The 60,948-nt window shown below is 40.4% G+C and overlaps 2 protein-coding genes and 1 pseudogene across 2 annotated transcripts; all 3 read left to right on the top strand.

Annotated features, from left to right (window-relative positions):
* Nucleotides 1-1,025: 1,025 nt before the first annotated feature.
* Nucleotides 1,026-13,461, top strand: PHAX (phosphorylated adaptor for RNA export). Its single transcript, NM_001166562.1, has 5 exons — nt 1,026-1,494; nt 3,169-3,782; nt 5,630-5,750; nt 7,009-7,092; nt 12,210-13,461. The coding sequence occupies exons 1-5, from the start codon at nt 1,399-1,401 to the stop codon at nt 12,477-12,479; spliced, it is 1,185 nt and encodes a 394-aa protein (NP_001160034.1). The 5' UTR covers nt 1,026-1,398; the 3' UTR covers nt 12,480-13,461.
* A 1,247-nt stretch (nt 13,462-14,708) lies between these two features.
* TEX43 (testis expressed 43) lies at nt 14,709-20,259 on the top strand. Its single transcript, NM_001195070.1, has 3 exons — nt 14,709-14,794; nt 15,342-15,447; nt 20,025-20,259. The coding sequence occupies exons 1-3, from the start codon at nt 14,709-14,711 to the stop codon at nt 20,232-20,234; spliced, it is 402 nt and encodes a 133-aa protein (NP_001181999.1). The 3' UTR covers nt 20,235-20,259.
* Nucleotides 20,260-22,095: 1,836 nt separating this feature from the next.
* On the top strand, nt 22,096-23,263 carry LOC100848523 (large ribosomal subunit protein uL24-like; annotated as a pseudogene).
* Nucleotides 23,264-60,948: the final 37,685 nt, after the last annotated feature.

The raw sequence follows: 60,948 nt of genomic DNA, 5'->3' as shown, positions 1-60,948 counted from the left end.
CTCCTACCTCACACTACACACAAGAACCCATTCAGGGGACCTGTAATTCTATGCAAAAGAAGTAAAATATCCGTTGTCTAAGAGAAGACCTTAGACAACCTAATAGACTTGTCTGTTAGGAGACCTGGAGTCAAGACAGAGGTCTGCAACAGCTTAGCTATGTAATCTCCCTTCGGTTACAAAAATAAAATGGCCCAAGTGACTTCTAAGTTCCTTTATAGGTACTAAATTCATATTTCAAAAATATAAATTTATTTTTTCCCATACAGTCTATACTAAGGAAATAATAAAACAAGTTTGTAAAAAGACATGTTCATTGCAAAACTGGCTACACTTTAAATGTACACCATCAGAAACTAAATAAATGATGCTACCTCCATGCAATGGAAAAACTGGGAAGTCATTAAAAAGGAGCTAGACCTTTATATTTTGGTATAGAAAAGCGTCCTGGATAAACAGCTATATTGTTTCTTTTTGAAAGGAGAGTACAGAATAGTAAAAAGGTACAAACAATAAGATCCCCTTTATGCCGAAAAAAATTCAATTAGTATTTCTTCACCATGTTTACATACAAGAAATCACTGGACTGGGCACAGGTAGAAAAAAGTGAATTAAACAGACATTTTGGTGGGGAATTCAGACAAAAAAAAAATAAAACAAAATAGGCATATGACTATTGAAGCCATGAAGGAATAAAAAGGGTGCGAGAGTGACTGTAAAGAAAGGACCCTGTTTTAGTGAGAGTGCTTGCAGACCTCTGTGGGAAGGGCGCATTTAATCAGAATTCTGAATCATGGGAGAGCATAATCTCTGGAAGAATGGGGTGTGGGGTACTGGAGGGTCTGCAGGCCGAGGGAACAGTAACTGCAGCGCCCTTGGGCCGGGAAAGGACCACGGATGCCTGAGGAACAACGTGAGAGGCGCCAGCGTGGCTGGAGAGCAGGAGAGGGACCCCAGCCTGAAGCACACACCTCCAACTCTGTCGGCTGTGCTGAGGTCTGAGCCGGGCGGCGACCTCACCTTCCGTCTGGAAGGCTCCCCAGGAAGCTACTTGCAGAGTGGATCACAGAGGAGCAAGACTGGAAGCAGAAAAGCCTGCCTGGAGCATCCAGGCGAGGACTGTGAGACCGAGGGAGGAATCCCTCACGGCTGCCATGCGTGCATATCTTTAGGTTTGAAGAGAGCAGGTCAGAAGAAAAGGCGCCAGGGTGTTGAGGCAGCTCAAGTGAGCAGTTTGCAATGATGATGCAACATCAGCGAGTCTTGACTCAGGCGTCCGGGCCAGGCCCCGGCGGCTGCCTGGGCTAGAGCGGCCCCCTCGCGGGGGCGCCCGAGCACCCACCGTCCGCCGCCCCGCCGGAAGTGCTCTCCCGGCCCGCCGCGCCGCGCCGGGGGAAGATGGCGCAGGAGGCCGGCGACATGGACGATGGGCAGGTTTCCGACTCGGATTCCGACATGACGGTGGCACCCAGCGACAGGCCGCTGCCGGTGCCGGTGAGTGCGGAGGGCAGGCGGGTGACTCGGAGCCGGCAGCGCGGGGCCCAGGCGTCCTCCTGTCGGGCGCGCGGAGCCCGGCAGGCGGCGGGGAGACAGCGGGCCCTACGAACCTGGCCTGGCATTTAGCTGCGAGGCGGGGTGCGCGAGGCGTGCGGCTCCCAGAGGCGGGCGTGCGGTTGTCTCTTTCCCGCCTCCCGTGCTCCTCTCCTTGTTTTCTAAACCTACGGAATTCCCCACTGGGCGTCGCTGGGTTCTCCTCGAAGGGCAAATTTTCCCGAACATGTAGAACGTGGGGACGTCGGCCCACAACCAGCCTGTGGCGCTCATTTGCGCCCCGAGGAGAAAGGGAGTGAGGATCGGGAATGAAGTTCATCTCTTGCTCAGGGGCCTGTTCTTCCATATTCCCATGGAACCTAGCTTCGTCGTGCCATAATGTGCCACTGGGTTTTATGTTAGCTCCCCAGGTTTCTAAACAGGCGTTTGTCTTGGCCGCCCTACTAAGTAGCAAGCTGTTTTGAGAAGGCTTTAGTGCCAGGCTGCCCGCGTTGGAATTCCAGAGCCGCCACTTTGTGATCGGTGACAAGGTATTCAGCCTAGCGCCCCATCTTTAGAGTGGGAATAACAGTACCACAGTGACAGAGTGACTGTAAGGATTCGGTGGAGCCCAAATGATGGCTGACAAGTGTTAGTGCAGTTATTGTTTACAGGTACGAAGACTTATCTTCTAGCTTTAAAATACCCCTCCCCCATTTCTAGCACGGATTAGGAGCTCAACAGATACTTTGATGTTTAGTTGAAAAAGCAAAGGTGATTCCTTTTGCATAGAAGCATCTTGGGAAATCGGTACCAATATATTTTGTTTTTCAATCTTTTTCAGTTTTCCGTAAATTGACTCTTGACTTAGTAAACTTAATGCCATGGACTCTGCAGTTTTACAAGTAATTTGTCAGTGATGTTTACACATAGGATTTTACTCTCTAGTCTAAAAGGAACATAGTCCCAAAACCTTATAAAGGCAGTTGATACATCCACATGCATGACAGGCGCCTTTGGAAAAGAGGAAAACAAGTTCTAACTGCCTGTAACAGTTGTTCAACATGTGATTTTCAAACGTTCTGACAACTGAAAAGATTGAAAATCTTCTGAAGGTGAGAATTAAGAGCTTTGGCAATTTTTTGGAAAGCTGTTTTAGCACTAAGTGCTGCATTAGCTATATAGAAATAAGAATTTGTGGCTTTAAAAATGGAAATTCCAGGGAGTTCCCTGGTGGTCAAGTGGTTAGTATGGCCACATTCACCGTGGGGGGCCCAGATTCAATTCCTGGTTAGGAAGTAATCTTCGGAAGATCTCTGAAACCAATTCAGTCCCTTACATGGATTTTTCTCTCTCTCTCCTTTTTTTTTGGGGGGGGGGGGCGGGGGGCGCTTGCAGGATCCTCGAGTGACGCAGGCTAACACTCTCAGGGATCCTGCAAGTGGCCAAAAAAAAAAAGGAAGTTCCATGTAAACCTTTAGAAATTCAGGCACTGAATTGGTTTCAGAGATCTTCAAAGATCACTGCTGCTTTAAAATGGTTCAGCTGAATCCCTAAATAATTTTTTTTTTACATAGCACAGGGTGTGTGGGGGTAATGTCTTTTGTGGAATTGATTGTAATTTTCCTTCATGTGCAGAAAGCACTAGGTGGGGACTGTGGGCTGCGGCCCTTCCAGAGTACTGCAACAGCGTGTGCCCCGGCATCCCATTATCGGACTGTAAAAAGTGTGGATTCAAGTGAAGAGAGCTTTTCAGATTCAGATGATGATAGCTCCGTCTGGAAACGCAAGCGACAGAAATGTTTTAACACCCCTCCCAAACCAGAGCCTTTTCAGTTTGACCAGAGCAGCCAGAAACCACCTATAGCTGGAAGGAAGAAGGTTAACAACATATGGAGTGCTGTGCTGCAAGAACAGAACCAAGATGCAGTGGCCACTGAACTTGGTATCTTGGGAATGGAGGGCACTATTGACAGAAGCCGACAGTCTGAGACCTACAATTATTTACTTGCCAAGAAACTTAAAAGAGAATCTCAAGAACATACAAAAGAATTAGACAAAGAGCTAGAAGAATATATGCATGGTGGCAAAAAAACGGGACCAAAGGAGGAGGAGAATGGGCAAGGCCATCCCAAAAGGAAACGACCTGTCAAAGACAGAGTAGGAGACAGACTAGAAATGAACTATAAAGGCCGCTACGAGATCACAGAGGACGATTCTCAAGAGAGGGTGGCTGATGAAATTTCTTTCAGGTGAGCATTTAAATATTTCTACAAGTGAACACTTGACCAATTATCTTCCATTTATAAGATACACTATAGAGTCCAGATACGTTGATGGTGGTGTTCCTTTCTGAGATTTTTAAATCCAAGGGAAGAACTGGGCTTATGTGGTTATATGAATATGAATATGGTTGGCTGTTCTTACATTTGGGCAGACCTGATAGAATACTTTTGTAGATTTTTGTGAACTTTTGAGCAACTGTTTCTATCGAGGCCTATAGAACTCTTCAGATAAAAACAGATCCTTTTAAATCATGTGGGTTTCTTGGAGTGTTTTTTTGTTTTTACAACTTTTATTGAGGCTTATTATACATGTAATAAAATTTGTCCTCTTTAAGTGTTGACTTTTTTTTGGTAAATTTATTGGTTGTACAACCATAAAGCACTTTTAAAACATTTCCATCAGCCGGTAAGATCCCTCATGCCATATGCCCATTTAAAGTTAGTTCCTATTCCCATTCCCAGGTAACTGCTAATCATTCCATTGCTGTCAAATTGCATTTTTTGAAAATTTCATGTAAATAGAATCACAATATGTAGTCTCTTGTGCCTGGCTATTTTCACGTAGTGCAGTGTTTTTGCTATTCATCCATGTCGTAGCAGTCATCAACAGCTTATATATTTACACACACACACATTTGTATTGGCTATTACACTTTTTGGCAATTATGAATAATTCTGTTATGAACTTCCATGTACACATCTTTGGACACATGTTTTAATTTATTTTGGATAGGAGTAGAGTTATTTGATGTATGGTGAATTTACATTTCATGTATTTTTAACATGAAATTTTTAAAGTTGAAATTTTGTTTACATTTTATTAGCTCTAAATCACTAGTGAACAGTGTCACAAGTTTGAAAACATCTTTGGTTCAAAGGTAATATAACTAGTAGGAAAACAAGTATTTACTTTCCAGGCAAGCCTGTCAATAGTAGTACTGGATTTTTTAAGTACTGAGGTTTGGAATTTGAGTGCTGGAAAGAAACCTAGAGATTTTGTAAACCAGTACTTTCACTTTACAAATAGGAAATTGAGGCCTAGTAGTTGTGTGGTTTGCTCAAAGTCGCTAATGTGTCAGACCTGGAACTGAAGTCTAATCCCTTTATTCCTAGTCTAGTGCTCTTTCCACAATAGAGAGAAAAAAGAAGCCAGAGCTTGGTAGGGAACTGAAAAGACTTCTGTAATATTAATCCTCCTTCATCTCTGCAGAGTATGGTCTCATGTTAGGTTTGCTGCTTACTTAGGCTTCCTGTATTTTTACCTGTCAGTGGTAAAAATAATTATATCTGCTTTGTAAGATTGTTGAGAGAATTAACTGAAATATAGTGCATATATAGTTCTTAGGATTGTGCTTATCTCATAATAAGCCTTTGGTAAATATTAGCCATATCTTCTGTTCTGAGACAGGGAGCCCATGAGGGAAAAGTCCAATCCATTTTAAAGCTCCTAGACATCTCCAGTTAGGAGAGCTAAATTTTAGAAATCGTGATACATGTTTGTTTTTAGACTTGCATTCGTCATGCTGTGTGTGCGTATTTCTTTTGAAATTTGCTGTAATCCCATAAGGCAAAGTGAAGAGGCCAGTATGTAACTTGAGATGGAATCTTGACATTAGTGTCTGCTTGGATGACCCAAGATAAGAATGTTTCCATGTCAGTGATTCCAAGGTTAAATATTGAAGATTTCGGAAAGCAAATGTTACTAGAATGGGATGTTAATTCTGTCTGGGAACTAAATTGGAGACTAAGGTAGATTTCCTCAACTTTATGCAACAAATAAAGAGGTTGATATTACTTCATTTGTTCCTTATCAGGTTGCAGGAACCAAAGAAAGATTTGATAGCCCGAGTAGTGAGAATAATTGGGAACAAAAAGGCAATTGAACTTCTGATGGAAACTGCTGAAGTTGAACAAAACGGTGGCCTTTTTATAATGGTAAGGCTAATAAAATGCCCTTGTCTCTGATTGTTGGTTCTCTTATTTATGGATTATAACCAGTGTGTTTCAGACTTTTAAAAACCTTCATTAATAATGAAAATTGAATTTAAACATTCAGTATGGTCAGTTTTTACAATTAGTACTTTTCTTATTAAAAATATATCTAAATTGTAGCTTGTTAGTGTGTAGTCCACAACAAATCTCTAACAGGCTTCATTAAGGGTAGGGGCTGAATTAAGAAAAAAGTCAGGGCAAAAGGACCTGGAAGCTCAAATTTAGTGAGTATGGGTTTTGGAGTTTGGGGTTTCTTGTTTTGAATTTTGGATGTGCAGCATACTAGATGTGACATTTGGCTAAATTATTTGACTTTGGAGACCTGTCTCAGCTATAAAATGGGATTAATCCTCTAATGTAAGGATTAAATAAGATAATGCGTATATAATGCTGATCATAGTGCCCAGAATTCAGTAGTGGTGAAGAGAAGTGTTATTTTTGGTTAATTTAATTCATACATTCTTGGAACCTGGATTTCATGGGTGGTAGGGGTGAATAGGAAACAAAATGTCTATAAAGAGGCTTCTGGGGTTGAGGAAGGGAAAAAAACAAATAATGGTTAAAAAGTACTTTATTGTCCCAGAATGACTGATGGAGCAGTTCTCTTGCTGGGGCCAGATCACAAGCAGTAACAGTTTATGCCGCAGAGTGAGTGGTCTTGCAGATCTCATTTAATTGAGCTTTCGCCACAGGGTGAGGATGAAAGTGGAATGGTTTCCTTCTTATTTGTTCCTCATGAATTTGAGTAATAACATCACAAGAGACTCCATCAATGTTATACTGTGGAAATGGAGAGAAAAGTAACCAATTAGAAGTGATAGCACTGGGTGAGGAAGCAGCCCATGAACATAGATTATAGAAGTTAACAACAGACTGTAATGATCATGAGTGTAGTGGTGCCCCCTGTCTGTGTTGTGGTTTAAGGCGCTGTTTTAGACACAGGAAGCTTATGTTATAATAGGGGGTGGGAAGGAAGCGGTCTAAAGAATAAATGTAGTATCTTCCAAGTATGCTAGAAAGTGATACCTGCTATGAGAAAAGAAAAAGAGCAAATGGGAAGTCTGGAGAGGCGAGAAGGACACTGCAGTTTAACGGAATGGCATAGTAAATCTTAATAGCTCCTTAGGAATGTCTCTGAAAGTTGCTCTGACCATTCATGGTAAGAGTCTACACAGGATAATTTTTCTGTTCCTTTTTGTAGAATGGTAGTCGAAGAAGAACACCAGGTGGAGTTTTCCTGAATCTCCTGAAAAACACTCCTAGTATCAGTGAGGAACAAATTAAGGTAAAAATGATATGTCCTTGACTTTTAAGATCAATCATGATTTGACTGCCACTCAGCCTCTAGCTTCATTTTCTATTGATCTCTGTTACCTGCTCTGCCTTACGTTGACTGATTTTTTTAGTTGCTCTTTTTAAGTAAAACTTGAACCTCTTATAAAGCTCTGCCTCCTCTTTTTCTCCCCTTTCAGAGCCAAGGTCATGATTTCCTTTTATGGAAATTTTTCCTGGTGTCTTAGCATGTAATTATTTTTTTCTACTCTCCTATAACTTGGCTTTCAGAATCTTAAGGCTTCCCTGGTGGCCTAGACAGTAAAGAATCTGCCCTGCAATGCGGGAAACTTGGGTTCAATCCCTGGGTCGGGAAGATCCCCTGGAGAAGGGAATGGCAGTATTCTTGCCTGGAGAATCCCGTGGACAGAGGAGCCTGGCGGGCTGTAGTCCATGCAGTCACAAAGAGTCAGACATGACTGAGCAACTAACACACACATAACTTGGCTTTCGGGATCTTAGTTCCTTGACCAGGGATCTAGGCCCTCTGCACTGGAAGCATGGAGTCCTAACCACTGGACCACCAGGGAATTCCCTCTATAACTTTTTATTAATGAAAAATTTCAAATGTGCAGAATAGATGAAAAAAATAACAGCATGTATACCAATATATCCTTTACCTAGTTTTAGAGGTAGTTAATATTTTGACTTTTTTTTTTCTTCTGTACCATTGAGAAATAAGAAGCAAACATTATGACATTCAGCCCTAATTCAACAAGAATCTCGCAATCAGATCAGATCAGTCGTTCAGTCGTGTCTGACTCTTTGTGACCCCATGAATCGCAGCACGCCAGGCCTCCCTGTCCATCACCAACTCCTGGAGTTCACTCAGACGCACGTCCATCGAGTCAGTGATGCCATCCAGCCATCTCATCCTCTGTCGTCCCCTTCTCCTCCTGCCCCCAATCCCTCCCAGCATCAGAGTCTTTTCCAATGAGTCAACTCTTCGCATGAGGTGGCCAAAGTACTGGAGTTTCAGCTTTAGCATCATTCCTTCCAAAGAAATCCCAGGGCTGATCTCCTTTAGAATGGACTGGTTGGATCTCCTTGCAGTCCAAGGGACTCTCAAGAGTCTTCTCCAACACCACAGTTCAAAAGCATCAATTCTTTGGCGCTTAGCCTTCTTCACAGTCCAACTCTCACATCCATACATGACCACAGGAAAAACCATAGCCTTGACTAGACGAACCTTTGTTGGCAAAGTAATGTCTCTGCTTTTGAATATGCTGTCTAGGTTGGTCATAACTTTCCTTCCAAGGAGTAAGCGTCTTTTAATTTCATGGCTTCAGTCACCATCTGTAGTGATTTTGGAGCCCAGAAAAATAAAGTCTGACACTGTTTCCCCATCTATTTCCCATGAAGTGATGGGACTGGATGCCATGATCTTTGTTTTCTGAATGTTGAGCTTTAAGCCAACTTTTTCACTCTCCACTTTCACCTTCATCAAGAGGCTTTTGAGTTCCTCTTCACTTTCTGCCGTAATGGTGGTGTCATCTGCATATCTGAGGTTATTGATATTTCTTCCGGCAATCTTGATTCCAGCTTGTGTTTCTTCCAGTCCAGCGTTTCTCATGATATACTCTGCATATAAGTTAAATAAACAGGATGACAATATACAGCCTTGACGTACTCCTTTTCCTATTTGGAACCAGTCTGTTGTTCCATGTCCAGTTCTAACTGTTGCTTCCTGACCTGCATACACATTTCTCAAGAGGCAGATCAGGTTGTCTGGTATTCCCATCTCTTTCAGAATTTTCCACAGTTTATTGTGATCCACACAGTCAAAGGCTTTGGCATAGTCAATAAAGCAGAAATAGATGTTTTTCTGAAACTCTCTTGCTTTTTCCATGATCCAGCGGATGTTGGCAATTTGATCTCTGGTTCCTCTGCCTTTTCTAAAACCAGCTTGAACATCAGGAAGTTCACGGTTCACATATTGCTGAAGCCTGGCTTGGAGAATTTTAAGCATTACTTTACTAGCGTGTGAGATGAGTGCAATTGTGCAGTAGTTTGAGCATTCTTTGGCATTGCCTTTCTTTGGGATTGGAATGAAAACTGACCTTTTCCAGTCCTGTGGCCACTGCTGAATTTTCCAAATTTGCTGGCATATTGAGTGCAGCACTTTCACAGCATCATCTTTCAGGATTTGAAATAGCTCAACTGGAATTCTATCACCTCCACTAGCTTTGTTCGTAGTGATGCTTTCTAAGGCCCACTTGACTTCACATTCCAGGATGTCTGGCTCTAGGTCAGTGATCACACCATCGTGATTATCTGGGTCGTGAAGATCTTTTTTGTACAGTTCTTCTGTGTATTCTTGGCATCTCTTCCTAATATCTTCTGCTTCTGTTAGGTCCATACCATTTCTGTCCTTTATCGAGCCCATCTTTGCAGGAAATGTTCCTTTGGTATCTCTGATTTTACAGTATCCTCCATAACCACACCTAAGAGAAATAAAAATGATAATTTCATAGCATCATCCCATTATCTATGTAGAACTTATTCTGGTTTAATGAATTGTCCCAAGAATGTATTTTCTAGCTTTTTTCCCCCCAAACCAGGATCCTATCTAACAGATTTCCACATCCTTTTTGTTATATATCTCTTTTGATCTTTTTAATCCTACATTTTCCTCTATGATGTAGGCCTTTTGATGAGTCCAGGATTGCTCTTACAGAGTGTACCACATTCTGGTGATTGTCTGCTCGTGCATATTTGTTTTGTTTGTTTCTCTATCTCCTGTATTTCTGATAAACAGGAAGCTGGGCACTTTAGTATTCTTAATCATTTTTGTATTACTAGAACGTCATATGGAAAAAACTAAAGAGTGTGGGTTTTTCATAGCTCAGAATTTGGTATCTTTTAATTTGTTAATTAAAGAACATGACTTGGCGTTTAGCACATCTAATCAAAATAAAATACTGGCTTCTTACATAGGAAGGAGGTGGTACTTGTGCAACACAGCTACAGTATTTGAGAAATTTTGTATTCTCTTTATTATACCAGTGGGTGATAAAGGTCATAGAAATGTGCTTTAACTGTTTTAATGTAAGGCTAATAGTGACACAAAATTAAAAGCCTTTTCTCTTTAGCTGATGCTCCATGTGGGCATATTTTGCATCTGCTCAGTTTTTTTTCCCCTCACTATTCACTTTTGGTCATTTTTTTAAAAATATGTTATTGAAATTCCTACAAGAAATGTTCCCATTGTTGCACATTTGGAATCTGTATTCTTTAAGTGCTTTTTTCCCTCATTGGACGGTTATTTTGATAACATGAATTTGTAACGAAGTGGATTTCCTTGGGAACACAACGTTTGAGTGATAGAACAGAGCTTATATTAATACCTTAATGTTCTCCCTCCTCCCCTAATATTACCCCTGGCCAGAAGTGTGTACTTAGAAGGAACATTCTTCTCAAGTTTTGTTTGATAGCAAAATGTCACTCTTCTGAAAGATAAAGTATGATGTGATGAAAAGGATTGTCTAAGATTCAAAGTCTAGGTTTTAATCTTAATTTTGCCATTTAGCACTTGTACACTGTGAGAAGATTGCTTACTGTCTCCCCCAGCCTTGATTTTTTCATCTATAAAGTGAGGATTTTAATATGCGCCCTGCCTGTTTAATATTACTATAAAAGAGTTAAATAAAATGATATCTAAAAAAGCTTTTTCTTGGTAACTAAATCTGGACAGAGAGTTTCCAGAAGGAGAGAAGAAAAGAACATTTATTTACCGTGAGCCTGGCACTAAGGCCAATATTTACAGGACTTACTCTTGACAGCCTGCAATTGGGTGTCACCCTGCTCTGCAGATGAAGGCAGGAAAAGGACAGGTCTGGGATCACACAGGACTCTGCGTTCAGACCCATGTTGTTTCCACTGAATCACCGGTCTTTGAAATTCAGTTCTTCTAACTTGCTGTGGAGAAGGGAATTTAATCTTTGTAGATTTTTATCGTAAACTGTCAGAAACATTGCATTATAATAAACACTGGAAACATTTTTAATAGTATCCAATAATAGAGAAATGTTGACTTAAAACAACTATTGTGTAGCCTCTATTTTTGTGAAGCAATTCTAAGAAAATTAGAAAATAAAATAATAGCTGAAAGGCAGAGTACAGATTTTTAAAGAAAAAGAGTCATGGGACAATAGATTGGTAGTTAAAACACCAAAATGTTACCAGTGCTTTGGTCTATTGTGAGGGGTTAGAAATGTTATGGCTTTTAAGATTTTTTTCTGTTTTTTCCAAATTTTCTGTTGTATATGGATTGACTACCTTTGTTACTAGAAAGAAAAATCTGAAGGTAGATATAATTTTATTGCAGGTAATTTCATATTTCATTCAAATAATGGTGTTATAATTTTTCTTTTAGTCACTTTTATCATCACTCTTTAGTCACTCTTATTAACAATCACAGTCTGTAGAATTTGGAAGCCAGAACTGAACTGAGTGGGCTTGTTTTCAACTTTTTCTCATTTGATTTTATTTTAGTTTGTGGCCTTATAATTTTTTTTCTAGAGAATACAAAGTTTGTGAAGATAAAAAGAGTAAGAATAGTTAGAGGTTAATTTGCTATATTTTTTTAAAGTCCATCTGCAGCGATCTCCCTCTTAAAGTAGTATGCACTAGGTTCTTAACTTGTGGATGGGAGAAGAAAAACTTCTCTCAAATTATCTATTGTCTGCATTTGTTGTAATACATTAACAATGTGATAAAAAGACATTTCTTTAGGCCATTCCCTGGTTTGTTTTATTTAAGTATATAACCCATGGGAATGACATTTCCTCTTTAATAAGGTTTGCTGTATTTGGAGGGAAAGGGGAGACTTCATAATTTAATTTAGTATTGCCAGGCATTGTACTAGTTAGAATTGTTTTTATCAAGATGTTTGGATGTGTTTTCATATAAAATGAAAATACTGCTACTATGCTCCACTTAAAGGTAAGTAGACACTTGAAAAAATTGTGAATTTTCACACTGTTGTGAAGGCAACATAACAGGGTTTAAGGATATGGTAGTTTTAATAAATAGTAGTTCTTGTTTACTAAAGTTGTTCCTTTATTGTAGGACATTTTCTACCTTGAAAATCAAAAGGAATATGAAAATAAAAAAGCTGCTAGAAAGAGAAGAATTCAAGTGATGGGGAAAAAGATGAAACAAGCCATTAAAAACCTAAATTTTCAAGAAGATGATGATACATCACGAGAGACGTTTGCAAGTGACACTAATGAGGCCCTGGCCTCTCTCGATGAATCACAGGAAGGACATGGAGAAACAAAGTTGGATGCAGAGGAAGCCATTGAGGTTGATCATTCTCACGATTTGGACATGTTTTAGTACATTTTGAGGAATAGACCTTTCTAAGATAACATTGTAATAAACCATTTCTACTGAGATTATTTTACTTTGCACTGATAAACACAAAAATCTGGAGAGAACTGTTACCTTGTTTTAAATAAAATTGAATATGTGGGAGATGAATGTGATAAGAACATTTAAAACTTTCTCATGTCTGACAAAATATTTAAAAGTATATAGTGGAAGATTTAATTTCTTAATCTATTGCATGTGCTAATTATTACTAGTTGATAATCAATTTTGTCCAGATCATTATAACATGCCGTTCAAAAGTTTTTCTGATTTGTCTTTGCAATGAACTACGATTGGTTTCAAAACATTCCATTAAAAGATCCTATTAAGACATAAATTGTTAAGCTATTACAAATGCATTCAAGTTTAGTTTTTCTGTGTTTTAAGAACTCTTAGGCTTTTAATGATAGAAACTAAAAATAGGTTTATACTAGTGGCTCTTCCCACTTATGTGTTTGTTCCGAAGTAAATAAACATCAGAAGCTTTTCAAAGAAGTATCAGTTCGTAACTTTAGCTTTGTTTTTGACTTATTAGTTACTTTGGTCATATTTAAATGCTGAATATAATCCATACGTGCATAATTACAGTGACATTTAAGAAATTCCCAGTGGTGGCCTGCCTAAGACAGTTTTACCTTATGTTAAGGAAGTTAGGTATTAAAAATGTTTCTTCTGCATGATGTTTAAAATTATTCATTTTTATTTAAGAAAATAAAGGTAGTTTACTTAAGGTGTCCCAAGAGTTGACTACAGTTTACAGAGTAAGCAAAAATATGTAGGAAGCAGTTATTATCTATTCTTTGCAATAATGTACTTGAAGTCTTTCAGTAATTTTTGAAACACATAATCATTGAATTTGGATCTAAGCAGGGAAGGAAGAGGAAAATGGTTATTGGTTACATTTTATTCGTAAAGAATGCAGAAATAAAATTGGAATTCTGGAAGTCAATGAGTTTTGAGTGATTTTATTTTTTAATCTCAAATTTTCTTTCATAAAATTGCCATAACCAAGGAAAGAAGCATTTTAAATAGGTAAGTATTTAAATATTGTCCCTAAAGGTTTTTTTTAACCTTTATTTATTTATTTGAAGAATTTTTTTTCTAATTGAAGTATAGTTGACTTACAGTATTAAATTAGTTTCGGGTATACAGGATAGTGGTTCAGTATTTTTATATATTGTAAAATGATCACCGCAGTTCCTGATATTACTTTGTGTGAGGTGATTTTAAAGGTCTGATATATTAGGTAAGATAACACTCAGAAATCTAAATGTCATGTATCCTTGTAAATATTACCAAGTTTTCTAGTGAAAGTTACAGTTTTTGAAGGATATTAATGTCTCAGGCTACTTCATCTTTAGTGGCTGGCTCATTTCTCCCCCACCCTGCTTCCTAGCTTGTTTTCCTTATTATCTTAACATTTGCAAACTACACAGATATCTGGATTGTATTACATCCTAATGGTATAGAAACCAGTGCTTCAGTTTTTAAGGTTTAAAGTTTTATTTATTAACATTACTCTTCTCTAAACCTTTTTGATTATCCAGATCTAGGAATGTTACAAACTCTTGCTAGAAATGCATTCCCTTAATACTGTCACCATACCAGCGTACATTACAGTCATTCTTCCTGCTCAGCCAAACATTGTTCTGCTTGCTGGCTAGTAGGATTAACAGTAATAGCCCTCTGTGTCTCTGGCTTAGTTATTTAGGTGCTCATCCTCACTCATAACCTTTATTAGAATGAGTTTTTTTTACCTAAAATACTCTGTGACTCAACTCAAAACCTAGAAGATAAAATGGGTTAGATTGGTTTGGGTTAAGGCAAGTTTGATTTACACTCACAGGTATCTAAATAAAATCAGCTATGTGCAATATATAAAGAGGAAAATACGAAGTGATTATTTGTGAGTAATAATTGCTTAGTCCACTATATTTCCTAGTATCTTTGTCAAAGTTGTAGTAAGTCTGCAAACATACTTATTTTTTAAGTGCTCATGATAAGGATGATGATATACTCAAGGAGTATTTAAAAAACACTGAAAATGGCTCTAAGCCCCACATTCTTAACTGCTGAAGCAATTGCTCTGGGTTGCTATGAAGTTAGCAAAACATTGTTACATCTGAGGCAGCACTGTCGTCATAATTAGTAGGCTAGTGAAGTTCTAGATGAGAATTCCTGTCACTACTGGCAGTGATGGCTTCAGGCAAAGACACTTGTCCGATCCTACCTAAACTCACCAACAACTGTTCTGATGAGAATTCAGATAAGCTTGCTAATAAGTGAGGACTTAACGGTTTGGGGTTTTCCCGTGGTTTTGTTTGTTTTCAGTCTGGGAGTTACATTCATGGGGACGCCAATTCTGTGCTTCCCCTTGGTATCTATATAGAAAACTGTTCCAGAACAAAACTGTGTGTGCTAGAGAAAGCAAGACTGTCCTGAGTGTAGAGCATGTACTAAATTCAGAAGCTAAATTAGTGATTTTTGTGACTGGCCAGAGATTCCTTTAGCCAGAGCATAGGCCTGAGCTAAATCATGGTGTGCTGTTTTTTCCCCTTAAAATAAGGCCAAAATGAACATGAGCAAATTGTAAAGGACAGCATGCAGTTAGAGTAATGATATCCAGAGTGGACTCTTGGTGACACTTGGGGATTTAATGGGTCGGTTATCTACTATTAATAGGTGAGTCTCAAGGCAGTGACAGCTCTGTCCTGCAGATGCAGGGGTCCAAACCTCACAGACACAACTGCTTCCATTCCCTCAAATGATGCTAAAGCAATTGTATTTAGTTCACAAGATACCCTTTCTTCTTGCTTTCTTAATCTTCAGGTGTGAGATTCATTTGCCACGATTTTCCTTAAAGCAAGGGATGATCCCAAGACATTATGTAATGCCTTGGAAACAGAACATGAAATTCAGGAATGTGAATCTGAAGGTATTTTCCTATAAATATTCATAATTTTTAGAAAAACTATAGTATGTAATATATCTGTGAATAAGCATACAGCTCTACAGTGTTTTGAAATTTATTTTTCATTTGTTCAGCTTTATTGAGGAACAATAGACAAATATGATTGTGTATATTTAAAGTATACAACATAGGACTTCCCTGGTAGTCTAGTGGTTAAGACTCGTGTTTCCACCGCAAGAGGCACAGGTTTGATCCCTGGTTGGGGAAGTTCCTCATGCCGTGTGGTGTGGCTGAAAAAAACTGGAAAATTGTGAATCGCTATGTTGTACAGCAGAAACTTACGTAATATTGTACATCAACTATACCTCAACAACAACAACAAAATTTGAGGGCAACTCGGGGAAATATTTATAGCATATACAGCAAAGGGCTGCTGCTGCTGCTGCCAAGTCGCTTCGTGTCCAACTCTGTGCGACCCCATAGACGGCAGCCCACAGGCTCCCCCGTCCCTGGGATTCTCCAGGCAAGAACACTGGAGTGGGTTGCCATTTCCTTCTCCAATGCATGAAAGTGAAAAGTGAAAGTGAAGTCGCTCAGTTGTGTCCGACTCTTTGCGACCCCATGGACTGCAGCCCACCAGGCTCCTCCATCCATGAGATTCTCCAGGCAACAGTACTGGAGTGGGGTGCCATTGCAAAGCGCTAGTTTATTTTAAAAAATCTAAAAATAAGAGCTTCCCTCTAGTGGTTAGGAATCTGCCTGCCTGTGAATGATCACCGGTCCAAGATGATTCCATATGCCATGGGGCAGCTCAGCCCACACACCTAGAGCCGGTACCTGCAACAAGAGAAGCCACCACAGTAAGTCCACACACTGCAACTGGAGAAAGTCCACATGAGCAAGGAAGACCCAGTGCTGCCCAAAATAAATAAAATTGTTAAGTGTACAGCCCGATGCTTCTAGTGGAGGTGATGGAATTCCAGTTGAGCTATTCTAAATCCTGAAAGATGATGCTATGAAAGTGTTGCACTCAATATGCCAGCAAATTTGGAAAACTCAGCAGTGGCCACAGGACTGGAAAAGGTCAGTTTTCACTCCAATCCCAAAGAAAGGCAATGCCAAAGAATGCTCAAACTACTGCACAATTGCACTCATCTCACACGCTAGTAAAGTAATGCTCAAAATTCTCCAAGCCAGGCTTCAGCAATATGTAAACCGTGAACTTCCTGATGTTCAAGCTGGTTTTAGAAAAGGCAGAGGACCCAGAGATCAAATTGCCAACATCCGCTGGATCATGGAAAAAGCAAGAGAGTTCCAGAAAAACATCTATTTCTGCTTTATTGACTATGCCAAAGCCTTTGACTGTGTGGATCACAATAAACTGTGGAAAATTCTGAAAGAGATGGGAATACCAGACCACCTGATCTGCCTCTTGAGAAATGTGTATGCGGGTCAGGAAGCAACAGTTAGAACTGGACATGGAACAACAGACTGGTTCCAAATAGGAAAAGGAGTTCATCAAGGCTGTATATTGTCACCCTGCTTATTTAACCTATATGCAGAGTACATCATGAGAAACGCTGGACTGGAAGAAACACAAGCTGGAATCCAGATTGCCGGGAGAAATATCAATAACCTCAGATATGCAGATGACACCACCATTATGGCAGAAAGTGAAGAGGAACTAAAAAGCCTCTTGATGAAAGTGAAAGTGGAGAGTGAAAAAGTTGGCTTAAAGTTCAACATTCAGAAAACAAAGATCATGGCATCCAGTCCCACTACTTCATGGGAAATAGATGGGGAAACAGTGGAAACAGTGTCAGACTTTATTTTTCTGGGCTCCAAAATCACTACAGATGGTGACTACAGCCATGAAATTAAAAGACGCTTACTCCTTGGAAGGAAAGTTATGACCAACCTAGATAGCATATTGAAAAGCAGAGACATTACTTTGCCAACAAAGGTTCGTCTAGTCAAGGCTATGGTTTTTCCTGTGGTCATGTATGGATGTGAGAGTTGGACTATGAAGAAGGCTGAGCACCGAAGAATTGATGCTTTTGAACTGTGGTGTTGGAGAAGACTCTTGAGAGTCCCTTGGACTGCAAGGACATCCAACCAGTCCATTCTGAAGGAGATCAGCCCTGGGATTTCTTTGGAAGGAATGATGCTAAAGCTGAAACTCCAGTACATTGGCCACCTCATGCGAAGAGTTGACTCATTGGAAAAGACTCTGATGCTGGGAGGGATTGGGGGCAGGAGGAGAAGGGGACGACAGAGGATGAGATGGCTGGATGGCATCACTGACTCGATGGACATGAGTCTGGGTGAACTCCGGGAGGTGGTGATGGACAGGGAGGCCTGGCGTGCTGTGATTCGTGGGGTCCCAAAGAGTCGGACACGACTAAGCGACTGATCTTATCTGATTACCAAGATCAAGAGAATTAACACATTCATCATCTCCCCTAGCTACGTTTTTTCCTTGTAGTAAGAATGCCTCAGATGTACTCTCACCAGCTCTCAAGTACACAGTACCATTTTATTAACTATAGTCACTGTGTTGAACATTAGACCCTTAGAACTTACTCTTCCTAAAACTGAAAGTTTGTACCCTTTGTCTCATTTCTTCCTCTTCCCAGGCCTTGACAACCACCATTCTAACAAAAGTTGTTTGGTGCACCTGCCACATAAACTTGTAAACAAAAGTTAAATAGCAATATCTTACTCAAATACCCCAATTATAAACTTAAAATAGATAAACCAAAAGATATCAGAAATATATGTCTACACTTGTTCTACATAATGCCAACTCACAGTTGTTAAGTTCATCAGTCGTAGGCACCATTAATTTCAAGGCTGTAGTACAGAGTGTGTATTTTTTTATTGAAGTATATTTCATTTTCAATGTGTTAAATTCTGTACAACAAAGTGATTCAGTTATTTATATATATATACACACATATATATATATATACACACACACACATATATATATATATATACCCACATTCTTTTTTATATTCTTTTCCATTAATGATTTATTATAGGAGATTGAATATATTTCTCTGTGCCATACTGTAGGACCTTGTTTATCCATTCTATATATTCTAATAGTTTGCATCTGATAATCAAAAACTCCTAATCCAACTCTCCCCTACCTCTCTTCCCCCTTGGCAACCACAAGTCTGTTCTTTGCAGAGAGTGTTTTTACAGCTGTACTGCATACTCAGGTTGAAAGCTATGTGAACAGTTTGGCTAGATTTATAGATAAGACTCCTTGTTCACTCAGTGCTTCTATTCAGTACTCAGCAATTTCAAAACATTTTCCAAATTCAGATTGACCATTCACTTGTGAAAAGGTAAGTTGTTTCTTTAAAAGAGAATATAATATTCTGTAATAATCAGACAACAAGAAGTTTCAAGTTACGATTCCTAGGAAGAAATGTGTGTATGTAACTAATTTCCACATTTCTAATCAATAAGCAATTAATGTTGAATAAGAATATACTTTACCAAAACAGATGATATTATAAAATGTGAATATTATATATGAAACATTTCTATTATTCTTGACCTTACTCTTTAGAGCTATAATTTAGCATAAATTTTTCATTGTTATTTCACTTCTGCAATTTAGTTGACAGTATTCCTAACAGTTTTAAAGTGTAATTAACAACTGGTGTATGGAGCATCTATCTTACAGAGTAAAAGTGAAAACTAACCGAGAATTATAATGAAGTGAATGTGCGCTGAGTAAATGGTAGCTTTGCTTTACTTCCATTGTACGATTTTTCCTATAGGAGATGAAATAGCTATTTAACAACATAAAAACAAGAGCACAGCATAGGAGAGAGGGGGCTGCAAGACCAGGCCAGACTTTATTCAGCAATATCAGAGAATCAGAAATAGATGTACAATTCAGATAATAACCTCTTACTACAGATAATAAGTAACTGTTACCTATCCAACCGCAGTTGCAGCAGCCTCTGCATACTCTGCAGCTTATTTTACTTTGTGTTGTTGTTTCGTTTCTCAGTGGTGTCGACTCTTTGCGATCCCATGGACAGTAGCCCACCAGGCTCCTCTGTGCATGGGATTTCCCAGGCAAGAATACCTGAGTGAGTTGCCATTTCCTTCTCAGGGATCTTCCTGACATAGGGATGGAACCCAAGTCTCCTGCACTAGCAGGCAGATTCTTTACCATTGAGCCACCAGGGAAGCCCTAAAAAGAGCTTTGAAAGTCAGCAAAAGATTTTTCATTCATATATAATGTTTTATTCAACACTCAAAGAATTGTTTAATAATTCCCATTTTATATTTGAGAAAACTGAGTCCCACAGTGCATAAATGACTTGTACAAGGACACATAAGTGGTGAAGCTAAAGGTCAGTGACCTGACTCCAAGTTTAGAGTCTGCAGCCCACACCACTGGCTCTTCCTGTTGGTTGGAAGACACCAGTTAGCACTGCTTTTTAAAAAAAAGGGTTATTGCTCTGCCCACTAGAGATTCCTTCTTGACAGTAACAGAAAAACTACTGGGCAACTTCCATCTTAATAAAGTAATTTTTGGTGTGATATACAGCAGATTTTTTTCTTCCTCCTAGCACGCAGAAGCATGTGGGATCCATGCTGGCCCTTTGGAAGACTCTCTGTTTTTGGATCACAGTGAAAGGCTTTGCCATGGGGAAGATCGTAAAGTTGTCTTGAAGAAAGGCCCACCAGAAATAAAAATTGCAGATATGCCTCTGCATTCCCCTCTCTCCAGGTACCAAAGCACTGTGATTTCCCATGGCTTCAGGAGGCGACTGATCTGATCGAAGAATAAAATAATCAAGTAGTTCAGTCTCTCCCTCTCTCTCTTCCATAAATATTTCACCTACAGGTTTAATTTATTCAAAGGCTATAAGGCAACTGCATATTTTTTTACATTATTATAGCCTAGAAAGAAAATAGTCTCTGAGAACACCTGAGATGAAGTAGAGGAGCAAGGAAAACTGTTTCACTGAAATTAATTTCAGAGAAAGTAGTTAAGAAACAGCAGACTGATCCAGAACCACCATCTATCTTCACCACACTCCTCTACCTTTTTTTCCTCCTCATTCCATCCTTAATATTCATCTCTTCCAAAACTCAATGTCATGTAAACCAAACTGAGATAGACTTGGAGGATGTGGGATTATTTTTGCTACTTTTCTGATCGCCCCAACACCTTTCTCTCTGCCTCCCTCACCAACACACATACCCCTAAGGCTAAAAGAGACTGGTAACTAACCAATATGGTTATTAGAAGTGTTTGGTAGACAACTTTATGACGCATCATATAATTTTAGCTGAGATATACTTTCCATACTGGTTCAGTGTATTCAAGTATCAATATCCTACAGCAAAGAATTGATTCACATAACTTAAGAAATAAGAATGACTGTGTAAAAATGATGCACTGCTGTGGAAGATAGTATAGTGGTTTCTCAAATAATTACACACAGAATTACCTTATGATCCAGCAATTTCAATTCTAGGCATATGCCCCAAAGAATTAAAAGCAGTGACTTCAACAAATATTTGTACACCAATGTTCACAGCAGCATTATTTATTATAGCCCAAAGGTAGAAACAAATGTCCATCAACATTTGTTGGGGAGGAAAAAATTTTCCTCTATTCTTCTAGGTTCTTCTGATGGGTTTAAGAATTGAATTGACATGAGACAGATTAACAGGAGAAAATCAAACAAACGTTAAATAACATGTATTCATGGGAGAGAGCCGGGAAAACTGAGTAACTCACCAAAATGACTGAAACCCTCACTTTATATATCATCTTCAGCTAAAGACAGAAGAGGATTGGAGAATAGTGGTCTGGGCTTCAAAGAGGAGAAAGGTAATTGACATGGAGACAGAAAAGCAAACGTTCTGTAAATGTTTGTTGGGCCATGCAGAAACAATATGACATAGAGTGGATAGAGATCTCGAGCGTTTCCCCCACCATACCTTGCTCATGTTTTTGCAGACATCTCTGGCGAAAGCTCTATTCTTATAATAAGCCTTCTATCTAAATTCCTTTAGGCACTTTAGGGTACCTGGCTCAGTGACAGTCTCCTCACCCAACAGTATCAATTATTCTGTTCTACTTAATTTTCTCTAATTTTGTGTGACCCTCTAAATTACATCCTAGTAAGTGATTCTCTTTCAGATTATTCCTCATCTAATTTCACTCTCTTAAATGTAAACTGTAATTTGTGCCTATGGCTTCCTTCTTTAAAAATTCCAGGGACTTCCCTGGTGGCCCAGTGGCTAAGACTCTGAGCTCCTAATGAAGAGGGCCTCCTGGTTCAATCCCTGGTCAAGGAACTAGATCCCACATGCTGCAACTAAGAGCCCACATGCCTCAATAAAAAACGTGGCTCAGCCAAATAAAAAAATATGCTTTAAAAGATTCCCTATTCCACTGTGGTTTAATTTAAAACTCTGAATTTCTCCCCAAGAGAGCAGATTATCATGCTGCATCTTGGCCCAGGTGGGTTCATCCCCATGAGTGGTAAATCTCTGAGATTTCCAGGGTCAGAAATGCCAAGGGATATATTTTACACATATTGAAAATATTGAGATCATATTTAACCATTGCTAATTAGCTTCCAGCAGGCTAAGGGGCCGCCAGGAGCAGGTGAATAGGTGTGTCCCACACAGGGGTGTCTGGCAGAGAAGGTGAGCAGTGGCTGGAATGGAGCCAGCACTACACTCCCCGAGCTCTGTGCACTTCAGTGCACAACTGGGGCCCTGGCAATACAGGGGCCAGTTCCAAAGTCTTCACTACGACTTCTCTGGCTTTTCACGTGATTTACCACTAGAAGCCTGCCTGTCAGAAAGCGTCTTTCTTCTTTTAAGAATGTGCCCAAAACAATGACCACTGCTGAAGCACCAGCAGCCAAAATGAAGTTCAATTCTTTTGTGGCTTCTCATCAAAGCAAGAACCAGAAAAGTCACATCAGTGCACTTCCCCACGTTCACAGGAAGAGTATGTCTTCCCCTCTTTCCAAAAGAGCTGAGACAGAAGAGCAGTATTCGATCCGTGCTTATCTGAAAGGATGAAAAAGTTCAGATTTTGCGAGGGCCCTGCAAAGAGCAGCAAACTGGCAACACAGCCCGAGCTTATGGGAAGAAGTATGTCACCGACACTGAGTGCAGCAAGAGGAAGCTAATGGCACAGCTGTCCACGTAGGCATTCAGCCCGGCAAGGTGCTTGTCACTAGACAAAAGCCCGACAAAGACCGAAAACGATCCCAAATCTCGCCAAGTAGGAAAAGCAAGGGATAGACATAAGGAAGAAACAGTTGAGAAAATGCAAGAATCATTAGCAACTTTCATTAAAAACTGTTAAAATGGGACTGCCCTGGTAGTCCAGCGATGAGGAATCTGCACCTCCACTGTAGGGGGTGCCGGTTTGATCCCTGGTTGCACGTGCTGCCCAAAAACAGAAAAACCGTTAAAATGAAAAAAAAGGAGAATGTGGCAAAATATGTGGGATAGAAGGCTGGATTAAAAAGTCAGGATGTATCAACTTGTGTGGATAAGAAGAATGCCTATGACCAGATAACAGTGCTGGAAGCCAGAACATCAGAATGTTTACAATATGAGTTCTGAAAGGTGGAGTTATGTTTCTTATTTACATCCTCATATCTTTATAAGTTATCTGCAGCAAACACTGCTGTATTTTACCTTTGCAGACACTGCTCCCCACATGTGGAAGGCTCTCCTTTCTATTCTGCTGTCAAGAGTTTCATATTCAACACAACTGCCAACTCTTCTATGAAACCTATTTCATATTCTTTTTTCTCCAATATCAATTCTCTCCACCTTAACCTTTTCCAAGTTGGTTCTCTGCCTAAGCCTTCTGCTTCTTGACCAGAAGAGGTCTCTCCTGTGTTGCTCAAAAATAAAAAAATAAAAAAAGCTTTTTTTTTTTTAATGTTTTGTTGGTTTGCGCTTTTTAAATAAAGGAAATCTTTGTCATTGCCTATTAGAGATATTGTGATACTATAGAAATCAGAGGTAGAAATTCTTCAATGCTTCTGTAACTAACAAATTTACAGATAGAGCATTTTATTCACAAAAGGGAGCTTAAACCCTTTGGGTCTACCCCTCAGTGCTTTGCACTGAAATTACACCTGATATGTAAAAATTTGAAAACTGAAAAAAAAAGAAACTAAGGGATAACACATTTAGACAGAAAACCATGTCTTTTTTTAGGGACAAATTAAAAACCATCGGTAAAGTGCTTCTTTGGAATTCAAGGAAGGCCTCAGAGGCTACATTTTTTTCTACAGACAAGAGGCAGGCAGAGGACATGTTGTGAGGAGTCTGTTCCAGGAAGGCCCATAGAGTTCTGCTCAGTTACAGATACAGAGCAAAATCAGCAAAGCAAAAAAGCACATAGGGTGAAGTCCAAGGGACAATGAGCACTAATTTCCAAAAGTTCTCTTTCAGTGAAGTCACACAAGATATATTTACTTACCCCTAGCAATGAGCTGTGACAACTCTGTTCTTTCTTTGATCAGGAAAATTAACTTGTGCATTCTTTGGTCTTTTCTGGGGATTTAAGAGAATATCTTGCAAGTATAGCAAGGTTCATTTTCTTCCAGGTATTAGGAGACAAAGGTCATGGGGGGGGGGTTCTCAAGCAATCACAGGTGCATTTTATCCTAAGTGATGACTAGATGATCAGGCCTCAGCTGGTGCTACCCTCCAGAGAAGAGTTAAGCTTTAGAGTGTCAGAGAAATCAGAGCAGGCTCCAGCAGGATGCTGGATTTGAGCAATGGGTCAGATGTGAGCCAGTGAGAACTAGAAAGGACTTTCCACACATGGGAAAAGCAGAAACAGAGGCAATGAGGAAAAATCACTATGTTTACAGAATATGTGAGGATATCCTAGGCAGAGAAAAGTTTCCTGCTGGGAAATAAAGGTAATCTTAGGAAAAAGGATCCAGCTTATTGAGGACTTTAAATTCCAAACCAGTAGTTGAAATAGATTACTATTAATGATCATGACAGAGTTTGAGAAAAACTAACCTGGCAATAGTTCAAAGGATGAATTGAAGATTAAGAGATAAATAAACCGGTTTGAACATAAATCCAGGTAAGAAGCCCCAGTTAGGATCAAAGCTATGCAGATGGGGAATAGGGACCTCTATCGAGATGGTTTATATTGGAGTGAATGAAGCACACAAGCAAGGCTTGAACACGTGGTCAACCTATCCTGGAAATGAGTTTAGCTGCACTTGGTAAGTTACCTTTATAAATCAGGTCAGTAAGACACTATTGGAACTTTTTTTTTTCCATGCACAGCTTGTGGGATAATTCCTCAACCAGGGATCAAATCCCAGCCCTTGTGAGTGAAAGGACTGAGTCCTAACCACTGGACCACCAGGGAAGTCCCTATTAGAGCCATTTTAACCTCCAAGAAAAGCTATAAAACACTTTTACTAGAAAGACAGGTGGTAACGCAGAAAGGAAATCAGTGTGTGGTGTAGGAGTACCAGGAGGTGCAGTTGTTTTTTATTTTTTATGGTGAAGTGTTTTAAGAAAACCATTTAGTGTGACTAATCTGCTTTCCCTTTCAAAGGTAGTTCATTTAAGTATAGCCTGATTAGAAGGAATAAATAAGCCACGCAAAGTCAAGATTGGATCTGCTGTGTTGACTTATAAAAATTCATGAAAGCGATGATATTTAAGAGCTCATACATTCATATCTAAGATCTGATACATTTGAAATGAGCTATGAGCTGATGTGGGGGTGTGTATTTTTAATAAAAGCAGGAATGACATTTCTTTAAAAAAAATTTCATTGAAGTATTAGCTGATTTACAATGTGTTAATTTCTGCTGTATAGCAAAATAATTCAGCTACATATATATATGTATATATATATCCCCATATATGTACATTCCTTTTCATATTCTTTTCCATTATGGTTTATCACAGAATATTGAATATAGGCCCCTGTGCTGTACAGTAGCACCTTGTTTATCCATTCTCTACACAACAGTTTGCACTGCTAACCCCAAGCTCCTAATCCATCCCTCCCCCAGGCCCCCTCCTCCTCTGGCAACCAGAAGTCTGCTCCTTATGTCTGTGACTCTGTTTCGTAAATAAGTTCATTGGTGTCATTTTTAGATTCCTCATATAAGTGATAGCCTATGGTATTTGACTTTCTTTTTCTGACTTTGCTTAGTGCGATAATCTCTAGGTCCATCCATATCGCTGCAAATAGCATTATTTATTTTTTATGGCTGAGTAGTAAGGAATAATGTTTCTAATCACACCGCTCAGATTTTCTCAGTACAAAAACAAATAACATTATTAACACGCCTTAAAGATGTAAAGTGTCTTGAGGAAGCGGTAGTCAGAATAAAGCCCAGCTGCTGCCCGTGTCGTGCTGCTCTGTCAGATTCACAAGCTCAGTCTCTCCAGCCTCGCCTCCGTCACCCCATCCCACTGGCAATGGCCTTTCTGCGCTGCAAACATGCCAAGTTAGTTCTCATCTCAGAAATACCTGGAATGATCTTCCCAAGATTTTCCGTGGCTGCCTCCTTCTCATCACTCAGCTTTAAACCTGTATCATCTTCTCAGGGAGGGACAGAAGATGCTGTTGGAGGCCCTGCCTGTATGCCCCTTCACAGGGTGTGCATCCATCCCCCAGGTGCTGGGGGTGTTGGTTGCTTCTGGCTCAGGCCTTCGTCCTTTCGTGTGGAATTGCCCTTGGCTTTCAGGAGCCTCCTCACCTGGCACTGGTCCAGGAGATAATGGCAGTAACTTACACCTCCCCACCCAGGGGAAGGCCTTGGACAAAGGCTGAGTGATGAAAGGATTAGCAGCCTTCACCTCTGATGGCTCAGATGGCAAAAATTTCGCCTGCGATGAAGGAAACCCCAGTTCGCTCCCTGGGTTGGGAAGATCCCCTGGATGAAGGGAATGGCAACCCACTCCAGTATTCTTACCTGGAGAATCCCATGGACAGAGGACCAGGCTCCTCTGTCCTCTGTCCGCAGGGTCACAAAGAGGTGGACACAACTGAGCGACTAACACATGACATGACGCCTCTGAGTGGAGCAATTCATGATTCAGGGCTTCCCATGGGATCAAGCTGAGACTAACTTCTCCTAAAGCCATATCTTTACTGAACTTCATCCCCTGCTGTCTCCTACTTTTTCCATTCCCTAAAAGGTTTCTCCTTAAGATCTTTTAAGTAAGGAGTCCCACCTCAGATTCCGTTCACAGAGAAAATGATTCAAGACAGCTAGTGAGAGGAATGGTCCTAGGAAGCCAACTGGATGTAGGTTTGGCGTTGGAGTGCTTATCCACTAGATGGCAATGAGAACCCCATCATCGGTAGTGAGTGAACTGTCGTTACTGCTTGGCTTGCTGTCGTGGTGCCATTGCTAAGGTTTTCACCTGCAGAGAACCAGGACAAAATAAAGGAAGAAGGAGCTGTATTGAATTCTGCAATGGCTCTGGGTATTTAATATGCATGAGGAAAACAGGGGGAAGCTTGGTACACAGGAATGCTTGCTTGTACTGTCTTTGCCACTTCTTGGGAGTCTGTAGTTATTTCAAAATCAAAAGTTGTAAATGAAAACAGATAGCTATTTAGTGGGTGATGAGGAAGTTTACTGGGCTTCCCAGATGGCTCAGTGGTAAAGAATCCGCTTGCCAATGCAGGAGACGGGTTTGATCCCTGGGTCAGAAAGATAGATCCCCTAAAGGAGGAAATGGCAACCCATTCTACTATCCTTGCCTGGAAAATCCTTTGGGCAGAGGAGCAGGGTGGGCTACAGTCCATGAGGTTGCAAAGAGTTGGACTTGACTGAGCAACTGAGCTTGCAACATGAGGAAGTCTACCAGTTTAGGTGGGACTTAGAATGCAAAAGGGCTCTGTAGTGGATCTAGGTTATGGTATAAGAAACACTGCCTTTTGGGCCACATGACCCCCAAAATTCTAGGGTATTTGATGTATCTGTGGTAGATAAAGATGCTGTGTGAAATACTTGAGAACCCTAAATGTGAGAATTGCAGTGCAGATCTCTAGGGTCCTTGGGCAAGACTGTGTTACCTGTAGCAGAGAACTATACACCATTCACAAAACAGCGTCTGACACATTACCGCGACCTGGAAGTACCTATCTGATTATGAGACATCAAATCACTATGAAACAAGAGCTTCCCACCACAAGCTGAGTTTGGTCAGACCTACCAAATCGTAAGATGGGGTACACCAGCAGCATCCATCAGAAGATGGAAACAGTGCATCTGAAACTAGGCTCGAGCAGTTCCCCAAAGCATAACAAACCTGTGCAAACAAGTAGATCAGAACAACTACTACTTTTAAACTGAGGACAGCCTGCAACGTCAAAGTTGTAATTTGTTCCAACAATTCTCCTCTTATAAGTACCAGAAATTGCACCAACCAGAATGCCGGAGGACCTGCAACCAGATGGAATGACAATAACATGAGAAACAACTGGCTCTGAGTGGTACGAAGGGTAGATTGTAGCAGATGCTATTGGTGCCTTCCAGGTGGCTCAGGGGTAAAGAATCCGCCTGCCAATTCAGGAGACACAAGAGACGTGGGTTTGATCCCTGGGAGGGGAAGATCCCCTGGAGGAAATGGCAACCCACTCCAATATTCTTGCCTGTGAAATTCCATGGACAGAGGAGCTGGGAGGGCTACAGTCCATGGGGTGGCAAAGAGTTACATAACTAAGAACTGAGCATGCATGAAATCCCCTTTACAAACTGGAGTACCAGTGTTGGGTGCTAATTACACCTGCACTTTTCCCCAGGAGGTTGCATTTGGCTGATTGTTGGGTGCTAATTACACCTGCACTTTTCCCCAGGAGGTTGCATTTGGCTGATTGGAGCTGCCCAAGTCAGAGATGAAGCCTCCTTCCACAGTCTACAGAGGCAGCTGTCCAGCCATGGACTACACTTGCCAGCCTTTCTTGCAACTCGATAGGGCCATGTGAATATTTCTCCCTGAGAACAATTGAGATGTATTCTCTCAAGACCAAGATTAAGAATCTTTCTCCATTTGTTTTTTCCCTATGCTCCTCCTGCGTGTAAAGGGTGAAAACCCTGGGAAGAGGAGGCCACAGATAAAAGGAGGCTGAGTTCCTGAGTCACCATGTGGAAGCTGCCGCCAGTCAGGATTGTTAAATGACTGGGGTCACAGTCGCAACAGCTGCATTACTCTAATATCCTCTCTCTGTGAATTCTAATGGGATTCCTGACATACTGGGAAGTGGGGCTGGATGCTTCTGAAAGCTCCTTCTGATACACATTCTCTGGCACATTTCTTCTGAAATTTATAAACTATTGTACTTGAAAGTTATGTTGTCAAATAGGATCATTTAATTATCCTGTAGTAAATATTGCAGAGCTTAAAACCACTGCGTCAGAAGAACTGGTCTCTAGCTCTGGCTCTTCTACAAGCCTGTTATAGAGTCTGGAAAATATAACTTTACTTCTCTGAGCCTCAGTTTCATCAACTGTAAAATACAAATAAAATGCAGTGTGAACGAGGAGAGACAATATGACCTCTAAATTCCTTTCAAATAAAATCTCTTCGAGAAATGTACAGCAACAGCTCTTTACAGGCAGAGAGAAGTGGGAGCACAGAACTTTAGTGCATTAATGAATATTGCACTAAACTTAACCTATAATAAACTCTTTAATCACAGAGTATCTTTTATTATTGGACTTAAAAAATTGGAGATGAGTCATTAGGCTCTTCGCTTTTGACTCTAGATATAGTCAAATTGTCTTGACCAACTCAGATACTCCATTCAGTTGAGGCAGTAATTGGGGATGATTTGTTTCAGGAGTAGGAAATGGGGCCAGGTGAGTCCAGTGGGAAATGACTGGCATTGCCAAGAAACACTCCAGGGCACCAGGCCATGACCGTCAGTGACACACAAGCCCGCACTGACCATGAATCCCACAGTAAACCACAGGCTGATTGAAGTTCTGTTTTCCTTTACAAACAAATAGGCATGGCGGTGTTCCAATAAAACTTTGTTTACTGGTTTCAGTTATCATTTTTAAAAAATTAACCAACCTAAGGAAGTCATTTAGAAGGCACAAAATTATTACAGAAAAAATCCTGCAAGCTATTAGATAAATCTGTTTCCCTGGTAAACATGAAGCCTTCTGACACTCTGCATCTCTAAATCACATCATATCATTTTGTTTGTGTTGGACAGGGCATTTAACTACTCTCCTGGTGTTTGTGTAAGGAACTTGGGCTGGCCGTAGATAAGGGAGGGATTGGGCTGCCTTGTGTCTTATCCATTGTAGAAGATGCATGTTTTCATTGGGTTGATTTTCCTTTAGATGAGCAATTCTCAGAGGTTAGAAGAGTTGTTGGGTTCAATCTAGGCTGTTGGATTATATCTTCCTGAATGGCCACACATGCAAATGTTTGTCAAATTCTAAGGTTAAGATGCAGCTCCAACAATGATATCTGGTAAAGTATCTTGAGGGATGGAAAAAGGAGATAATTTCCTCAGCCTCTTTACCAAGCATCAGTTCAGTCCAACTTCCCACAGACCTGTCTCCTAGTGTTGGGCTGTGTATTCCTTGTGCTCCTAAAAGTAATATAAAGAGAAAGCACTGACTTTCTCTGCTGAGGTCCTGTGGACAAATCTGGTGTCTCCTTGCATACAAATACATCACACCAGGAAAGGACATACTGAAAAATCCATAGGTATCTGGGACATGCTTTAAGGATTACCCAAACTTAAAATCTTAGCTCTGTCTGCCCCCACCCTGGACTGCCTTTTACTTTCTATAGCCAATCACTTGCCAATTTATGTTTATTCAACATACACAGGGGTTTTCATTTCTTTCTAGGGCTACTCTCACTTCAGAGCCTCTCACTGACACTATAGTATTAGATTCTACACTGCCTTTCGAGACCCAATGCATCTTAGACATGCTAGTAGGCTAAGCGTTTGAAACCTGGTTCCCATCATGTTAATTTCTGCTCGTCCTTCTCAGTGGTTTCCTGTTGCATATATAATTATGTGTAACCTCCTCCTGGCAGCTCTTAAAATTAAGCTCAAATTTGCATTTTCCAGTATTAATCACCTACTTCACACATCCAACTCTAATATAACTACCTGGAAAAGCTGAAACTTTCTTATGTATGTGCTGTTTTTCATATTATGCCTCAATTCTCCTTTGAAACTTTTCCCATATAAGTTGGCTCTGGTTTAGTTTTCCTTCACTACTCCAAGTGCAGAACCATTTACATAGCTGGTTTTCAGTACATTTTTGTGGATCTGAGTTTGAAGGTGAAGTCCTTCAGGTACACTCCAAGATCTATTCTTTCATGGTTATGTGTCAGGCATTGTTCTAGGACTTGGGATAAAAAATCTGAACACACCAACAGGACTAGAAGTATGCCCTCACGAAGCTCAAATGGGGGGAGCTTGGGTAGGAGATGAGATATTAAACAAGTAAGCAAGCAACATACTTAGAATGTCGTAGGAGATGTGAGCTATAAAGAAAAGCAAAGTGGGGAGGGGAAGGGTGAGTACCAGAAGTGGCTGGGATAGGGGGAGAAATTTTAAATAATAGTGATCACAGAGGGTCCTTCTGAGAAAGTGATATTTGAACAAAATCCTTATTGGGGAGGAACTTGCGGCCACTGAGGAAAAAAGCCTTCTAAATAAAGGCATGAGATATGCGGAGGCCCTGAGGCAGGAACTTTTGGTGTCCCATTAATAAGTAGCAAAGAAAGCAGAGTGACCCAGGCAACAGATGAGAGGGGAAGGTCTCAGTGGACCATCAGCTGTTGTAAAGACATTGACATTTACCCTAAGTCAAATGCAGAGACTTGGCGGGGCACTGAGCAGAGAAGCTCCATGATCTGTATTATATCTTAAAAAGACCTCTGGCTCCTTGAGAGTGAACTGATAGGCCAGGTGGTAAAAGCAGAGAAACCACTTAGGAGCATCTATGATAAGCTAAGATGGTGACCTGGACTAGGGTGGTGGTGAAGGGTTTGAAAGGAGGTCAGATTGTAGAAATATTTTTAAAATAGAGCTGATAAGAGTTGCTGATGGTTTGAATGTGGCATGTGAGAGAAAAAGAGAACCAACAATGAGACTTTCCGCCTGGTCCACTGGTTAAGAATCTGCCTTCCAGTGCAGGGGACATGGGTTCAGTCCCTGGTCAGGGAACGAAGATTCTACATGCCACAGGGAAACTAAGCCTGAGCACCCCAACTAGAGAAGCCTGCCCACCGCAGCAAAAGAGGCCCACAGGCAGCAACTAGACAAAGCCCAAACACTGAAATGAAGAGCCTGTGTGCTACAAGAAAGACCAGTGAGGCCAAATTTTTTTTTTTTTTTTTTTATACATGTGTTCCCCATCCTGAACCCTCCTCCCTCCTCCCTCCCCATACCATCCCTCTGGGTCGACCCAGTGCACCAGCCCCAAGCATCCAGCATCGTGCATTGAACCTGGACTGGCATCTCATTTCATACATGACATTTCACATGTTTCAATGCCATTCTCCCAAATCTTCCCACCCTCTCCCTCTCCCACAGAGTCCATAAACCTGTTCTATACATCAGTGTCTCTTTTGCTGTCTCGTATACAGGGTTATCGTTACCATCTTTCTAAATTCCATATATATGCGTTAGTATACTGTATTGGTGTTTGTCCTTCTGGCTTACTTCACTCTGTATAATAGGCTCCAGTTTCATCCACCTCATTAGAACTGATTCAAATGTATTCTTCTTAATGGCTGAGTAATAGTCCATTGTGTATATGTACCACCGCTTTCTTATCCATTCATCTGCTGATGGACATCTAGGTTGCTTCCATGTCCTGGCTATTATAAACAGTGCTGCGATGAACATTGGGGTACACGTGTCTCTTTCCCTTCTGGTTTCCTCAGTGTGTATGCCCAGCAGTGGGATTGCTGGATCATAAGGCAGTTCTATTTCCAGTTTTTTAAGGAATCTCCACACTGTTCTCCATAGTGGCTGTACTAGTTTGCATTCCCACCAACAGTGTAAGAGGGTTCCCTTTTCTCCACACCCTCTCCAGCATTTATTATTTGTAGACTTTTGGATCGCAGCCATTCTGACTGGTGTGAAATGGTATCTCATAGTGGTTTTTATTTGATTAAATAAAATTTTTAAATTGAAAAAGAGAGAGAGAGAACCAAGGATAAGTCCAAGGTTATCCTTGAGTAAGTAGAAGTAAGTTGGCCTCATTAAGATGGGATAAACTATTAGAGGAACAAATTTTAGAGTTTGGATGGCAGGATGATCAAGATTTTTATTAGGTTATCAGTGATAATTTAAGGTAATTCTGATCTCATCCTAAGTTTTAATTAGAATGTTCCTTTCTAGCAGACCATGAATTTTATCTCAAAGCCTTTTTCTTTTAGTACTCTTATAACACAAATCTGAAACACTGTAGACAACTAAAAATTAAATGATGATTTAAAAGTTAGCACAGCAAAAACTACCAAAAGCAAAGACTAAATACAAATGACAAACCATGAAACAGTATCTGTAGCTCATATTATAATCCTAGCTTTCTTAATATATAAAAAACTCTTATAAGTAAATAAGAAATAACAATAAAAACCCAGAAGGAAAAATGGACAATGGATGTGAACAGACAATTCATGGAAAAAGAAAACCCCACTATGAATGCCTCTTAAACATAAGACACTCAATGTCACTCATTTAAAGCTATAATTAGATAGCTTCTTCCCTATCAAATTGATAAAGATCAAAAAGCTTAATAACTCAGGATATTGGTTAGAGTATAAGGAAATAAGCGTTCTCATATATCAACATCTATAGAGGACAATTTAGCAACATCTGTCAATATTTTAAATGTATACATTCCAACAAAGTAATTTAACTTCTGGCGAGGTATGCTAGAGATGTAGTAACATATTTCAGAGAAGATACACACACAAGGTTAGGTTTTATACCATGGTATGTAATTTTAAAAGATTCAGAACAATGTTCAGTTCAGTTCAGTCTCTCAGTCATGTCTAACTCTTTGCAACTCCATGAACTGCAGCTCGCCAGGCTTCCCTATTCATCATCAACTCCCAGAGCTTACTCAAACTCATGTCTATCAAGTCAGTGATGCCATCCAACCATCTCATCCTCTGTTGTCCCCTTTTTCTCCTGCCTTTAATCTTTCCCAGTATCAGGGTCTTTTCAAATGAGTCAGTTCCTCACATAAGGTGGCCAGAGTATTGGAGTTTCAGCTTAAGCATCACTCCTTCCAATGAATATTCAGGACTGATTTCCTTTAAGATGGACTGGTTTGATCTCCTTGATGTCCAAGGGACTCTCAAGAGTCTTCTTCAACACCACAGTTCAAAAGCATCAATTCTTTGGCTCTCAGCTTTCTTTATAGTGCAACTCTCACAACCATACATGACTACTGGAAAAACCATAGCTTTGAATAGATGGACCTTTGTTGACAAAGTAATGTCTCTGGTTTTGAATATGCTGTCTAGGTTGGTCATAACTTTTTTTCCAAGGAGCAAGTGTCTTTTAATTTCACGACTGCAATCACCATCTGTGGTGATTTTGGAGCCCCAAGAAATAAAGTCTCTCACTGTTTCCACTGTTTCCCCATCTATTTGCCAGGAAATGATAGGACTGGAGGCCATGATCATAGTTTTTTGAATGTTGAGTTTTAGGCCAACTTTTTCACTCTCCTCTTTCACTTTCATCAAGAGGCTCTTTAGTTCTTCTTCACTTTCTGCCATAAGGGTGGTGTCATCTGAATATCTGAGGTTATTGAGATTTCTCCTGGCAATCTTGATTTCAGCTTGAGCTTCCTCCAGCCCAACGTTTCTTATGATGTACTCTGCATATAAGTTAAATAAGCAGGGTGACAATACACAGCCTTGATGTACTCCTTTTCCTATTTGGAACCAGTCTGTTGTTCCATGTCCAGTTCTAACTGTTGCTTCCTGACCTGCATACAGATTTCTCAGGAGGCAGGTCAGGTGGTCTGGTATTCCCATCTCTTTCAGAATTTTCCACAGTTTATTGTGATCCACACAGTCAAAGGCTTCGGCATAGTCAATAAAGCAGAAGTAGATGTTTTTCTGGCACTCTCTTGCTTTTTCGATGATCCAACGGATGTTGACAATTTGATCTCTGGTTCCTCTGCCTTTTCTAAATCCAGCTTGAACATCTGGAAGTTCACAGTTCACATACTGTTGAAGCCTGGCTTGGAGAATTTTGAGCATTACTTTACTAGCATGTGAGATGAGTGAATTGTGTGGTCGTTTGAGCATTCTTCCAGTGCAGACAGCTCAATATTGTGATAGTTACAGTGCACCTAACCCAGACGGGGTGGTGGAGGAGGGGTGGGGAAGGCTTTCTGAAAGCCTAAAATAAAATTGTAAGAATGAAAAATGGGTTAGCTAGGTAATGGCAAAATGTTCCAGGTAGGCAGAAGAAGCAAATTTCTGCTTCTACTTGAACTTCCATGGAGGGAAACTGAGAGAAGGGACAGCATGTTTAGGTAGAGATTAATGGTTAAATAAATTGTGGTGTATCTATTGTAAACATCCATTAAAAATAATAAGGCAGATGTACAAAACATATTATTAAGGGCTAACTATATAATTAATTAATTAATTATCTCAGCATTCAGACAACTAAGATCATGGCATCCAGTCCCATCACTTCATGGCAAATAGATGGGGAAACAATGGAAATAGTGACAGACTTTATTTTGGGGGGCTCCAAAATCACTGCAGGTGATGATTGCAGCCATGAAATTAAAAGACTCTTGCTCCTTGGAAGAAAAGTTATGACCAACCTAGACAGCATATTAAAAAGCAGAGACATTACTTTACCAACAAAGGTTCATCTATTCAAAACTATGGCTTTTCCAGTAGTCATGTATGGATGTGAGAGTTGGACTATAAAGAAAGCTGAACGCCAAAGAATTGATGCTTTTGAACTGTAGTGTTGGAGAAGGCTTTTGAGAGTCCCTTGGACATCAAGGAGATCCCACCAGTCCATCCTAAAGTAAATCAGTCCTGAATATTCATCAGTCCTGATGCTTAAATGAAACTCCAATACTTTGGCCACCTGATGTGAAGAACTCACTCATTTGAAAAGACCCTGATGCTGGGAAAGATTGAAGGCAGAAGAAGGGGACAACAGAGGATGAGATAGTTAGATGGCCTCACTGACTTGATGGACATGAATCTGAGTAAGCTCTGGGAGTTGGTGATAGACAGGGAGGCCTGGTGTGTTGCAGTCCATGGGGTCAAAAAGAGTCGGACACGACTGAGCAACTGAACTGAATTGAACTGATATAATTAAAAGAAAAGGCAAAATGAAGAATGATTTGTGTAGTCACCTACCATAGGTTTTAAAAAGTACAAGAGAGACAGAATGTACACGTGTATATTTATAACTGCCTGGAGTTTCTCTGCACGTATTTTGGCAAAGTAATAAATTTGATGGCCTCTGGAAAGCAACTTGGGGGAGCACTCATTTTAAATAGATGACTCTGACATTAGACCCCCTGGACTACCATCTCATCCAAGAGGATTCTTACGTTCCTTTAAGGCACCCGTTTTCCTTCAGGTGGCAGAGGAGGAAAGAGAAATAAGCAAAGTAATCATGACTTGAGAAAGAAATTTACAACTCCATTTTAAATGGAAAGTGCCATATTTTATCTCCTTGTCTAATTCTAGATAGAAAACTTGGCTACATCTAATTTGAAAGCATTACATTTTAAAATAGGTTTGGCATCCTTATCTTTTCTTCTGTTTCTTTCTTTTATTATGAAATTAACATATTCACAGAATTCGCTGGTGGACCTGTGGCTAAGACTCCAAGTTCCCAATGCGGGTGACCTGACTTCAGATCCTGGCAGGGAACTAGATCCCACATGTCACAACTAAGACCCAGTAAGCCAAATAAGTAAATGTTTTAAAAAATAAAATAATATAAAATATTCATATATTATTTAAATTCATTGGGGAAAAAAATGAAATTGAATGAGACTTAGAGAGGAACTTCGCTGGTGGTCCCATGGTTAAGAATCTGCCTTCTGATGCAAGGGCTGGTTGGGGAACTAAGATCCCATGTGCTGCAGGGCAACTTGTCTGTTCAGGCTGCTGTAACAGAATGTCATTCACGGAGTGAATTAGAAACATGAAAATTTTATTTCCCACAGTTCTGGAGGCTAAGAAGTCCAACAGCAAGGCACCAGCAGATTTGGTGTCTAGTGAGAGCCTGTTTCCTATTTCATGTTAGAAGTATTTTATCTGTGTCCTCACGTTGAGAAAGGGGTGTGGAGCTCACTGGGAATCTGTTTTAGACACTAAGGTCACTCTCGAGGACTCCACCCTCAAGACATAATCACCTCCCCAAGCCTACCCCTTCCCTTCCCCACACTGGCCAAATACCTTCCATATTGGTTAATTTACATTTAATGCACCAATTTAGGTGGGATGGGGGCGGTGAGTTCAATTCAGTCACTCAGTCATGTCCGACTCTTTGCGACCTCATGGACTGCAGCACGCCAGGCCTCCCTGTCCATTACCAACTCCTGGAGCTTACTCAAACTCATGTCCATTGAGTCGGTGATGCCTTCCAACCATCTCATCCTCTGTTGTCCCCTTCTTCTTCTGCCTTCAATCTTTCCCAGCATCAAGGTCTTTTCCAATGAATCAGTTCTTCACATCAGGTGGCCAAAGTATTGGAGTTTCAGCTTAAGCATCACTCCTTCCAATGAATATTCAGGACTGATTTCCTTTAGGATGGACTGGATAGATCTCCTTGCAGTCCAAGGGACTCTCAAGAGTCTTCTCCAACACCACAGTTCAAAAGCATCAATTCGTCGGTGCCCAACTTTCCTCAGAGTCCAACTCTCACATCCATACATGACCACTGGAAAAACCATAACTTTGACTAGACAGACTTTGTTGGCAAAGTAATGTCTCTGCTTTTGAATATGCTATCTAGGTTGGTCATAACTTTTCTTCCAAGGAGTAAGCGTCTTTTAATTTCATGGCTGCAGTCACCATCTGCAGTGATTTTGGAGCCCCCGAAAATAAAGTCTCTCACTGTTTCCACTGTTTCCCCATCTATTTGCCATGAAGTAATGGGATCAGATGCCATTGGTTGAGGGGAAGGGGGAACGCAAACATTCAGTCTATAGACCTTACTTAAAAAAATATTCTAACTGAAGTTTTAAAAGGTTTTTATTTCTTTTTTTTTTTTAGTTTCCCAACAAGGGATCAAACTGTGCCCTTTTCAGTGGACATGCAGAGTCCTAACCACTGGACTAATGGGGAATTCCCTAAAAAGGTTTTTAAATAGATGTTTAATATGCTCTCTTGACACAAAGTCTGTTGGAAAAAATTAGCTTTAAACTTAATATTTAATTGTAAAGTTTTTGTTTTTTACCTCCATATAAATTTTGATGTCAGCTATTTTATTTGCCCAACGTCTAAAAACTTCTATTTTCCCAGGTAATGCTTGGCATAGTTTGTGGTATTAATCTTTGCAATACATTATTTTCTTTGCACTTCTTATTATGGAGTGGTATTTCTTTTCATTTAGTAAGACATGTTTAAACAAGCAGCTTTGGTCAACATTCTGCTACTAATGCATTATTTTTTTTTAAGTAACTCTATTTATGTTTATAAAAGTAAACCATACTCACTGAAAAAAATCAGGGAAAGAGAAAAAAAAAAGACCAGAGAAACAAAAAGTACAAAATAAAGATTACATAAAATTCCAGCTTCCAGAGACAATCACTGACAATATTTGGTGGTCTAATCCTCCAAATTTTATTCTACATATAACATCAGTTTGTCATCACAGTCATAGACAGATATCTGAAAATCAGATGTAGCAAACTAAAATGTGGCCAATTTGCTTTAATGTTTGGAGTAAAATGAACCATGATGGTGACAGACTTTGCGAAAACACAGGGCTTTATACTAAAAGCGCATCTTGTGAATCTAGGAACTTAGTGTCAGAATATTTTTTTCCATAATTTACTAAGGCTAAAAAGTTGATGCTACTAATCTCTCTAGATTTTGATCTCAAGGTCATATTCTTCCTCACGGACAAATAAGCCAGAGTTTCCCAGTTTGTTGGCAAGACTATAACTTTGCAAATTATAGGGCCTGAAGAACATCAGTTTTACACAGATGCTGCAGTAAAAGAAGCATCTGATGAGACTTTCTGAATTAACCAGGTCTGTTCTTGTATGTCTCATTGTTGTTTAGCCTACAGCATTAATTAACCTTTTCATATATTTACTCTGAAATGTTCATCCAGTTATTCTCTGAACAGATGGTCCCCAGAAGTTACCTCATTCAGAATAGGGTAAATAAGCGTGAAAATTATGATACGAATTATGGTCCCATTTTCCATGGAAAATGCCACAAAATCCTGCAGACAGGGTGGATTTAAAACAGTGTCTTCAGGTATGCTGTGCTTAGACCAGACACTGAAAGAGGCCCATACTTGTGTAAAACAGGTTACAAGAAGAATAGGAGCAGTTGTTCCTGTATTTCCAGTTAGTAAGGAAAGAACTTTCAGGGCTCATTGGCTATCCAACACCCCAGGATTGTCAGTGATAAATCCCTAGTGAATATGTCAGATTTTTCTAGGGCCTGATTTTTCTTTTTTTTTTAATATAAAATTTTTTATTTTAATTGGAGGCTAATTACTTTACAATATTGTAGTGGTTTTGCCATACATCAGCATGAATCCGCCACGGGTGTACACATGTTCCCCATTCTGAACACCCTTCCCACCTCCCTCCCCGTACCATCCCTCTGGGTCATCCCAGTGCACCAGCCCCGAGCATCCTGTATCCTGCATCGAATCTGGACTGGTGATTCATTTCATATATGATATTGTACATGTTCCAATGCCATTCTCCCAAATCATCCCATCCTCACCATAGGGCCTGATATTTCTGCATGAAGCTTTTTGATTACAAGATAGTTGTGAAGTCCTCACTGCTTTGGCATATTAAATGTCTGGTTTTAAGTCAGACATTTGGAAATTGCTTGAAATCTTCAAGATGCAAAGTTTAGTCCAGCCTAGTGGATGATCTGTATAAAGTGATAGCTAACAGCTAGCTCACAAATCATACCCTTCTGATGTGATGCATGATTATAATTCTTAAAAAAATTGATAAGTAAATAAACTGGAAAGGGAGCTACTAGAACTGATTAAATAATTTCCCTTTATAAAGACATTTTAAAAATTCAATAGGCATCCCAATGTGTCACCTGTAGTAGTGGTGAAATTATGTAATGGCTTTAAAAATCTGTAGATTTGAAAGACTGATAGGCCTGGTGGGGTATGAGTATTAACATCATTTACTTATTCATTTGTAGGAATAACACCCCTCCTCATTTCCTCCATTAACGTAGTATATTGTCTTGGCATATGAGCCTTAAGTTTCTTTTTCTAACGTACAAATATAGATCACATTTGTTCCCTGCTATTTCGTTTTTCTGTTTTTCTTCTGATCCTCGTACCCCTCTTAAACCCCTCTTGTTGATTACAAGTAGCTGCAAGGATCTGACTGTTTCATGCATTTCAATGCTTCACCACTGCTGAAGGTATGGTCGAAGGGCCTCACCTGGGAGCTTGCTGGAACGGCAGAATCTCAGTTCCCTCCAAATCCACTACATTAGGATCTGCGTTTTTTACAAGATCCCCGGGGCATTCAAAGGTATGACTAAAGTTTGAGAAGCACTGTGATAGTGTAACCGTGCCCTATGGTTCATTTGTTGAAATAGTGAAAAATTACATAATATTTTATTATAAATTATGTTATGGGCTGAATTGTATCCCCTTAAAATTCACATTGATTTTGAAGCCGTGACCCCTTCAGAATGTGACTTTATTTGGAGACAGGGCCTTTACAGAGGTGATTAAGTTAAAATGAGGCCCTTGGCATGAGACTTAATTCAATCTGAGTGGGATCAAAACAATATGATACTGGCCTAAAAACAGACATATTGATCACTGAAACAGAAAGGAGGCCAAGAAGTAAACCCACACATATATGGTAAATTATGACAAAAGAGCCAAGAATATACAAAAGGGAAAAGATATTCTCTTTAATAAATGGTGTTAGGAAAACTGGACAGCTACATGCAAAAGATGAACCTATACCCTTATCTTTTGCCATAAATGAAAATCAACTCAAAATGGATTGAAGACTTGAAACTATAAAACTTCTAGAAGCAAACATAGAGGGTGAGTTTCTTGACACTGGTGTATATTGCTTCTACTGGTTTAGAAAATATACTGCAATTTATTTTTCTCATTGGTAATCCCTAAAATACATTATTTGACAACGCAAAAACTTGACAATTTTGTTTTCTTCCTGAACAATTCACAAATTTCAGTGTGCTTTAACTTTGAGAGTGCCACTCTCATCTTTACTTCCTTTGGTTGCCTAGTATTTTAGTATATCGCTCTATGGGATATACTATTCTATATCTATATGGGATATACATGACTGCAGTGACTTAGCAGCAGCAGCAGCTTGATCTAAGAATTACATAAGAGAATTTGTTTTCTTTACACATTTGTATAGAAGGGTCTTTATTTTGCGATCATGTTAGTTAGCCTAGTTTCACTGTATTTTGAATAGAGAATGTGGCCTCTATTATTACCAAAGTTGGTTCAGTGTTTTCTGTGGACCAATATATGGTCAATTTTCTATGGACACTTGAAAACGAAGTATATTATTTATCTTCAGGAAACACAGTATACCTACCGTATATTATTGAATCCAGTCACAGTTTCTTTCTTTTATATTTTAAAATCACTGCTTGAGATTCATCTTTCAATTTTAGCATCTCATAGATGCTTTTGGCCAGGTGGCAATCATAAGGCATTGCTGGCACAGGCATATATGTGGTCCCTGCTGTTTACCTCATTGACACTTCAGCTGAGATATGTTTATATTGCTGACTCTGTACATGTGGAGTTTAGTTACCATTTTAAGTGGTAGAAAAAGATTACAGTGTATTTTGGTGTAGAAACTAAAATTTATTGGGTACACAGAGAGGCTTGGAAAGATGTAAATTTTATATTAGTAAAGCAAATATTATTGAATGGCAAACTATACATTTTTTTGCAAGAAACAACCAAAGACTGTACAGAACCTTGAAACAATAAAGGAGAATAACTATGAGTAGATGAATCTGTGTGGTACTTTATTCCTGAGATATGTGCCAGAAGATACCTATTGCCTATCAACTGAAGCAACCAAATCTAGGAGAAATCGCAAGATCTCTCAAAGTAGGTGAAATAAATTTCATAACTAGCAGAGGATACTGAGTCTTCTTCATGCATTTTGCAAGCCATAAGACATGTGTCATAGTTTAATTGATCAGATCAGATCAGATCAGATCAGTCGCTCAGTCGTGTCCGACTCTTTGTGACCCCATGAATCGCAGCACGCCAGGCCTCCCTGTCCATCACCAACTCCCGGAGTTCACTCAGACGCACATCCATCGAGTCAATGATGCATCCAGCCATCTCATCCTCTATTGTCCCCTTCTCCTCCTGCCCTCAATCCCTCCCAGCATCACAGTCTTTTCCAATGAGTCAACTCTTCCCATGAGGTGGCCAAAGTACTGGAGTTTCAGCTTTAGCATCATTCCTTCCAAAGAAATCCCAGGGCTGATCTCCTTCAGAATGGACTGGTTGGATCTCCTTGCAGTCCAAGGGACTCTCAAGAGTCTTCTCCAACACCACAGTTCAAAAGCATCAATTCTTTGGCACTCAGCTTTCTTCACAGTCCAACTCTCACATCCATACATGACCACAGGAAAAGCCATAGCCTTGACTAGACGAACCTTTGTTGACAAAGTAATGTCTCTGCTTTTGAATATGCTATCTAGGTTGGTCATAACTTTTTTTTTTTTTTTTGAGGATAAAAAGGAGCTATTTATTTGTTAATGAAAAGAAAAATAGGTGAAAGATATGAACAGATATTTTACTAAGAAGACATATAAATAAACCATGTAGAAAAAGAAAGATCAACATTATGATTCTTTGCTGCTGCTGCTGCTAAGTCGCTTCAGTTGTGTCCGACTCTATGCGACCCCAGAGACGGCAGCCCACCAGGCTCCCCCGTCCCTGGGATTCTCCAGGCAAGAACACTGGAGTGGGTTGCCATTTCCTTCTCCAAAGCATGAAAATGAAATGTGAAAGCGAAGTTGTTCAGTCGTGTCCGACTCTTCCCGACCCCATGGACTGCAGCCTACCAGGCTCCTCTGTCCATGGGATCTTCCAGGCAAGAGTACTGGAGTGGGATGCCATTGCCATCTCCCGGTAATAACTTTCCTTCCAAGGAGTAAGCATCTTTTAATTTCATGGCTGCAATCACCATCTGCAGTGATTTTGGAGCCCAGAAAAATAAAGTCTGACACTGTTTCCACTGTTTCCCCATCTCTTTCCCATGAAGTGATGGGACCAGATGCCATGATCTTCATTTTCTGAATGTTGAGCTTTAAGCCAACTTTTTCACTCTCCACTTTCACCTTCATCAAGAGGCTTTTTAGTTCCTCTTCACTTTCTGCCATAATGGTGGTGTCATCTGCATATCTGAGGTGATTGATATTTCTCCCGGAAATCTTGATTCCAGCTTGTGTTTCTTCCAATCCAGCGTTTCTCATGATGTACTCTGCATATAAGTTAAAGAAGCAGGGTAACAATATACAGCCTTGACGTACTCCTTTTTCTATTTGGAACCAGTCTGTTGTTCCATGTCCAGTTCTAACTCTTGCTTCCTGACCTGCATACAAATTTCTCAAGAGGCAGATCAGGTGGTCTGGTATTCCCATCTCTTTCAGGATTTTCCACAGTTTGTTGTGATCCACACAGTCAAAGGCTTTGGCATAGTCAATAAAGTAGAAATAGATGTTTTTCTGGAACTCTCTTGCTTTTTCCATGATCCAGCGGATGTTGGCAATTTGATCTCTGGTTCCTCTGCCTTTTCTAAAACCAGCTTGAACATCTGGAAGTTCACGGTTCACGTATTGCTGAAGCCTGGCTTGGAGAATTTTGAGCATTACTTTACTAGCATGTGAGATGAGTGCAATTGTGCGGTAGTTTGAGCATTCTTTGGCATTGCCTTTCTTTGGGATTGGAATGAAAAGTGACCTTTTCCAGTCCTGTGGCCACTGCTGAGTTTTCCAAATTTGCTGGCATATTGAGTGCAACACTTTCACAGCATCATCTTTCAGGATTTGGAATAGCTCAACTGGAATTTCATCACCTCCACTACCTTTGTTTGTAGTGATGCTTTCTAAGGCCCACTTGACTTCACGTCAACCCCACGTCCAAGGAGCCTTGGCTGCGTGGGTGCAGGAGGGCCTAGAGGAGCTATCCCACATTGAAGGTCAGGAAGGGCAGCGGTGAGGAGATACCCCTTGTCCAAGGTAAGGAGCAGTGGCTGCGCTTTGCTGGAGCAGCCATGAAGAGATACCCCACACCCAAGGTAAGAGAAACCCAAGTAAGACGGTAGGTGTTGCAAGAGGGTATCAGAGGGCAGACACACTGAAACCATACTCACAGAAAACTGGTCAATCTAATCACACTAGGACCACAGCCTTGTCTAACTTAATGAACTAAGCCATGCCCGTGGGGCAACCCAAGATGGGTGGGTCGTGGTGGAGAGGTCTGACAGAATGTGGTCCACTGGAGAAGGGAATGGCAAACCACTTCAGTATTCTTGCCTTGAGAACCCCATGAACAGTATGAAAAGGCAAAATGATAGGATACTGAAAGAGGAACTCCCCAGGTCAGTAGGTGCCCAATATGCTACTGGAGATCAGTGGAGAAATAACTCCAGAAAGAATGAAGGGATGGAGCCAAAGCAAAAAGAATACCCAGCTGTGGATGTGACTGGTGATAGAAGCAAGGTCCGATGCTGTAAAGAGCAATATTGCATAGGAACCTGGAATGTCAGATCCATGAATCAAGGCAAATTGGAAGTGGTCAAACAAGAGATGGCAAGAGTTTAATTGATAGCACTTATTGTCTTGTGATTATACAGTGGAAGTGAGAAATAGATTTAAGGGACTAGATCTGATAGAGTGCCTGATGAACTATGGATGGAGGTTCGTGACATTGTACAGGAGACAGGGATCAAGACCATCCCCATGGAAAAGAAATGCAAAAAAAGCAAAATGTCTTCCTGGGGAGGCCTTACAAATAGATGTGAAAAGAAGAGAAGTGAAAAGCAAAGGAGAAAAGGAAAGATATAAGCATCTGAATGCAGAGTTCCAAAGAATAGCAAGGAGAGATAAGAAAGCGTTCCTCAGTGATTAGTGCAAAGAAATAGAGGAAAACAACAGAATGGGAAAGACTAGAGATCTCTTCAAGAAAATTAGAGATACCAAGGGAACAATTTCATGCAAAGATAGGCTCAATAAGGACAGAAATGGTATGGATCTAATAGAAGCAGAAGATATTAAGAAGAGGTGGTAAGAATACACAGAAGAACTGTACAAAAAGATCTTCATGACCCAGATAATCACGATGGTGTGATCACTGACCTAGAGCCAGACATCCTAGAATGTGAAGTCAAGTGGGCCTTAGAAAGCATCACTACGAACAAAGCTAGTGGAGGTGATGGAATTCCAGTGGAGCTATTTCAAATCCTGAAAGATGATGCTGTGAAAGTGTTGCACTCAATATGCCAGCAAATTTGGAAAACTCAGCAGTGGCCACAGGACTGGAAAAGGTCAGTTTTCATTCCAATCCCAAAGAAAGGCAATGCCAAAGAATGCTCAAACTACCGCACAATTGCACTCATCTCACACTCTAGTAAAGTAATGCTCAAAATTCTCCAAGCCAGGCTTCAGCAATACATGAACCGTGAACTTCCAGATGTTCAAGCTGGTTTTAGAAAAGGCAGAGGAACCAGAGATCAAATTGCCAACATCCGCTGGATCATGGAAAAAGCAAGAGAGTTCCAGAAAAATATCTATTTCTGCTTTATTGACTATTGCAAAGCCTTTGACTGTGTGGATCACAATAAACTGTGGAAAATTCTGAAAGAGATGGGAATACCAGACCACCTGACCTGCCTCTTGAGAAACCTATACGCAGGTCAAGAAGCAACAGTTAGAACTAGACATGGAACAACAGACTGGTTCCAAATAGGAAAAGGAGTTCGTCAAGGCTGTATATTGTCACCCTGCTTCTTTAACTTATATGCAGAGTACATCATGAGAAATGCTGGGTTGGAAGAAACACAAGCTGGAATCAAGATTTCCGGGAGAAATATCAATAACCTCAGATATACAGACAGTACCACCCTTATGGCAGAAAGTGAAGAGGAACTAAAAAGCCTCTTGATGAAAGAGGAGAGTGAAAAAGTTGGCTTAAAGCTCAACATTCAGAAAACCAAGATCATGGCATCTGGTCCCATCACTTCATAGGAAATAGATGGGGAAACAGTGTCAGACTTTATTTTTGGGGCTCCAAAATCACTGCAGATGGTGACCGCAGCCATGAAATTAAAAGACGCTTATTCCTTGGAAGGAAAGTTATGACCTACCGAGATAGCATATTGAAAAGCAGAGACATTACTTTGCCAACAAAGGTCCGTCTAGTCAAGGCTATGGTTTTTCCTGTGGTCATGTATGGATGTGAGAGTTGGACTGTGAAGAAAGCTGAGAGTGAAAGAATTGATGCTTTTGAACTGTGGTGTTGGAGAAGACTCTTGAGAGTCCCTTAGAGTGCAAGGAGATCCAACCAGTCCCTTCTAAAGGAGATCAGTCCTGGGTGTTCTTTGGAAGGACTGATGCTAAAGCTAAAACATTAGTACTTTGGCCACCTCATGCAAAGAGTTGACTCATTGGAAAAGACTGATGTTGGGAGGGATTGGGGGCAGGAGGAGAAGGGGACGACAGAGGATGAGATGGCTGGATGGCATCACGGACTCCATGGACATGAGTTTGAGTGAACTCCTGGAGTTGGTGATGGACAGGGAGGCCTGGCGTGCTGCGATTCATGGGGTCTCAAAGAGTCGGACACAACTGAATGACTGAACTGAACTGATTGATATTCTTGTGCTATATTTTTAAAATGACATGTTTTACAGTTGATGGCCTCTTACATTCAAATGAAATGGGATCTATTGACCAGCTTTAGCTTATCATGCTACTTATGTTGTCTATATTCTCACACTCCTTAAACATTTCTTTGATCTACCTTAAATGCAAATGAAATGTCTCCTAAACAAGCACGTCTACTTCCCTTTGTTATCTCCTGTAATGTCTGCTCCTTGAATGTTGCTACCAAGCTCTAAGGGCATGTATACCACAAGTGTTATATTATCATTATCATTTAAATCTTATAATTTAATATTACAAGTAGTCCTACTTGGTCTCATTTTATGGCTTTTTGGTATGAATATCTGTTGCTGATATTAAGATCACAAATCCTGCTTTTTTTTAAATTTGCATTGCCTAGTTTACTTTTGCCCGTCCTCTTATTTTCAACCTTTGTGAACCACTTTGTTCTAGGTGTGTTTCTTTTACATACCAAAAAGTTCGGATTCTTGCCTTGTGTTCTAATCTGAAAGTCAGTATATTTCTAAAAGGTAAATAAGCACATTTAAAAAATGTGACTGACATATTTCTTTTTTGTTATTTTTTATAATTTTTAAATTCCCTCATGATATAACTTATTTTCTTTGCTCTTTTGCTAATCTGATATTTGAAGAAGTTTATGGTTTTTGTGACTTTAATTTTAAATTGTTACTCAAGAAAATATATTCTTTTGCAAATAATATATCTGATAAATGAAATGTAACCAGAATATTTAAATGACTCTTACAAATCAATAATAAAAAGACAAAAACTCAGTTTTAAAATGGACAGAGTATTTGAACAGACATTTCCCCAAAGAAGATAAACATATCAAAAGATGCTCAGCATCATTAGTATTAGGGAAGTACAAGTTCAGATTCACAGAAATACTACTTTATATTCCCTAGGTTATGGACTGAATGCCTGTACTCTAGCAAAATTCAGACATTTTAAATTCTAACTCCTATGTGGTTAAATTTGGATACAGAGTCTTTGGATGTAGAACCAGGGATAGGAGGAATGGTGGATACAGGTGTATATTTGACTGCAAGGGGCCATGCTGCACCCTCTAATGCCTGTGTTGTTCAAGGCTCAATTGTAGTATTCAGAGAAAATTAAGGAAATGGGGGGAAAAGGTAATTATTAAAGCTAGGGGGTAGTAAAACAGAGGTAGGGCAGGGAGGAATGCTGTACAGGAAAGCGAGAACATTCAGTCATTATATACCACCTGGCTCAGCCGTGAATAGTGTTTACATAGACATAATAATGAAATTCTGATTATTTATATAAGCAATCTTACAGTATAACTGTGGAGACAAGGGGAATGAGAAATGTGTTTGTGTGTGTGTGAGAGACAGAGAGATACAGAGTTAGAATTCATGTCAGTCTCCCCATAGTGTGAAATCAGTACATAATGCCTACAATTAGCCATTCAAGAAGTGATATTATAAGCACATTATTTACAGATATGGAGGTAAGTATCTAAAAAATGCACAAAAATAGTTAAAAATCATTGCTATGGGAAACAGAAGTGGGATATTAGGGGAGTGTGACATGTTGGAGAGTGGGGAATAGCTGGGATTTTTAAAGTAATAAACATTATAAATATATTTAACTCTACATATGTATATATAATTTTTGATAAAAAATAAAATAAGAATATGGTCAACTGTGTTGAATGTCACCAAAAAAAAAAAAAAAAAACCCCACCAGATTCACTAACAGGAATTAAAAATAGATAGTGAGGGACTTTCCCAGAGGTCTAGCAGTTAAGACTTCTCCTTCCAATGCAGTCAGGTAGCTAAGATTCCACGTGCCTCAGGGTCAGAAAACCAAACCATAAAACAGAAGCAGTATTGTAACAAATTCAATAAAGACTTTAAAAATGGTCCACATCAAGAAAGTCTTCTAAAAAAAAGTTATGTTAATAACACTTGGCAACATTAATTTTTCCAGCAATTGTATATGTTTAACTATCATCTTTTTTACATGCTTTCCGTCATTTTATTTATGTATAGAACCTAGAGGAACTACCCATATGAATATTTTTAGTTCGTTATAAATTACAAGTTGTCCATTGCCATAGTCTGTAAAGTCATGTTTGTAGAAAACTTCAAAGGATAAGTAACGTGTAATCTCCATTCCTTCCCACCCAACCAGTTCTCACTGAAATTCTTCACCTGTACCTTGAGGGCCTCTCCTGGCAGCTAGGTACCAGTCATTCTTGTTTTAGGGGATGAGTTTCACTATGAGCATGTTAAAGTTATGAAGACTGAAAAATTAGAGACACATTTACAGTTCCCTGCACCCCTCTCCCCATTCGCGCCTTCTGACTTCTGACCAAATTAAGATTCCATTGGAGGAAAGGAGAGACAGAGGGGACAGACCGCACAGGAAGAAGTGGGTGGAGAATGGCATCGGTGTTCAGCCTGAACAAGGAGGCCCAGTGTCAGCGGCAGGTCAGCTCCCAGAGGCCATCCAGTCGCTAGGCAAGTAAGGATGGGTCACTGCTCTGCGGCGCTGCCATGTTAATTACCCTCATCTGTTCACTCTCCTTCCCTCTCTGACACCCAGAGAGTGTCAGAATGACCAGCCTCTTTCCCAGCAGAGGCTTTGCCACCTCCCACCCTACGGGCTCCATGTGCTCAGCTGGCCTTTCTGTGGCCATCATTGACAGCCCTTGTCTGAGCAAGACTGGACCAGACACAAGCAAAGAGGCATCTAACACTGAGGAGGGTGTTGGGGAAACATACTCTCCATTGCGATCCCAAGTGAGGTTGGGCCATCTGGGGGAGGCAGAGCTTAAGGATACAGAAGGATGGAGGGGGTTTGCAATTACTGCTCCGTTCATGCTTCATAGACCACCACCTAACTCTGCAAACTCCACCTCCAGAGATTCGACCCAGGACCCCGGTCTCTGCTAAGGTGGGGAGGAAGGGCCAGTCCTGAATGTACCTTGTCCATCTGCATGCCAGTGAGTAAAACAGTTGTCTTTTGCAGTGTGACTTATTTAACATCAATAGTTTTGTTCTGTTAGTAATTGTTCAGGTTTTCAAATGAAACCCTTTGCCTTTCTCTACTTTTAGCAAAATGAAATATTTCAAGTAGATAAACACCAAAGCTGGCCCGAGATATTCTGTAACCTTCCCTTTACACCATTACATGTTGGATAAGGTTATGATTATCTTGAGGCCCATTGTGATTTAAAATCCTGAAGAATGATGAAGGATGAAGTAATTTGTTTTGAACTAATGAACGAGTTTCGGCTGAATTATTTGTAAGATTTTTTTCTTTAAATGACCCAAATTGGCTTTTTAAAAACCTAGAAACTTGCATAATTGTAAGAACTTGACAAATTCCACTTCTTATCCTAGACAGATATGTAACCACTGGCAGTTCTGAGATCCATAATTCAGCACTAAGATTGCTCATGTAACATTGATTTGTGAGGTTTTAAACACTTATCAAAGCCAAACTTAGACAAAAGGGCAAAAATTTAGTGCTTTGAAAAATCCTATAAAGTTTTCTAAACATTGCTAACCCTTACTTTAATTTTAATCTTTTTCAATCATTTACAGATTAAAAGCTGAGTTATAATTTTATATTTTGAGTTAAACTTTGTAATCATAAAAGTAGCTATTTCCCTGACAGGATCTCAGAGACTAATCTTTAAGCTTAATACAAATATTCTACTACATTTTCCCAGGAATCTATTGTTTTCAGAACTGAAATAGTAAAGATATTTTAAAATTAAACCTATATTTTATGTGAAAACAAAAAACTGGCTGTAACTCTTATACTATTTCTACATTTGCATAGCAAGTGATAATTGCCAAAAAATTAGAGAAACTGCCATCTTCCCTGGAGTTTTAAAAGGTACTTCTTCATTCTTTTATGAAAAGATAAAACTCGTGACTAAAGACATTGGATTGTTTTGAATCTGGAGGCACAGATTTAATAATATTGGATGGACTATTTCCTCTGCTGCTGGGACTTACCCCAAGGGCATTTAAGTCTCAGAAGAGCACAGCAGCTGCCTTGAGCAAAGCAAGAAGCAGGGTTTAGCTGTAGCTCATGTGAAAATGATTTAGGGAATGCAGGCAGCAGTTGTATCAGTATACACCCATTCTGAGGTTTACACCAAAAAAAAAAAAAAATAATAATAATAATAAAGTGGCAATGATGTTGGTCTGCACTAAGAGAAAAGCAGAGACGACAGTTGCTCTCTCTACTCCAAAAACATAACTTTCAATTCTGGACGTCAGGTCTTATAAGGAAAAGAGACAACCACAAAATACTCAGGGAAATTAGGAACACGAAGGGCTCAACACATGTCACACAAGAAACAGTTGCACAAACAATTCTGAGTGTCTCAGCTTTGAAAAGTGATGTCTCAGGCTGACTGACTTTACTTTGGTGTTTTGTAGAGGACGGATTAAATTTAGCCCTTACTGCCTCAGGTTATAGAACCCAAGAGTGAACATTACAGAAATTCAGGCTTAATTTTCAAGATACTACTTTATTAATGTTTTCAAACACAGAATGAGGTGCTTCAGAAAAGAGTGAGTTCCAGTCTTAAGAGCTCAGTTGATACAGGCCGGACAACTCCTGGCAAGAAGTTTTTAATGCTGGGTGTGTTGTTAAATGAGACAATCTTTAAAGTTATCTCCAAAGTCCAAAATATAGATTTCAGGACCTCAGCGCAACAGAATAAATGCCCAATTCTCTTCAAAATGTAACTGAGGTTACATATGATTTGGGGTAGAAGCAATGCTTCCCACCTGCACATATCCTCAGATTATCGGCAAGTTGAATTAAAAAAAAATGTATTAGAGTACAGTTGATTTCCAATGTTCTATTAGTTTCAGGTATACAGCTGCAAGTTCAGTTTCTACTCCTCCACCCCCATGTCTCCTCCAATTCCATTATATTTGGGGCCCTCTCAAAGTACTGTTACTGAAACAAGTTTGTTTTGCTTGATGCCCAGCAAGCAAGCAGTTTGCTGCAACGCAAAAATGTGAAGCAAATAGAGGCCTTATTCACAAGGCAGTCAAGCAAGGAGAAGAGAAAAAAGTCTCACATTAGCCTCTCTGAAGACATGGAGATGGGGTACTTATGGGATAAAAATACAGCAGCAGTCTGTGAGGCAAGGGGAATGTGGGGAACGGTGACTGGGAAAAGGGGTGTAATATCTTCCTGCAGAGGTGTAACTCATCTTCAGTTCAGTTCAGTTCAGTTACTCAGTCGTGTCCGACTCTTTGCGACCCCATGAATCGCAGCAGGCCAGGCCTCCCTGTCCATCACCAACTCCCGGAGTTCACCCAGACTCACGTCCATAGAGTCAGTGATGCCATCCAGCCATCTCATCCTCTGTCGTCCCCTTCTCTTCCTGCCCCCAATCCCTCCCAGCATCAGAGTCTTTTCCAATGAGTCAACTCTTCGCATGAGGTGGCCAAAGTACTAGAGTTTCAGCTTTAGCATCATTCCTTCCAAAGAAATCCCAGGGCTGATCTCCTTCAGAATGGACTGCTTGGATCTCCTTGCAGTCCAAGGGACTCTCAAGAGTCTTCTCCAGCACCACAGTTCAAAAGCATCAATTCTTCGGCACTCAGCCTTCTCCACAGTCCAACTCTCACATCCATACATGACCACAAGAAAAACCATAGCCTTGACTAGACGGACCTTTGTTGGCAAAGTAATGTCTCTGCTTTTGAATATGCTATCTAGGTTGGTCATAACTTTCCTTCCAAAGAGTAAGCGTCTTTTAATTTCATGGCTGCAGTCACCATCTGCAGTGATTTTGGAGCCCAGAAAAATAAAGTCTGACACTGTTTCCCCATCTATTTCCCATGAAGTGATGGGACCGGATGCCAAGATCTTGGTTTTCTGAATGTTGAGCTTTAAGCCAACTTTTTCACTCTCCACTTTCACTTTCATCAAGAGGCTTTTGAGTTCCTCTTCACTTTCTGCCATAAGAGTGGTGTCATCTGCATATCTGAGGTTATTGCTATTTCTCCCGGCAATCTTGATTCCAGCTCGTGCTTCAGGCCTCCGCAAATTCAAAATGGAGGCACTTAGCACGTTCTGAGGGCGGAGGTTTGGCTCTCTGACGTCAAAAGGTCATGGAGCCGACATGTGCGCATGCCCAGTTGGAGGGTTGACATCCTAGCCAGTCTTGAGCAGCTCAGTTCAGCAAATCCATCTTGTCGGACTCTTTGCGACCCGATGAACTGCAGCAGGCCAGGCCTCCCTGTCCATCACCACCTCCCACCTTGCTCAAACTCATGTCCATCAAGTCATTGATGCCTTCCAATGATCTCATCCTCTGTGTCCCCTTCTCCTCCCGCCTTCAATCTTTCCCAGCATCAGGGTTTTTCCAGTGAGTCAGCTCTTCACATCAGGTGGCCAAAGTATTGGAGTTTCACCTTGAACAGCAGTCCTTCCAATGAACACCCAGGACTGATCTCCTTTAGAACGGACTGGTTGGATCTCTTTGCAGTCCAAGGGACTCTCAAGAGTCTTCTTCAACACCACAGTTCAAAAGCATCAATTCTTTGGTGCTCAGCTTTCTTTATAGTCCAACTCTCACATCCGTATATGAATACTAGAAAAATAGCATTGAATAGATGGACCTTTGTTGGCAAAGAAATGTCTCTGCTTTTGAATATGCTGTCTAGGTTGGTCATAACTTTTCTTCCAAGGAGCAAGTGTCTTTTAATTTCATGGCTGCAGTCACCATCTGCAGTGATTTTGGAGCCCCCCAAAATAAAGTCTGTCACTGTTTCCATTGTTTCCCCATCTATTTGCCATGAAGTGATGGGTCAGATGCCATGACCTTAGTTTCCTGAATGTTGAGTTTTAAGCCAACATTTTCACTCTCCTCTTTCACTTTCATCAAGAGCTGATAAGCTCATTAGTTCACAGCTGACTTTCCACAAGTTCCTGGAAAGCAACTGGGGCAAATGTCTTTAGGCTACATACTGCTTGGCGGACATTGGGGTCTTAAAATGACCTTGCTTAGTGAAATGGACCTGATGCAGGGTTTCAGCGCTTCATTTCAAGGGACGGTCCTCTTTGCTCACGTCTCACTGCTAGAGACTAAACAAAACTCAGATAGCCACCCTCACTTGAGCTTTGGAGACACCAACATCTAGGTTCCTAGAGTAGGAGGAACCTCCATGCTGCTATTGCTGTAACCAGAGGGCAGTGGTAGCCCTGCTGAAACCTAGGTAATCAAAGAACTCTCTACTCACATCTGTTACCATCACATGCCATTGCTCTTCGTGTCCAAAGCAACATGACTGAAGCTGCGGTTCACTAACACAGACACTTATCACACTGTTGGCAGTTCTGCAAGGAGTTTCAATGGCTAAGGAGGAGCAGTACTCGCTCTGGTCAGTCACAGCGCCTGAACTCCCAACTGAACAACCTTTTAGACTGAAACCACCCCCTAAATTCTGATCTGTATGTCCCAAGACTTAATCTCTTTAAACTACACTCAGCTGCCAGGAGAAAATTAATCAGGAAATGTGGAAAGACTTGATGCATTTCCATGAAGAGGGTTGGTAAAAGGGCAAGAATTCCCATATCACATTATCAAACCAATTAGGAGAATGGGAGCCACTTTTATCCAAATGACTCGTTGTTAAATTTATTCTGGATTTATTAGCCAACTGGGAAATTGCTGCTTAGTGGTTAGGACTGGGGGTTCTCAGACTGGTCTGCCTGAGTTCACATCCTAGTCACATTATGCCTCAGAGCCTCTGCTTCCTCATCCTTGTATTAGAGATTATAACAGCATCTACCACACTGGGCACCTGTGACGATTAATTAAATGACCCACATAAAAGCAAGGTTAAGAAAATAAATAAATTTTAGCTTTAAAACAGGTGCTTCTGGAGAAGACCCACTGTGCTGGGAATCCTGATTCTGATTCCCAGGTACAATCTGAGAATGCCTGAACAGTAGGCTCTCTGCTAAAAACTTACATTAGTAATTTAGGAGGGCATCCTCTACATTACCTAGTTATCTCCTTTTTCTTACTAACATCTCAGGGACTGTATTTTTTCTGACTTATCTTCAGTATCAGTTCAGTTCAGTTGCTCAGTTGTGTCCAACTCTTTGCGACCCCATGAACTGCAGCACGCCAGGCCTCCCTGTCCATCACCAACTCCCAGAGTTCACTCAAACTCACATCCACTGAGTCGGTGATGCCATCCAGCCATCTCATCCTCTGTCATCCCCTTCTCCTCCTGCCCCCAATCCCTCCCAGCATCAGAGTCTTTTCCAATGAGTCAACTCTTAGCATGAGGTGGCCAAAGTACTGGAGTTTCAGCTTTAGCATCAGTCCTTCCAAAGAACACCCAGGACTAATCTACCTGTATTCAAATATCCTTGTATCCATAACAAGACTGCTGAACTTACAGGGGAAACAAAGCTTAAGATAGATTATCTTCAAAAACATTTTTGGATTTGATCCAGTACTTGATCCAGACCTCTCTGGTAGGTCACTCCCTGTCCCAATTCCCCTTCATGTGTGCTTTGCGTGCTCTGGAATTCTCTGCCCAAATTGCCTCAAGAAGTTCATTTTCAAGACCTGGCTGACTGGGCCCTGTCCCTAGTCCACTCTCCCAAGAATGGGCCACAGCACTGATGTGCTTGCTCCTGGTCCAGGGGGTTGAGCAAGTATGTGGATACAGCTTGAATAAGAGAATGAGATAGTCTCACAGGTGCACACAGCCCTGTTTAGCTAGAATAGAGCTGGGAGCAGGAAGAAAAAATAAATGGGCCATGAGGGGACCAGAGCTGAGACTGGATCAGCTCTTCCTATTTCTCCAAGCTGGGGTACAGTAGACAGTACTTACTGTCTGAAATTTGAAAATTCTGAATTGATATCTGGAATTTTAGGTGGTTCTGAAGGTAGATGTGTCTGAGTATAATGGTGCCTGAAATATTCTTGCACACAGGTAATTGAAATGTCTCCAAATTCCCTTGCCTTCTGGATTACCCAACCCACTGCAATATTCTTGCCTGGAGAATCCCATGGACAGAGGATCCTGGTGGGCTACAGTTCATGAGGTCACAAAGAGTCAGATCCAACTAACACTTCCACTTTTCATCCCATTCAGAGTAGCCCAGGACCTTCTGTTTTATACTAAAAGGCCTCTTAAGGTGAGAGAGAGGAAAAGGAAGGAAGGAAGGAAGGAAGGGTGGGAGGGAGGGAGGGGAGGAAGAAGATGAAAAAGAAGAGGAAGAAGAGGAAAGTCGAGAAAAGAGGAGTTGGAGAAGAGAAGAAGAAAAAGAAAAGTAATTTCCTAATTAAAAGACAGACTGCTTGTTCTCTACTGTGACCAGGTGGAAATTTTATTCCCTTTACACACACACACGTCTTTGTTCTTGGCACTGGTTATTTCTTAGGCCAAATCCCCAGAAGTAAACTACTGAGATAAGGGTCTGATTGTTAAGCATTTTAAGATATGTTAAACATATTGTCGAGTTCTGCTGCAGCTGCCATGGCCTGATATGTGGTGTGCTCTCCTTGACTTGATTCAGGCCTCCTACTGGCCACTCTGGGCTTCCCTGGTGGCTCAGAGGGTAAAGAATCCACCTGCTATGTGGGAGACCTGGGTTTGATCCCTGGATTGGGAAGATCTCCTAGAGGAGGGCATGGCAACCCACTCCAGTATTCTTGCCTGGAGAATCCCATGGACAGAGGCACTTGATGGGCTACAGTCCGTGGTCGTAAAGAGTTGGACATGACTGAGTGACTAAGCACAGCACAGCACTGGCCACTCAGCTTGTGTCGCCCATGACTCGTTCACAAGACTTTCGTGAAGTAAAGGCTGTTCCCTGACACCTTATCCCTAAAACAATCTAGAGAATCCTGTGCCAGATGAGAACAGAGATCACCTTGCTGTGTTGCTGGCCATAATGAGAATGTTTCCTGGTAAGTTACTGTTGAATAGAATGTTGAGTTTTGGTATAAGATATACACTATAAAGTCAAGAAGATATTTATCTTGGACTAGTCAGGCTTCTTGTTTTCAAAATCCCAAACAGAATCTAGGTAACTTAATGGAAGAAAATATTGGATGCCTCTTTGATAACCCATGGAATCTCTGGGGAAATTGAAGATTCAAACTCAGCTCATAAGAATAAAACAGACTGGGCATCATAAAATTGGAAGTTCTTTTAAAATATGGGGTTTTACTTATTCCCAGACTGAGAAGTATCCAGGAATAAATCTCCAGTTTGCACATATGAATTCTTCTGGTCTGAGTACCATCTGATATTTGAATCATCTTTGCAACATTCCTATAAGGTGCAGATCAATCAGCCTTTGTCTGAATGTCAAGACCAATGCCGGAAATTGGTCTTGCCAATTTCCTTTGACTTCCTGTAGCATTTACCCATTGTTACTGGCTTTATGCCTTGAGTCATCGGAATAAACCCAATGCATTCTGTTTGTTCGTCCAAGAATGCTTTTCCCACCTTCAAAAGACACAAAAATACTGATCTTTCAAGCATGAAATGAAATTTTATCAGTTCTAAAAAAAAAAAAAATGCTGGGAAGCCAGACTGCAGACGCCTCTGTCCCAAGAGGCATCAGGTTGAGACGCCTCCTACCGCCCCTGCTGATCCCAAACATTGTCCCATCAAATACTTCTGTTCACCTCTACTTCTCTGCATAACCCACTTGTGACTCAGAGTCCCAGGTGAGGGTCTCTGGTTGACAAGGTTAGGGTTGGTGCTTGCACTGTGGCTCCCAGGGTCTGAAAAATCAGTGCCTTGTTTTCCTAGTGGGACCCCATGTCCCACCAAGATTCACACAAACTCCATACCCCAGAATACAAAACTGATGCTGGATAGCTAAAAATAGAAATGACAGATGTCTACTAGTCACCCATTCTGACTGTACTAAAAATTTCAGCAGGGCTCAATATTGATTACCTTTCGAGTCTTAGCAATAACCATATGATTTTTTTTTGCTTCAAATCTATTACTATAGTAACTATATTAATAAATATGATGGAACTATTTTTCCAGTTTTGGAATAGCACCCAGTTGGTTGTGATATTGTGTTCTCTTAATGTACAGCTGGATTCTACTTGCTAATATTTTATTCATAATTTTCACGGTTAATTTATAGGTGAGATTGATATGCATAATCCTTTTCAGGATTTGATATTCATCTTTTGATTCCATCATAAAATACTTTGCATGGTTTCCCTCCCTATTCCCTGGAGCAGTTTAAATACTTGGAAACACTTATATATTACTTACTGTGCACTTTTTAAAAATTTTATTTTTTAAATGATTTACTTATGTAATTTGCCACACCACATGGCCTGAAGAACTTCTCCAACCAGGGACTGAATCTGCACCTCCTGCAATGGAAAAACTCCCTGCAGAGACTTAACCACTGGGCCTCAAGGAGAGTCCACCATGTATTTCTAAGTGTGTTACATGTATTAATTAATCTTTCCAGCAACCATATGAAGTAAGTAATATTATTTCCACTTTACACAAAAAAAATTCGGGAGAGTGGTTTAGTAACTTGTCCAAGGCCACAATGGTAATCAGTATCAGAATGACATGTTCCTTGAAAATTAGAGATATTTTACCTGCAAAATATATCCAGGAATGGTATTTATTTGGATAAAAATCTCTTTGACAATTAAACAAAGAAGTTCCAAAACAGAGGTTCTCAAAGTGTGGTCCTCTGACCAGCAACATCACTTAGAAAGAGACCTGCTTAATCAGAAAAAATGTGTTCCCAGTAATCTGTGTTTTAACAAGCTCTCTAGATGTTTCTGATGTACGTTAAAGTTCAAGAAGCAATGAGCCACAAATATAACCATATTAGTCAAACATTCAATGGAATATGGCTGAACCAATAGATAAGGGCAGATTTGAAGTTGGACTCTTCGGAATGTCTTTTGGTTCTGTGTATGGAGCTCTTCTTTTTGGGGAGCAGGTTCTTTCCAACAGCAATGTAATCGGGTGATTTTGATGGAGCTACTAAACCAGGATCCTGTTCCATAGTGGGCACAGAACACTCCATACATTCGTAATATCCAAATATCCTGGGCTTCCCTGGTAGCTCAGACAGTAAAGAATCCATGTGCAATTCAAGAGACCTGGGTTCTATCCCTGGGTTGGAAAGATCCCCTGGAGAAGGAAATGGCAACCCACTCCAATATTCTTGCCTGGAGAGTTGCATGGCCAGAGGAGCCTGGCGGGCTATAGTCCATGGGGTCACAAAGAGTCGGACATGACTGAGCAATTTTCACTTAGTAAGCAAAGGCGTGCAACCCAAGTCAGGCCAATGGAAATCCCTCCTGGGATTTTACATTTAGAGTTGGAGGGGAAAGCACTTTGCTTTTTGTGTTATGGAGGTGGGAGCAAAAGAAAAAAAAAAAAATTTAATGTGGACCATTTTTTAAGTCTTTATTGAATTTGTTACAATATTGTTTCTCTTTTATGGATTTTTTTTATGTTTTTTAGCCACAAGGCATGGCTGATCTTAGTCCCCCAGCAGGGATCAACCTGCACTTCCTGCCTTGGAAGGCAAAGTCTTAACCACTAGACTGCCAGAGAATTCCCAGGGAAAGATATTAACCAGGAAACATTGATAATCTCCCTGCTGCGTGGGAAAAAAGCCTACCTACATAGAAGAGAATAGGTCCAGAAGGGTTAAAAAAAACAAAGTTGAGAAATCTGACAGTTTCATCTGAGACCCTGGGTCTGTCATCCTGAAACCAGCCACACCCGGAACACCCTGAATTTACCAGTTACACAAAAGGCAGTAAGTTCTCCTGTGTGTTAGTCACTCAGTCACGTCTGAGTCTTTGTGACCCTGTGGACTGTAGCCTGGCAGGCTCCTCTGTCCATGGGATTCTCCAGGCAAGAATATTGGAGTGGGTAGCCATTCCCTTTTCCAAGGGATTTTCCTGAACCAGGGATCAAACCTCAGACAATTTTGAGTTGGTTTCTGTCACTTGCAAAGGAAAGCATGCTGCTTACTACACTAGAGGTAGGGAGTGTATAGAGGGTGTTAACCTATTTCGTAATCACAGTATTTAAATTTTCCAATCTACAAGTATTTTGGCAACAGCAAAGGGCTTATCTAAATTATGCTTTTATACTACTATTTCACACCTTATGCATTGGGTAACTAAAGTAATTCACTTTTTGTATGTTGTTGGTCCATAAACTTGCAATTTCTTTTTTGAACTCAAGCCATGACTTCCATCTGTCACCAGTGGACTATGTATGATATTTTGCTTCCCTGAAACTGGCAGCTGCCACAAAAAATATCAAGTCTAAACTGCAGTCCCCTCTGAGAGTTTGTTCACTTGGAAGAAAGCTGAACTGGGCAAACCTTGGCAGCTCTCTTCGTTCTATTCAGCTTAACCAAGAAGAAAACACATAGGAAGCCGTCAATGAATGTTTACTGAATACATGAAATACAACCTGGGAGAAACATAACAGTTAAAAATGAAGAACACTGAGGATTTTATTTCAGCAGCTAACTTCAGTATCCGTGCATGAATTTAGGAAATGTATTCACTTTGGGAAATGTTATGTGTCAGAAATGAGTGTAGTTGCAGGAACAAAAGTTGTGTTACGGTGTCTTGAAGTCTTAGACTGCACAGCTAGGACACCTGTGCCGCACAGCCAGCGTCTGGGCTCATCAGGTGGGAGGTAAACTAAGAACATTTAGCTGGCGCTGCTTATCTCTGACCCAGCTTCACCCTCGTAGCTGTCCAAGTGGATTACTGTATTGTCTTGGCTCCTAGCCAAGGCTGGCTTGGATGTGTATTTTTGAAATGTTTATGGCTGTTGAGATTCCAGCCTGAGTGGTGCTAAGCATTTACTCAGCTGAGATATCATCCCTAATGGGATATAAATTCCAGTGAAAAGGAAGTTCAGGGAGACGATTGCTGCTGGAGTACTAGAAAGATTCTCTTCTCAAGTTGTGGTGTACTGGCCTTTTTGATAATTGACCTTGGCACTTCTCCATGAGGTCCAGTGGTTAAGACTCCATGCTTCCACTGCAGGGGCCTCAGGTTCAATTCCATGTCAGAGAACTAAGATCCCATATGTCCTATGGCAAAGCAGAAAAATAAAAAGAAAGAAAGAAAATTGACCTTGTTAAACAGAAAATAAATGTGTCTTAGAATCATTGTTTTTTTCCTGAAAAAATTTTATTTAACCTCCAACTATGAGTATTCTCTTGCTATCTGACTCTACAAAGTAGATTCTTTAAAATATAGTTCAGTTCAGTCACGCATTTGTGTCTGACTCTTTGAGGCCCCATGGACTGCAGCACGCCAGACCTCCCTGTTCATCATCA

The sequence above is a fragment of the Bos taurus genome, chromosome 7 (assembly GCF_002263795.3).
Source record: "Bos taurus isolate L1 Dominette 01449 registration number 42190680 breed Hereford chromosome 7, ARS-UCD2.0, whole genome shotgun sequence".
Classification (NCBI taxonomy): domain Eukaryota; kingdom Metazoa; phylum Chordata; class Mammalia; order Artiodactyla; family Bovidae; genus Bos; species Bos taurus.
Note: the sequence above shows the minus strand (reverse complement) of the source record. Positions and strands in the feature narration are given on the sequence as shown.

Bases quoted from the DNA above. Each gene is read 5' to 3' on its own strand.
- PHAX (NM_001166562.1), top strand. From the start codon at position 1,399: ATGGCGCAGGAGGCCGGCGACATGGACGATGGGCAGGTTTCCGACTCG. The intron at 1,495-3,168 runs GTGAGTGCGGAG...CTTCATGTGCAG, and splicing joins ACAGGCCGCTGCCGGTGCCG to AAAGCACTAGGTGGGGACTG. The intron at 5,751-7,008 runs GTAAGGCTAATA...TCCTTTTTGTAG, and splicing joins ACGGTGGCCTTTTTATAATG to AATGGTAGTCGAAGAAGAAC.
- TEX43 (NM_001195070.1), top strand. From the start codon at position 14,709: ATGGCTTCAGGCAAAGACACTTGTCCGATCCTACCTAAACTCACCAAC. The intron at 14,795-15,341 runs GTGAGGACTTAA...CTTAATCTTCAG, and splicing joins TCAGATAAGCTTGCTAATAA to GTGTGAGATTCATTTGCCAC. The intron at 15,448-20,024 runs GTATTTTCCTAT...TCTTCCTCCTAG, and splicing joins TCAGGAATGTGAATCTGAAG to CACGCAGAAGCATGTGGGAT.